Here is a 71,203-nt window from a genome sequence, read left to right on the forward strand (position 1 = left end):
CCGTACAATATCCTACAAAATGTTCTTTACAGACTGGACAACTGACAACTCGATAGCTGCCCGATATTAGCAAGCGTCACCAGCGCAAATGGACCTGAGGCTCCGCCAAAAGAACAGAGCCGATTAACTGAACTGTCGGAGGGAGCGAAGGAGGGTGTGGTCAACTCTCCATTTCCATTTTTCTTTCAGAGCAAAAGAATAAAACGACTGCGGTGAATGTAAATGAAACCATACCGGGGTATTTCTCTGTGCGGAGGTCGCAGAATGGCTGGAATTGCTCAGTGCTCCAGCTCAGGGGAGCGTCTGTCTCCGGGGGAGGGGAGGGTATCTGGGGGTTGGGGAGCGTCTGTCTCCGGGCGAGAGCGTCTCTCTCCGGGCGAGGGGGAGGAGCGTCTCTCTCCGGGCGAGGGGGAGGAGCGTCTCTCTCCGGGCGAGTGGGTGTGTCTTTTACCCATACAGTTGAAGTCGGAAGTTTACATACACTTAGGTTGGAGTCATTAAAACTTGTTTTTCAACCACTCCACAAATGTCTTGTTAACAACCTATAGTTTTGGCAAGTCAGTTAGGACATATACTTTGTGCATGACACAAGTAATTTTTCCAACAATTGTTTACAGACAGATTATTCCATTTATAATTCACTGTATCACAATACCAGTGGGTCAGAAGTTTACATACACTAAGTTGACTGTGCCTTTAAACAGCTTGGAAAATTCCAGAAAATGATGCCATGGCTTTAGAAGCTTCTGATAGGCTAATTGACATCATTTGAGTCAATTGGAGGTGTACCTGTGGATGTATTTCAAGGCCTACCTTCAAACTCAGTGCCTCTTTGCTTGACATCATGGGAAAATCAAAAGATATCAGCCAAGACCTCAGAAAAAAACTGTAGACCTCCACAAGTCTGGTTCATTCTTGGGAGCAATTTCCAAACGCCTGAAGGTACCACGTTCATCTGTATAAACAATAGTACGCAAGTATAAACACCACGGGACCACACAGCCGTCGTACCGCTCAGGAAGGATACGCGTTCTGTCTCCTAGAGATTAACGTACTTTGGTGCGAAAAGTGCAAATCAATCCCAGAACAACAGCAAAGGACCTTGTGAAGATTCTGGAGGAAACAGGTACAAAAGTATCTATATCCACAGTAAAACGAGTCCTATATTGACATAACCTGAAAGACCGCTCAGCAAGGAAGAAGCCACTGCTCCAAAACCTCCATAAAAAAGCCAGACTACGGTTTGCAACTACACATGGGGACAAAGATCGTACTTTTTGGAGAAATGTCCTCTGGTCTGATGAAACAAAAATAGAACTGTTTGACCATAATGACCATCGTTATGTTTGGAGGAAAAAGGGGGTTACTTGCAAGCCAAAGAACACCATCCCAAGCGTGACGCACAGGGGTGGCAGAATCATGCTGTGGGGGTGCTTTGCTGCAGGAGGGACTGGTGCACTTCACAAAATAGATGGCATCATGAGGAAGGAAAATTATGTGGATATATTGAAGCAACATCTCAAGACATCCATCAGGAAGTTAAAGCTTGGTCGCAAATGGGTCTTCTAAATGGACAATGACCCCAAGCATACTTCCAAAGTTGTGGCAAAATGGCTTAAGGACAACAAAGTCAAGGTATTGGAGTGGCCATCACAAAGCCCTGACCTCAATCCTATAGAAAATGTGTGCGCATAACTGAAAAGGCGTGTGCGAGCAAGGAGGCCTACAAACCTGACTCAGTTACACCAGCTCTGTTAGGAGGAATGGGCCAAAATTCACCCAACTTATTGTGGGACGCTTGTGGAAGGCTACCCGAAACGTTTGACCCAAGTTAAACAATTTAAAGGCAATGTTACCAAATACTAATTGAGTGTATGTAAACTTCTGACCCACCAGGAATGTGATGAAATAAATAAAAGCTGAAAGAAATCATTCTCTACAATTATTCTGACATTTCACATTCTTAAAATTTACATTTACATTTTAGTCATTTATCCAGAGCGACTTACAGTTAGTGAGTGCATACATTTTTCATACTGGCCCCCCCGTGGGAATCGAACCCACAACCCTGGCGTTGCAAGCGTCATGCTCTATCAACTGAGCTACAGGAGGCCTACAGGTGATCCTAACTGACCTAAGACATGGAATTTTTTACTAGGATTAAATGTCAGGAATTGTGAAAAACTGAGTTTAAATGTATTTGGCTAAGGTGTATGTAAACTTCCGACTTCAACTGTATGTACAGACTGGTTGTATGTACATATCTACCTCAATTATCTCGTACCCCTGCACGTCGCTCAATTATCTCGTACCCCTGCACGTCGACTGCGTACTCCCTGTATTTAGCCATGTTCTTTTTCACTGTGTATTTATTCCTCATGTCATTACTTCTATTGTTTATTAAAAAACGTATCTTTAACTCTGCATCGTTGGAAAAGGACTTGTAAATATGCATTTCACTGTCAGTCTACACCTGTTGTTTACGAAGCATGTGAAAAATAAAATTAGATTTGTGTGTCCATCTCAGGGTGTGTGTCTGACCAAGAGCGCGAGACAGGAGGCCTCGTACAAACAAGTGACTCATTACCTCATCCATGCATCTGTATGTGTGTGTGTGAGAGGTGCAGGGAGGGACAGAGAAAGAGATGGAGCCTGTACATTATCTCCTACATTACACTTAGTCTGCAAGGATATTGTGGGTAATGCTGGTGAGGGGAAACTAAATCATAGAACACGTTTATTAAATAAATAATGTAAAGATGATGAATAACTTTCACCAAACATGACATCATCGCTCCCTACAAACTGGCTAGTTTCCTTGGTCAAATCCCACTTCTGCCAAAATGTCCTGCACTTCTGACAACTCCTCTCAGCTGGAGCACAATGAGGAAATAAAATGACATTCCACCACTAAACTGGCTTTTCATTCCTAATCTTGTTAGCTAAGGTTGTTAGTTACAATACTTAAGATTTAAGAATAACAACAAACCCCAAAAAAATCTAAATGTTGGCGTCACTAGCCAGGTTTCCATCCAATTGGCGACAGATTTTCATGTGAATATTCTAAAATCTGCATAATGATAATATCTGCATTTTCCCACCAGTGGTCTTTCCAAACGGACATGTTGCGGATAAAAATCAGTGTGTGATGACAGCGCACACAAAATGGACTTTTTCGCTTAAGGTTTTCATGTACCTAATAAAAATCTAAAGTTAAATGCGTTTCCGTCGCATTTTCAACTCTAACCGATAGTTTTAGACAAAAACTGTTACGTTAAATAGAAAATGTGATTATTCTGATCTAGGCACGTGCACTCTAGCCAAGGCACGTGCACTCTAGCCAAGGCACGTGCACTCTAGCCAAGGCACGTGCACTCTAGCCAAGGCACGTGCACTCTAGCCAAGGCACGTGCACTCTAGCCAAGGCACGTGCACTCTAGCCAACAGCTCGCAGATTAAGTGCGGGTAGGCTAGTCTACATGAGATTATTATGGATGAGAAAGAATGAGAGCGAATATTTATATTTGTCTAATGGCAGTCAAGCATCTATCATCGTGTCACCAGAATAAGACACTCAATGTTTATTGGAGAGGAGCATCAAGCTCATCACCGTGCATTTTCACCACCCTGTGAAGTTCACCGTAACTTATTTCATCAGTAGCCTAATAAAACTGCATGGTTTCCCCAAGTTTACTTCGATATGATGGTTATTATATAAATATTTACGCATGAAGGCGTTTCCACCACATTTTTCTTGCATAATTCTACCAACACAAAAAGATCCCACCATGTCGAACGAACAGCATTTATAAAATTGTACCTTTTTCCATCACTGCGGTCGTGTTTGTCTTTCTCCTTTTTTAACCGTACAGTAGGACTTTACTTGCATAAGAAATGTGGATGGAAACATGGTTACTCGCACACAATCATGCCATTGGGTACAGTGAGGGAAAAAAGTATTTGATCCCCTGCTGATTTTGTACATTTGCCCACTGACAAAGAGATGATCAGTCTATAATTTTAATGGTAGGTTTATTTGAACAGTGAGAGACAGAATAACAAAAGAATCCAGAAAAACGCATGTCAAAAATGTTATAAATTGATTTGTATTTTAATGAGAGAAATAAGTATTTGAATGGAAGAAACACAAAATAATTGTCAATCTCCCTCTGCCTGGGGCTCCATACAAGATCTCACCTCGTGGAGTTGCAATGAACATGAGAACGGTGAGGAATCAGCCCAGAACTACACGGGAGGATCTTGTCAATGATCTCAAGGCAGCTGGGACCATAGTCACCAAGAAAACAATTGGTAACACACTACGCCTTGAAGGACTGAAATCCTGCAGCGCCCACAAAGTCCCCCTGCTCAAGAAAGCACCTATACAGGCCCGTCTGAAGTTTGCCAATGAACATCTGAATGATTCAGAGGAGAACTGGGTGAAAGTGTTGTGGTCAGATGAGACCAAAATTGAGCTCTTTGGCATCAACTCAACTCACTGTGTTTGGAGGAGGAGGAATGCTGCCTATGACCCCAAGAACGCCAGCCCCACCGTCAAACATGGAGGTGGAAACATTATGCTTTGGGGGTGTTTTTCTGCTAAGGGGACAGGACATCTTCACAGCATCAAAGGGACGATGGACGGGGCCATGTACCGTCAAATCTTGGGTGAGAACCTCCTTCCCACAGCCAGGGCATTGAAAATGGGTCATGGATGGGTATTCCAGCATGACAATGACCCAAAACACACGGCCAAGGCAACAAAGGAGTGGCTCAAGAAGAAGGACATTAAGGTCCTGGAGTGGCCTAGCCAGTCTCCAGACCTTAATCCCATAGAAAATCTGGAGGGAGCTGAAGGTTCGAGTTGCCAAACGTCAGCCTCGAAACCTTAATGACTTGGAGAAGATCTGCAAAGAGGAGTGGAACAAAATCCCTCCTGAGATGTGTGCAAAGCTGGTGGCCAACTACAAGAAACGTCTGACCTCTGTGATTGCCAACAAGGGTTTTGCCACCAAGTACTAAGTCATGTTTTGCAGAGGGGTCAAATACTTATTTCCCTCATTAAAATGCAAATCAATTTATAAAAAATTTTACATGCGTTTTTCTGGATTTTTTGTTGTTGTTCTCTCACTGTTCAAATAAACCTACCATTAAAATTAGACTGATCATGTCTTTGTCAGTGGGCAAACGTACAAAATCAGCAGGGAATGAAATACTTTTTTCTCTCACTGTACATTATTTTTCTAAATGCATAATGTTTTCCTCTACAATTACCCGATACATACTTACTTATGCCATCTAATCTCTGACTCACACCCATGTGAACCTCACGGAAAAAGGAAACATCAACTAGTACAGTGAACTGTGACGAGACTTTACCTGCAAGTCAGAGTCCACAAAAACACACACATAAATAACAATGAGGGGAAGACTTACGACAGCAATAACTTCTGTTGTACACGGCACCGGTAACTAAGTATCTCCTGTCCAATAGTCGACCCCTGACGCTCAGCCACACTCACAGTACAGCACTGAGCTGCTACAGCATTTAAAGCTTCAATGGAAATGTGTGCATGTGTGTCTGTGTACATTTTGGGAGTGCTAACTAATACATTCACAGGGTATTAAAGAGTAAAACATCCTGTGGTCAAGGGACCTTGAATAATCCCAGTCAATCTGCCTTTACTCTCCAACACAAACAGGGAAGGAAGCCCCAAAAGTGGCACTGTAAAATCATGAGCGTCTTCGTATTATAATTATTTTGACATAGAAATCTGTATGGGTTATACTGCATCGCAGTGCTAGCTGTGCCACTAGAGATCCTGGTTAGATTCCAGGCTCTGTCGCAGCCGGCTGCAACCGGGAGACCCATGGGGCGGCGCACAATTGGCCCAGCGCCGTCCAGGGTAGGGGAGGGTTTGGCTGGCAGGGATGTCCTTGTCCCATTGCGCACTAGCGACTCCTGTGGCGGGCCCGGGCGCAGTGCACGCGCCAGGTGTACGGTGTTTCCTCCAGCACATTGGTGCGGCTGGCTTCCGGTTTAAGCGGGCACTGTGTCAAGAAGCAGTGTGGATAGGTTGGGTTGTGTTTCGGAGGACGCATGACTCTCGACCTTCGCCTCTCCCGTGTCCGTACGGGAGTTGTAGCGATGGGACAAGACTGTAACTACCAATTGGATACCACGAAATGGGGGAGAAAAAGAGGGTAAAATACCCCCCCAAAAAATACATAAATAAAATAAATCTGTATGGGTTGGGTTACTAATAAGGTGTCATCAAATAAAATCACATTTTATTTGTCACATACTCGTTAGTATCGTAGCAAGGAAACAAAACAAAGCCGATTTAACTTCTTTAGGAAAACAGCCCTAATGTTGGAAACAAACATTATGTTGTCATCCAGATTCACATTTATTTTCCAAGCTCTAGCAACCAATATTTTACATACAGCAGGTTTTTAAAGGACCAAATAGTTTGGTCTGCTTAGTGTTTTCATTTTTTTGCCCTTGAAAAAGATAGTGCAAAAATGGTATCTTCACAGCCCTAATAAACAGCTTGTGTGGCAGCCAGGGACTTTAAATGGCTGCCTGATCTAAGAATGCAGACTAATGGCGTGTCTACCTGGGGCAGTGCTGGTAACTATACCCTGCTAACCCCTCCCACTCTATTACACCCCTAAATTCAAACCAAAATACCATCAACCCAACGGGAGGAAGTGGCACCCGTTATGAGCTATGCAAGGCAACAGACACCCTTGTCCTGTATACAGAAAGGGGAGGAATCATATGCAGCTCCGGGAAACAGCAACCTCTGTGTCTGAGTGTGTGTCTTGGTGTATGTATGTACTTTTTTTTTTCTGTGCGTCTCGATGATGTGTGTGTGTCTAAACTATTCTGACATCACTTCTTTTCATAGGTGATTTAATTAACAGCTGATTGAAAAAATGTATTTCTCAAACATTTCTGTGACCAAAAGCTGACTAACTTAAATACCAAATTGAGGAAAAAGAGAAAAGTAATTTTGTTAACAAAGAAATGTTTAAATTCCCTTGAAGCGAGTGTGAGTGAGAACACACAGAGGAACCAGGTGGCAGAGGTCCATCATCCTATTCCAAAACCCTCTTCAAACTGGTCAGGCACTCCTTCAGATTTCCAATGATCATCAAGGTCTGAGAGCAGTCATTTACAATGTCTATAGATACGACTCTGGTGTAGTGCAAAGAAGGGAAAATAACATTGGAATAAAATATTCAGCCAATTTAATTTTGCTCATCACCATGAAAAGGTACCCATTCCAATGTGAATCAAAGTGTGAGTGTCTCTCGCCTGAACATTACTTTATCCTACATATGAGATTAGTCATTTTAGAATAGGTAGAGTTAAGAATTAGCTAACTCTGAAATGTCATGTTGGATTTGATCACTGGGGCATTTCTAAACCCTTTGCTGAATTATGTTACATCATCACTCCAGTAAACATCTTGACTGACAGCTCGGCACCATGCTTCTAACAAACATTACACATCAAGCCGTGTTGTGTTTGGGAAGTGTGCCATCAACCCTGGCGAAGTACCTATAGAAATTCATAAAACTGCGTGTCAAGTTAAGAGGACCTGCTAACTAACGTTAATTAGTTTGCTATTCAAAGATGAGGGCGAATGTGCCTAGCCAGCTGGCTAGTTAAACAACGTTAGAGCCAAATAGACAACTGAGGTGACAATGAACAAGTGAATGCATGATTAAATGCCAGTTACCATATCTAACACTAGAAACATTTGTCTTCACCAAGTTACCTGTTCAAAACAACTTACCAGTTTGTCCTATAAACAGGTTAACCCCAACTAGCTAGCTACCCTTACTACCTAGCAACATTTCACTAGCTAGCTAACTTTAGCAGTTGATGGCGCCGCTGTATGTGCTGCCACTACGTTAGGCCTAAATCGAAGCCTCTGCCAAAATACTGCTCATAATATGACAAATTGCTGAATATGTTACTAGCTTACTCGCCACATGACTCTACAAACAATCCGCCAAAATACAAGACTTCTGGCTGATATTTTTGTTGATACAAGAAAGGAATGAGGGTTCATGATATCGTCGAAAGAGACGGGATTAGGCAACGTTAACTAACATGAATCTTGTCCAGTTTCGCTGGGTTAGCTTAGCTAGCATGAGTGGTTTACCTCAGATACCTCATCGTCGTCGCTGGCAGATCCAGGGCCGGAGGAAAGCACTGCGGCCGCAGCGAGTTTGAAATCAAGCCTGTCAGCTGCAGGCCCACCAGCCTCGCCAAACAAGCGGACTTTCTTTCCACCAACACCAATCCCTAAGCCCCCGAGTCCGGCTCCTGGTGTGGCTCCAACCCCCATTCCTACAGCAGAGGAGCGCGGAGTCACAGAGTCAATCTCGTCCTCGAAGCCGTCCGTCAGCATTGCCGTCCCGGCTACTGCATCCTGCATACTTTCCTTAGTATTTTGTAATCTAATAGACGCACTATTGTCTTAAACTTTCTTTGGGGTTGTTGGTATTTTAGTAATTATGTTTATACTTCAGAAAAATCCTTAAACTCTCCTGAAGCGAGAAGAGTGTATTTTTCCTCCAAGCCATTAACTTTCTAACAACCTATCGTACTTCGCTCTAGTTCTCTCTTAACCCGCCTCTATTCAGAATCCATGCATATTATTGGTCAGGAAAATACAATACCAACATATCGTTGGCTAGAATAGATGCTTGTCAGCGGAAAGCACGCGACGTCAAGGTAGGTTTACGAGAACGAATTGAAACGGAATATTTGGAAGATCATTGGACACTTGCACGTCTGTCACAAAAAGTGTCACCTCCGTGATCCGCCTATCCTTGCATTTAGTAATAATGAATTGCAGTGTTATCAAATTTAGAAATCCTTAATTGAAACAATAACAATACGACACCCGCCTCAGTTTAGGTACAAAGCTGAAGGATGGGCCTGGATAAATGTAACCACTTTCAAATTCATAGACAGAGGTATGGATGCAAGGACCAGCCATCCATGATATCAACATTATAGTTTATACCATGTTTTGAGGCTATAGTGTTTACGTTTACATTGTTTACAAACATTGGGTGTAAAACAAGGTTATATGTTGGGTTATGATGGTGTACGACAGTTGAACTAAGCTCATCGGGAATTTATCAATTATATGCTTCAAAAATCAATGGGCATATATCATTAATTTATAAGTCCAAACATGTATTTAGCAATTTAGGATTCGAGTTAGATCTTTGCCAATAGACTTTTCAGGGATACTTAGGCAATGCAACAGTAAGTGGCCACTATAGTCCCAGTTTCATGTCAGTCTGTCAATAAATGTACAAATGTCAACTACACATTTCAACTCAATCTCTCAGAGCCAAGCCACTTTTATTAGACCATAAAACCATTTCCAAACGCCATTGATGAGGTTGGCATATGGGACGCGGCTAAGGATGGTGGGGCAGGAAGATATCAAACGGGATTTCCCATATAAGCAATCTGCCCCGCCATTTTTGGACATACATTAATGATATACTCAATGATTATTGAAGAATATAACTTATAAATGCCTCGAGCTTAGTGTAGCTGTGGTACCCCATCAGAACCCACAATATAAGCTTGTTTTCCTCCAATGTTTGTAAACACTGCAAATGTAAACAAACACTGTACAGCCTCAAAACATGCTTAAAAATGGTACTATCTTGGATAGTCAGTCCATGCATCCATAGCACTGCCTATGAATTTGAGTGGTCACATTTGTGACAGAGGTGCGTGGAATCCACTGTTGTTTCAACCCCCGGATTGCCCCTTTAATGAATCCAATAGCAGCTGTAAGCAAACACCTCATCTGTGTCACAGGTATACATTATCATGTGTGCTGGATGGCCACTACTTATTGAATATCCTCAGTCACGCCACCTGGTCTAATGCTTTCCTCTAGCACAAACCCTTTTTCAATCATACCTGAGGCTGTGAGCATTTTATCATTAAACTTTTTTTTTTATAGGGCAATATGAATATAACATTCACAATGATGTTTGATAATTTATTTCAGGAACAAATATGTAACTGCCATCAAACAACAAATTGTAAGTGGTATATTTAAATCACAGCAACATTACTTACACAAAAAAGGTAACACAAAGTAAAACTCATGTATGGATCTAAACATTTTGAACGAAACGACAGCCACCTGCCACAGATGTACTGCACATCATGTGGCTCTGTAAGAAAGAGCAGTTTAATCTAAAATTGACACATGCATCACTTGTGAAGTGAAAGTTTAGTGATTCAAATCAGACTAAAAACAGGCATAGGAGGGGACCTTACACTTAATGAACAATGACATTCTGGTGGTGTTACCAAATCTTTCTGAAACAAAAATGCGGTCAGAGTAAGATCCTGCAGGAACTCCTGGTTCTGGTTTCCCAGGTACAGATCAAACCTAGTCCTGGACTAGCAAGCATTCTCTATTGAGAATCTCCATTGAAATACATTTTAGTCAAGGACTAGGCTTAATCTGTGTCCAGCAACAGATATAGATTATATATAGATATATATATAACATGTGTTAATGTAATCACAAAAATATAAATACATTTAAAAGTCTATAAACTGACTACATTAAAAACAAGCACACAGCACATTTTACACACCACATTAAAAATACATAGTTCAACCTAAATCTGGCAACCCTAAAATCATAATTTTCAAGTATACAAACTGTCATGAGCAGGTAAATGTATTTAAAAATCCCAATTAATCTCTGGTCTGAATGACAGACAGCTGGTGTAGTCGGTAAGGCAGGTGTCCAACCACCTAGTCCTACTGCTGTATGCAGGTTTTGTTTTACCTCAGCACTAACACACCTGTTCAACTTATCATCTTCAGTCTCCAGACCAGGGATGGGAAACTGGCGGCCCCCTATTATAGGCCCGTGGATAAAATGTTATTTTTTTAGGAACTCAGTCGGGGTCTCAACTTACTCTTGAGAGTTAGAATAGTAGCATACACAAGGTGCAATTTCAAAATGTGGTTGGTTTGCATCAGCAGTTTCTCCTCTTACTGTATGTCAGTAACTGACAGTCACTCAATGAGCCAATGTCATCTAACAGTTTTTAGATTGGTAAATTAGTCTACCAGCTATGTAATCTTGCAGTAATCATGGTCAAATTACCAACCGGAGGGCCCCAATTGATTTTGTAAGTCACTCAAACTCAGATGTCATTAAAACTGCCAACATTTCTCTCCACCCAATGGCAAAATGAGAATGGCATGAAATTAGTTAGAAAATAGCCAAATCTTATCTCTGCCAGTATTGTCTTAGGCATGGAGGACCAGAGACCTAGTGTATTCTTTGAGGAATGGAAGTTGATATAGGCTGTCAGGAATGGTGCAGTCTGTAGCATCGGTATCCTTTCCAGCTCACAGCGTGCTGAGGAATTCTCTGACCTGTGTGGAAACATGGATTTAAAAATAAATAAAAAAATGCACATGTAAGCCCTGAGAAATTCTGATTTGGGGTGAACTAAGCAATCTCTTGAAGATGCAAGCGCAAACCAACACTGACCTTGTCCAGCACAGCTTCTTGCTTGATTCGATCATTCTTGAAGTCATCATTAACATCCAGGACCAGGATGGGGATATCTTTCAGGTACTCAAAGTCTAGTCTAAAAGAAGCAGGAAACAATATTACACTGATAACATTCCCAAATTGCTAGTAATGCCAGCACCTTGACAAAGAAACCACTCATCTGTGCTGCCAAAATGGGACAGAAGTTGACATGATAGTCTAACACCAGCACAGACATCAACACAAGTTGCATATTGGTTAAAATACACTCAACAAAAACGCAACATGTAAAGTGTTGTTCCCATGTTTCATGAGCTGAAATAAAAGATCCCAGAAATGTTCCATATGCACAAAAAGCTTATTTCTCTCAAATTGTGCACAAATTAGTTTGCATTCCTGTTAGTGAGCATTTCTCATTTGCCAAGATAATCCATCCATCTGAAAGGTGTGGCATATCAACAAGCTGATTAAACAGCATGATCATTACACAAGTGCACATTGTGCTGGAGACAATAAAAGGCCACTCTAAAATGTGTAGTTTTGTCACACAACACAATGCCACAGATGTATCAAGTTGAGGGAGCGTGCAGTTGGCATGCTGACTACAGGAATGTCCACCAGAGCTGTTGCCAGATAATTGAATGTTCATTTCTCTACCATAAGCCGCCTCCAAAGTTGTTTTAGAGAATTTGGCAGTACATCCAACCAGCCTCACAACCGCAGACCACGTGTATGGCGTCATGTGGGCGAGCGGTTTGCTGATGTCAACGTTGTGAACTGAGTGCCCCATGGTGGTGGCAGGGTTATTCTATGGGCAGGCATAAGCTATGGACAACGAACACAATTGCATTTAATCAATGGCAGTTTGAATGCACAGAGATACCGTGACGAGATCCTGAGGCCCATTGTCGTGCCATTCATCCGCCACCATCACCTCACGTTTCAGCATGATAATGCACGGCCCCATGTCGCAAGGATCTGTACACAATTCCCGGAAGCTGAAAATGTCCCAGTTCTTCCATGGCTTTGCATACTCACCAGACATGTCACCCATTGAGCATGTTTGGGATGCTCTGGATCGACGTGTCCGTCAGCGTGTTCCAGTTCCCTCCAATATCTAGCAACTTCACACAGCCATTGAAGAGGAGTTGGACAACATTCCATAGGCCACAATCGACGGCCTGATCAACTCTATGCAAAGGAGATGTGTCTCGCTGCATGAAGCAAATGGTGGTCTCACCAGATACTGGCTGGTTTTCTGATCCACACCCCTACCTTTTTTTAAGGTATCGGTGACCAACAGATGCATATCTTTATTCCCAGTCATGTGAAATCCATACAGTGCATTCGAAAAGTATTCAGACCCTTTTTCCACATTTTGTTACGTTACAGCCTTATTCTAAAATGGATTAAATAAAATGTTTTGCCTCAATGTACACACAATACCCCATAATGACAAAGTGAAAACAGGTAAAAAAAATAATAGATTGATTACAAATAGAAAACAGAAATACCTTATTTACACAACTATTCAGACCCTTTGCTATGAGACTCGAAATTGAGCTCAGGTGCATCCTGTTTCCATTAATCATCCTTGAGATGGTTCTACAACTTGATTGGAGTCCACCTGTGGTAAATTCAATTTATTGGACGAGTTTTGGAAAAGGCACACACACCTGTCTATATAAAGGTCCCACAGTTGACAGTGCATGTCAGAGCAAAAAACAAGTCATGAGGTAGAAGGAATTGTCCGTAGAGCTCCAAGACAGGATTGTGTCGAAGCACAGATCTGGGGGAAAGGTACCAAAAAATGTCTGCAGCATTGAAGGTCCCCAAGAACACTGTGGCCGCCATCATTCTTAAATGGAAGAAATTTGGAACCACCAAGACTCTTCCTAGAGCTGGCCGCCTGACCAAACTGAACAATCGGGGGAGAAGGGCCTTGGTCAGGGAGGTGACCAACAACCTGATGTTCACTCTGATAGAGCTCTAGAGTTCCTTTGTGGAGATGGGAGAACCTTCCAGAAGGACAACCATCTCCACAGCACTCCACCATTCAGGCCTTTATGGTAGAGTGGCCAGACGGAAGCCACTCCTCAGTAAAAGGCACATGACAGCCCACTTGGAGTTTGCCAAAAGGCACCTTAAGGACTCTCAGACCATGAGAAACAAGATTCTCTGGTCTGATAAAACCAAGATTGAACTCTTTGGCCTGAATGCCAAGCGTCACGTCTGGAGGAAATCTGGCACCATCCCTACGGTGAAGCATGGTGGTGGCAACATCATGCTTTAGGGATGTTTTTCAGCGGCAGGGACTGGGAGACTAGTCAGGATCGAGGGAAAGATGAACGGAGCAAAGTACAGAGAGATCCTTGATGAAAACCTGCTCCCGAGCGCTCAGGACCTCAGACTGGGGCGAAGGTTCACCTTCCAACAGGACAATGACCCTAAGAACACAGCCGAGACAACACCGGAATGGCTTCGGGACAAGTCTCTGAATGTCCTCGAGTGGCCCAGCCAGAGCCCGGTCTTGAACCCGATCGAACATCTCTGGAGAGACCTGAAAATAGCTGTGCTGCGACGCTCCCCATCCGACCTTCCGAGAATGGGAGAAATACCCCAAATACAGGTGTGCCAAGCGTGTAGTGTCATACCCAAGAAGACTCGAGGCGTAATCGCTGCGAAAGGTGCATCAACAAAGTACTTAGTAAAGGGTCTGAATACTTATGTAAATGTGATTGTTTTTGTATACATTTGCACACAAAACATTTTTTACCTTTGCCATTATGGGGGTATTGTGTGTGTAGATTGAGGGGGGGAAAAAACAATTTAATCCATTTTAGAATAAGGCTGTAACGTAACAAAATGTGGAAAAAGTCAAGGGGTCTGAATACTTTCTGAATGCACTGTACGTGTAAATGGGTGAACACTTACTGAGTACTGCGGTGGTGCAGCCAGCACTCATGCTTGTAGTGCAGTTTCTCCAGATACTCGATTGGAATTCCTTGTTCTTCCTCCCGTCCCCGGAGGTGCAGCCTCTGCATACATCTCTGAAACAAAGACATGAAATGTTTGGGTCAGTTTCTGTACCAGGCCGAAATATATAAAACCATGTAAGCACTTCAGTATAATGTAAGACTGAAAATTAAATCCTCAAGGCTGAAAATTAAATCCTTAAGCACGTGGCTGTGTAAAAAAACAACAACAGAAAAGTCATCTGACAGCCAAACAGTTTGAAGTTCAAACACTTGTGACCTGAGGGTGTAATGGCTTTACTCACCTGTGGGTCAGCCCGAAGGTAGATCATGGCATCCAGCTCAATTTGAGACTCAAACTGAGAGAGCAGCCAACCGTGCCAGTCTTGGTAAATAGCCCATTCGGTCTCATTCAAGTCCCCAGACTCAAATAGGTTGGAGGCAAATACATACCTGGCAAAGAGTCACATAACAAGACAGACTCAGTGGAATAAGACAGACACTCGTGCCATTACCACAGGTTATCTCAGGTCGTTTTCTGATTTTCCAACTAACCAATCAACCACCAGACGGGTACACACCTGTCACTGTAAACAGAGCGCTCAAAGAACTGGACAGGTTTCTCTGCCTGTTGCAACTTTGCAGAAGGCGGCTGCAGCTGAGCACGCACACGACTCAGGCAGGCGTAACTCTGGAATGTGTAGGACCAGCGGCTAGGTTTGTCATACAGCATCTGCAGCAGGTTGCCTCCACTCTTCTGAGATGTGCTGAGCTCCTGGAAGAGGGATCACAGAATTGTCAAGCAGAGGACTAATTGTCCAACGTTGTGACTCACATGAACTTAAAAATGGGATATAACTTTACGTAACATTATGTATGGGACATAACATGTAGTTACCTCATACTCATTGTCAGTGTTTTGAACGTTGCACCACTTCCCAATGGGCTCCGGTATGACCTCCCATTCTTCTGAAGATTTTTCTAAAATGTGCACAAATGTTGACTTCCCTGCAGCTGCAACACACATAAACGCCTTTAAAGCAGTATCCCAATATAACATTACTAGGAAAACAAGACATAAGACAAGTTAGCTAGTTAACCATAATAATTCTCACTGCAGTTCTGCTAGCAAGAACTGCATTGAAGACATGCATAGCTAGCTCACGAGAACCCAAAGCCCATAAGGGCAGAAAGAATCTGATTGGTTTAGGGCAGAACAAATCCGATTGGTTTCTAAAAGGTCAATGGGCAGAGTTTAAGAGATACAAAACTTTTAAAAACAGGGCAGAGGTTTGAACTGAGAATCTTGTAAATAAAACATTGAGTTACAAGTTATTGCATTAAAGTACTCAGACAAATGTGACAATATCTCTGAACTAGCTGCCTAAACAGATAGCTACCTTTTACTAATGTTGAATCATAAAATAGAGATAGATAGCTAGGTCTCAAATATGCCAGTAAATGTTAGTTTGGGTGACGATAACCATAGGATATAATTTAGATAAGGGCAATTCTTTCATGGTGATGTATCCTAAATCAATTCTGTACGTAAATACGAGACATGCCATTTAGTATGATATGTTACGTTTCATATGGTATGTATTAATTTGTGGATGTCCATCACTGATTTCGTATGTTACGATTTTTCAAAACGTACAAAGTTACGAATTTGCTAACCATATGATATGTTACAAATTCTAGCTAGGTGGCTAGCTGGCTAACATTAGCTAGGCTAATGGTTAGGGTTAAGTTTAGGAGTTAGTTAAAAGGGTTAAAGTTAGGGTTAGCTAACATGCTAAGTGGTTGCAATGTAGCTAAAAAGTATTAAGTAGTTGAAAAGTTGCTAATTAGCTAAAATACTAAAGTTGTCCGTGATGAGATTCGAACTCCCTTTGGGTTGCTAAACGTTTGTGTTATACGCCCACCCATCTAGTGTGCTCTTCTGTGTACTGTACTGAACTATACTTCTTTACTGTACTGTCCAAACTTGTGAACCCAACTGTGGTTTGTGACTATGATTTTCCATTGTAGCCAATTCAATTGCAGAAATTCCACTACATCTTTTTTGGAAATTCCTTTACCGATTTGGTAATGGAATTTAAGAGTTTTAAATCACTCAAGAATTCATAATCAAAATTGATATCAGTAAAAACACTAACTAATTGATAGGTCTACTTGTTATTTCTGTGAACTTTCATTATCCTCCCTCCACATGAGGGAGACAAATTAGAAAATATCTAAGGTTTTTGGTAATGGAATTTCAAGGCACAAGGCAACGTTTCTTACAGGCAGAAACATTTCTTCATAACTAAATATGTGTTGATATTAGTTGGCAGGGGTCTTCACTTCAACATTGTGTTTTGATGTATTTCTAAAACCTTTTAAGACTTTTTCTGGTGGATATTTTCTAAGACCCCTTTTCCATCTGTTTGACCAGAAATGAAAGCCTTTGCCTAATCCAAATTTTTCAGGTGGAAATGTAATGCAATATATATATATATATCTCTTAATTTGTAAAATATATAGTATAGACTTAGCTCATAGGAGCAATTTGACATGCTCCTATGAACTTCACATGTTGTTGCTCATGGGTCCTTTTGCATGGAAATGACCATAAGTCCATGGTTGCCCCTAGGGCAGTACATACTTTTTTGTATTACCTTCAGTGCTTGAAGTCCGCCCTTAGGGCACCAAAATGATCTTAACCCAAATATAAATTTCTGCCCCAAGGGCAACATAAACAGTCTGTTCCAATGTTTTTGTTTATATTGCTCATTCAACTAAATGTTTTATAAAACAAATGTTATCTGACCTACTACTTTTACTCAAGTAGTATTTTACTGGGTGACTTTCACTTGAGTCATTTTCTATTAAGGTATCATTACTTTTACTCAAGTATGACAATTGGTTACTTTTTCCACCACTGCTTGTAACTCAGTTGTATTTACAAGATTCTCAGTTCAAACCTCTTTCAAAAGTTGTGCGAAAAAGCGGTGTAAACGTTATGCGCAAATATTGACATAACTATCATATGGAATTAAACTTGGGAGTCACGCGATGACCTGTGTGGTCCTCGGGAAATCATGCAGTTTATTAGGCTACAGATTAAATAAATTAACTTCACAGGGTGGTGAAAGTGCAAGGTAATGAATGAGCCTGATGCGCTTTTCCAATAAATATCGAGGGTCTTATTCTGGTGAAATAATCATCGATCCTTGGATGCCGTTTACCCGCAACCTATACCCGACCCGAACTGGACCTGCTGGCTAGAGCGCACATGCCAATACAAGAGTAGGTACACACTATATAACACAATATCTGTTGTAAGAAACCCATCAGTAGAGTTGAAAATGCGATGGAAAACCCATTTAGCATGTATTCTTTAGTCGGTACATGGACATTTTACTGCAAAACGTCTTTTTACAGCCTTTTGTGCGCAACGAGTCAATTTGATGGAAGCATCTCGTGGGAAATGCTCATATTGTTTTTATGCAGATTTGAGAATATTTGCATTAAAATCTGTCGATAATTGGATGGAAACCTAGCTAGTGTAGATATTTTTTGGCAGTCTATCAAATTAGCTAACTTGGCCATTACAACTAAGTTAACTTGGTAGCGAGGTAAAAAGTCATGTCGTGAAAGGGGGGAAAGTACAAATAAAAGTTAGCTAACTAGATAGTAAGCTAGTTAACGTTAAGTATTTAGGAGGAATGAAATGCAGGCAAAGATTGACCTAATGTATTGTTTTGGCGCCAATACCTCCGTTTACAATGAACAGAACATAATGTTATGTGCTGTCGATTCGGCGGGATTGGTTGAGTAAAATCAGACCACACATCTTGGAGGTTTAACATCCACATAGGTAGTTAACTAACTTATCTAATTTTAGAAATAGATCGATAGCTAGCTCTCAGATAAGTTAAAGTGTATAGATAGCTAGCTAAATTTGTAGCCAGCTGGCTGAGCAAACTCACCAATGTTTCCTTCAATGGATATCTTCTTAGTTCTTTTCTCAAAACTGTTGTCAAATCTGGGACTTGAACATATTCTCTTTGGAGGTGTTGCCATTATAAATAATGAGGTATTGGCTAAATTATTTAGCTAGTTATAAACTCAAAACCTAGATAGCCAAGTTACTGCAGAGAGCCCAAAAGAGACAGGAGCAGAATGGCGCGATAGTCAGATCAAATTTAACGCCAAGAGGATATACTACTTCCGGGGGTGGACCAAAGCTTCAATACTACATGACCCACAAGACACCGAACTACAAGTATTCTTCAAGCTCCATGTAGTACATTAACAGTCTTCTGGTGCATTAAAGCCGTGAATACTCAATACACTGAAAATCCTCAATGGAAATGCTCTCCATTGAGTCGTGGAGATATCTATTCAACCCCATGCTTCCCCATACTTGAAATAATCCCCAATTTGGTGGGTATATAGCTGTATTATAAAAGGCAAGTCTGATATTATAGTAGAAAGAATCAAGGACCATGACCTTTATGGCTCACCCTGTAACCTCAAGGTCGTGTTCAAACCTTGGTTGAGCTCCAACCCGGCTAGATGCGCAGGCATTGCATTGCATCAACCAATGGTTGTCTGCCACGTCATCGACTGTGCCGTCGGGCACACCAGAATGCTATAACATATGATGTGGTTAGCTGATATGTAAAATACTTATCCAAAGACGATTTTCTCTGTCACACACTCAGTCACAACGCACGTGCCTGGCTGCAAAAGTACATCGTGAGTGACGTCAGCAGCAGGCGCTCAGCTCGTGCACAGGCAGCAGCAGGCCAGCCAAGCAGCACAATAACCTGGAGAAAATGTATGCACTCACTAACTGTAAGTCACTCTGGATAAGAGCATCTGCTAAATGACTAAAATGGAAATGAAAATGAAATGGAGAGAGCTGGAGAGAGATGCCTAGCGCACACATCATTATTATGTTTCCGCTGCTAAAGCCACTTTCTACCACTCTAAATTTCAAGCCTCTGCCTCTAACCCTAGGAAGCTCTTTGCCACCTTCTCCTCCCTGCTGAATCCTCCTCCCTCTCTGTGGATGACTTCGTCAACCATTTTGAAAAGAAGGTTGACGACATCCGATCCTCATTTATTAAGTCAAATGACACCGCTGGTCCTGCTCACACTGCCCTACCCTATGCTTTGACTTCTTTCTCCCCTCTCTCTCCAGATGAAACTTGCGACTTGTGACGGCCGGCCGCCCAACAACCTGCCCGCTTGACCCTATCCCCTCCTCTCTTCTCCAGACCATTTCCAGATACCTTCTCCCTTACCTCACCTCGCTCATCAACTCATCCTTGACCGTTGGCCATGTCCCTTCCGTCTTCAAGAGAGCGAGAGTTGCACCCCTCCTCAAAAACCTACACTCAATCCCTCTGATGTCAACAACTACAGACCAGTATCCCTTCTTTCTTTTCTCTCCAAAACTCTTAAGCGTGCCGTCTCTAGCCAACTCTCCTGCTATCTCTCTCAGAATGACCTCCTTGATCCAAACCAGTCAGGTTTCAAGACTGGTCATTCAACTGAGACTGCTCTTCTCTGTGTCACGGAGGCTCTCCGCACCGCTAAAGCTAACTCTCTCTCCTCTGCTCTTATCCTTCTAGACCTATCTGCTGCCTTTGATACTGTGAACCATCAGATCCTCCTCTCCACCCTCTCCGAGTTGGGCATCTCCGGCGCTGCTCACTCTTGGATTGCGTCCCACCTGACAGGTCGTTCCTACCAGGTGGCGTGGCGAGAATCTGTCTCCGCACCACGTGCTCTCACCACTGGTGTCCCCCAGGGCTCAGTTCTAGGCCCTCTCCTATTCTCTCTATACACCAAGTCACTTGGCTCTGTCATATCCTCACATGGTCTCTCCTATCATTAATACGCAGACGACACACAATTAATTTTCTCCTTTCCCCCCTTCTGATAACCAGGTGGCGAATCGCATCTCTGCATGTCTGGCAGACATATCAGTGTGGATGTCGGATACCACCTCAAGCTGAACCTCGGCAAGACGGAGCTGCTCTTCCTCCTGGGGAAGGACTGCCCGCTCCATGATCTCGCCATCACGGTTGACAAATCCATTGTGTCCTCCTCCCAGAGTGCAAATAACCTTGACGTGACCCTGGACAACACCCTGTCGTTCTCCGCTAACATCAAAGCGGTGACCCGATCCTGCAGGTTCATGCTCTACAACATTCGCAGAGTACGACCCTACCTCACACAGAAAGCGGCACAGGTCCTAATCCAGGCACTTGTCATCTCCCGTCTGGATAACTGCAACTCGCTGTTGGCTGGGCTCCCTGCCTGTGCCATTAAATCCCTACAACTTATCCAGAACGCTGCAGCCCGTCTGGTGTTCAACCTTCCCAAGTTCTCTCATGTCACCCCGCTCCTCCGCACACTCCACTGACTATGAGGTGAGGCTCACATCTACTACAATACAATACTTTTTTTTGGGGGGGGTGGCGGGATGGTGAGACCATGGTGCTTTCCTACGGAGCTGTGTGTGGAACGGCACCTCCTTACCTTCAGGCTCTGATCAGACCCTACACCCAAACGAGGGCACTACGTTCATCCACCTCTGGCCTGCTAGCCCCCTTACCTCTACGGAAGCACAGTTCCCGCTCAGCCCAGTCAAAGCTATTCGCTGCTCTGGCACCCCAATGGTGGAACAAGCTCCCCCATGACGCCAGGACAGCGGAGTCACTGACCACCTTCCGGAGACACTTGAAACCCTACCTCTTTAAGGAATACCTGGAATAGTATAAAAGTAATCAATTTACCCCTCCCTCCCCCACACCCCCATTTTTAAAAAAAAGTGGTCGTCCCACTGGCTATCATAAATTGAATGCACCAATTTGTAAGTCGCTCTGGATAAGAGCATCTGCTAAATGATGTAAATGTAAATATTTGAGTTAAGTTGCTTGTTCAATCAATAACTGTAAGTCGCTCTGGATAAGAGCGAAAATGTAAATGTATACCTTGTCATTAGCGTGTACCTATAATTGTTGATCAGTTAGGTAGCATGTTAACTAACTACCAATACACTGTTTAAAACTATAATTGTTCAGAATGTGTAGGTTTACTAGTTAATAAGAAAATATATAAAAATGTAATTGTTCAATAATGTGTAATTGTTCAATAATTCACAAATTGTTGTGTTTAAAAATAAAAATATCTGATCATTTAAAATGTGTTGTTTATATTACTTTTACAAATACAAATGTGAAAATATGATAAAATGTGATAATAAACAAACAAATCTAAACTAACAACTAACAATTAAACAAATCATATTTGTTGCCGAGATGGCCAGTCAATTTGAGTAACGATATTGTGTATTCTACGTAATGACGCAGTTTTACGTCATCACGCAATAACATCACAACGTCGTTTAGCAACAAATCTACCTGCCTCTAGCAATTTACCCTGAAAATTAGATGGCAACACTGAATGCGACCACAATTTTCACAAAAGCAGCAGCAGGTATAGCCGAAACGTAACCTCTTATTAGATATTTTAATCAATATTAATGAAACGGGGCTAATCAGTGATGTAGTGGTAGAAAAATACGTGGGTAAACTGATCATCAGTCGTGGTGAAAAAAAGTACTGCTCCACATAAATGTAATGAATTTTTCAGCAAAGTTGGGTAAACTGTTGTGTAAAAACAAAAAGGTGGGTAAACTGTGTTTGCTTGCGTTTACCCTACACTATACCACTGAGTCTAATCCCTTTCCACATGCAATGCTGAAATGACTATCTGTTAAGCAGCATGTGTCCCATGTTGGAAGGTATATCCATAATCGGTAGACAGTTCTTATTAAATTGGCATCTCATACATCTCCGAGCAGGGCACAAGAAAGTATTAAAATCCAGTTTTTAGGTGCTACCCCTCTCCCCAAATCAAAAATGGATGCCAATGTTTTGTTCTCGCTTTGTGCCATGCTTAGCGCGCACACACGATTCCACTATTTCCTGTCTGTGGAATCCTTGCATGGACCCAACCATCTCTGAAAGGTCAGAAACTGTCAGCTGTGGTCAAATTCACATACCTTGGTAGCGGAATGTCTTGGGGTGTTCACATAGACAATTAAACAAACATCAGGATCGCCAAGGCTAGTGTAGCCTTTGGCCGTCTGTGAGATTCAGTGTGGGAAAGGACAGGCATCAAACTGGCAACAAAACTGAATGTTTACCAGGCAGTCATATTACCAACCCTTACTTATGGCTGCAAAACCTGTCTACCAGTCTACCAAACGCCATGCCAGGAAACTAAGCCACTTTCACCTGAATTGTTTGAGGAAGCTGCTGAGGATCAAGTGGCAGGACAGAATCCCAGACACTGAAGTCCTCAGCCTGCCGACACGATGAGCATTCTATTTTTTACTTAACACTTTTTTTCTTAACTGCATTGTTGGTTAAGGGCTTGTAAGTAAGCATTTCACTCATGTGGCAAATAAAATTTGATTTCCCACACTGCTTATGAAAGCACAGCTCAGATGGGCGGGCCATGTGACCAGGATGCCTGCTACCCATCTCCCTAAACAGATTTTCTTCGAAGAGTTAAAGAATGGGAAGAAAGCACAAAGTGGGTAGCATCTAAAAGCTGGATTTAATACTTTCTTGTGCACTTCTCAGTGATGTATGGGATGCCAATTAAATAAGAACTGTCTACCAATTATGTATGTACCTTCAGACGTGGGACACGTGCTGCTAAACTGTTAGTCATTTCACAGATTTATCTCACACAGGATTGCCTATGTGGAAAGCGATTAGACCTCGTCTCATTAGGCAAATTAGTTTTGAATTGCCCAGTGCCCATTGGTCCTAAAGTGACATTTCTACCCACCCACTGGGAGATGCAAAACAAACTCGCCCAATAATAAATGAAGTAATGAATAAGAAGTCTAAGTTTGGGCAACAGCAGTCCCCCTGTTCCCCACTGCCTATCAGTCGGACCATAGAAACGCAGCAAAAAGAGAAACGTCCCTTTTTCAGGACCCTGTCTTTCGAAGATAATTTGTAAAAATCCAAATAACATCACAGATCTTCATTGTAAAGGGTTTAAACACTGTTTCCCCATGCTTGTTCAATGAACCATAAACAATGAATGAACACGCACCTGTGGAACGGTTGTTAAGACACTAACAGCTTACAGACGGTAGGCAATTAAGGTCACAGATATGGAAACTTAGGACACTAAAGAGGCCTTTCTAGTGACTGAAAAACACCAAAAGAAAGATGCCCAGGGTCCCTGCTCATCTGCATGAACGTGCCTTAGGCATGCTGCAAGGAGGCATGAGGACTGCAGATGTGGCCAGGGCAATAAATTGCAATGTCCGTACTGTGAGATGCCTAAGACAGCGCTACAGGGAGACAGGACAGACAGCTGATCGTCCTCGCAGTGGCAGACCACGTGTAACAACACCTGCACAGGATCGGAACATCCGAACATCACACCTGCGGGACAGGTACAGGATGGCAACAACAACTGCCCGAGTTACACCAGGAATAGACAATCCCTCCATCAGTGCTCAGACTGTCTGCAGTAGGCTGAGAGAGGCTGGACTGAGGGCTTGTAGGCCTGTTGTAAGGCAGGTCCTCACCAGACATCACCGGCAACATGGTCTGGGGCGGTGTGTCACAGCATCATCGGGCTGAGCTTGTTGTCATTGCAGGCAATCTCAAGGCTGTGCGTTACAGGGAAGACATCCTCCTCCCTCATGTGGTACTCTTCCTGCAGGCTCATCCTGACCCTCCAGCATGACAATCACACCAACCATACTGCTCGTTCTGTGCATGATTTCTGCCACGTGTTCTGCCATGGCCAACGAAGAGCCCGGATCTCAATCCCATTGAGCACATCTGGGACCTGTTGGATCGGAGGGTGAGGGCTAGGGCCATTCCCCCCAGAAATGTCTGGGAACTTGCAGGTGCCTTGGTGGAAGAGTGAGGTAACATCTCACAGCAAGAACTGGCAAATCTGGTGCAGTCCATGAGGAGGAGATGCACTGCAGTACTTAATGCAGCTGGTGGCAACACCAGATACTGACTGTTACTTTTGAATTTGACCCCCTTTGTTCAGGGACACTTTATTCAATTTCTGTTAGTCACATGTCTGTGGACCTTGTTCAGTTTATGTCTCAGTTGTTGAATCTTCTTATGTTCATACAAATATTTACACAAAATAAACATAGTTGACAGTGAGAGGACTTTTTTGTTGTTGTTGCTGAGTTTATATATATATATACACTGAGTATACCAAACATTAGGAACACATTCCTAATATTGAGTGGATATTATATAAAGTGTATTTAACAAGTGACATCAATAAGGGATCATAGCTTTCACCTGGATTCACCTGGTCAGTCTAGGTCTTGGAATGACCATGTGTTCTTAATGTTTTGTATACTCTGTGTAAATTAATCAATTGTATTTTTGCATATTTAAACAAATTATGCAATCTTATGAAATAATTAGTCAAAGACCTAAACCCAAAGAAAACAACAGGCATCAGAGGCAAGCCCCCTGTAGCTCAGTTGGTAGAGCATGGCGCTTGCAACGCCAGGGTTGTGGGATCGTTTCCCACAGGGGGCCAGTATGAAAAAAGGTATGCACTCACTACCTGTAAGTCACTCTGGATAAGAGCGTCTGCTAAATGACAAAAAAAAAAAAAAGGAACAACTTTCTAGGGAAAGAAGAAACCTTCAGAGAAATCAGACATATTGGGGTCTTGTTATAGAGAAATCATTATATTTGTAGTTAATAGTAATGTTTTAAATATAAGACTGGTGTTACTATTTCATTGAATGAACAAAAACATTTAATGTTAATGTGTTGTCTGATTTCACAATCTGTTCATAACATTTTACATTTTAGTCATTTAGCAGACGCTCTTATCCAGAGCGACTTACAGTTAGTGAGTGCATACATTTATTTTATTTTCCTACTGGCCCCCCGTGGGAATTGAACCCACAACCCTGGCGTTGCAAACGCCATGCTCTACCAACTGAGCTACATCCCTGCCAGCCATTCCCTCCAATACCCTGGACGACGCTGGGCCAATTGTGCGCCGCCCCATGGGTCTCCCGGTCGCGGCCGGCTACGACAGAGCCTGGATCTCTAGTGGCAAAGCCAGCACTGCGATGCAGTGCCTTAGACCACTGCGCCACTCGGGAGGTAACCATGGTTATCAACTGTATAGCAGAAATGGAACGTAAATCATAGATAAATAGTTGTGGTAGCAGCTGCAGAGGAGTACTTGGGTGTACGAGATTTTACTGCAGAAGAGTTACAAGGTATGTTGAACGATAGTGTCCCGTCCTCCCAGGCTGCCGGCCTGTTGTAGGATCAGATAGGGCCAAGTAGTGGGATAGTGATGAGGTTTTAATAGGCTTTGGTTAGTTGGTTGGGCAATTTCTCTTTCCATTCCCCAGTCTTGTTTCCCCTTCCCTTTTGTGTCACATAGTGTAATGAATTCACACTCCAGAACAGTAGGCAAAAACACAGGGCTAGATAAATGTGGTCCTCTGTAGCTCAGCTGGTAGAGCACGGCGCTTATAACGCCAAGGTTAGTGGGTTTCTTTCCCCGGGACCACCCATACACACAAAAAAATTATGCACGCATGACTGTAAGTCGCTTTGGATAAAAGCGTCTGCTAAATGGCTTATTATTATTTTATAATATAAATATATTAATAGGGAGTCCTCACACTCCAGTACAGTAGGTGGCGGTGTATGCACCTTTCAGTTGGTTGCGATCCGCCAATACAAATGTAAAGAAGAAGAACTTCCCAATATTCGTTTTGTGGTTCCGGCGTTGTAGGAACACTAACCACGCCGAAAACCCGACTAGAAAAAACAAGGTATTTTCATTTTTGTGGTCGCATTCTATTAAAGCCGAAAGTTTAGATAACGCATGTGTAATAACTCAGGTTTGAAGTATAAGTATTTATACATGAGTTTTCTAATTGCAGACTGACCTCGATAAATGGATGGGTCGCTAGCCAAGCCATGGGAGTCTTGAGGCCTGCGACGTCTTTGTCTGATTGCCGATAGCATGCTTTGTGTAACTAGCTAACAAACATCCAACATTGTTGCTGGTTTTGTAAATTATCATTCAGGCATTTACTCGCTAACTAATAACAGATGTGCAATAGAATAATACGTCTAAATTCATAATCTAGCTAGCTAAGGTTACCTACTCATTCATTGAAATATTCGCGAGCCGCCTACATTACCTAGCAAGTTAACGTCAGCTAAATAAAACCTCACATTGGCTCTGTTTTTTAGGCCAGCCAGAGATTGGTATAAGGCCAGCCCATCCAAATAAAAAATTACTGTTTAGCTAGCAACTCAAATGGCCATGCCATTGATACAGGAGTTGAATAGAATAATAGACTGCTGTAAAATATTCTCTATTACGTGTTCGCCTATCTAGTAACGTTAGCTAGCTAGTGATTCCGAAATGAAATTGATTCAGAGTCTGCGTTTCCCGGGTTGCGATTTGAAGATGTGTAGAGTGGTGTGCTCTGGCTTTACCTCTCAAAATGGCTCCCGCCTGACCCGTTTGTTCTCCTTGGTAATCAGCTGTGGTTCAGCTAAGTCCCACACTCTTGCGAGATGGCCAATAATTTATATTTCGAGAACGCTAAACCATGATCCTTTTCAGTATGATACTTTTGGACGAACGGACTAAATTCACATAGAAATGTGTTGTAGATATGTAATTCTCATTGAAAACAAGCATAAGAAGCGATAGATGTGTTCTATTTGCGTTATTTCTATGCTTCCCAGTTAAGTTTCATTTTTTCATGTTTTATTTAAGGTTTTGCACACAAGCTGAAAATACAATATGTTTGGTTATGGAAAAGAGATTTCAACGCAGTTTACATGGCACAATGATTCTCTACACTATACTTCTTTGTTTTGTCAACATAAATTGAAATTAAGCTAAGTATTTTAGCAAGCAGGAAATGGCGGAGTGATTTCTGCATAGTGAATCTTTAAATGCTAGTTCCCCATCTAGATGCACTGGCTGTATAGCAGGGGTAGGCAACTAGATTCAGTTGTGGGCCATTTATGTCTGAGGGATGGTTGGGGGCCGAAACAACAACAACAACATAATAATAATAATAATATATTTGTACACTGCAAATTGGCCACAATTAAGCACACTTTTTTTTGTTGTTGTTAAAAATAACAATTTCACACCTTGATTACACTGCGCCACAATCACATATCACGTCTTTTTTTTTTTATTCGTGGGAATACTTGGGAACAGATTTTCTCCCCAAAATTTTTTGGCCTGAATTCATGGTTATATAGATATTTTTATACCAAAAACAAACAAAAACCCAAACACTGAGGGGCCCAAAAAATTTCCCTGGCTGGTTTTGGCCCGAGGGCTGCCTGTTGCTGACCCCTGATGTATAGGATCTTACTTTGACTGCCTCTCTCAAACCAGGGCTGACCGACCATAAACCAACCATGGCAGATGGAGAGGGATTTGTGGTGCGTATTCGTGGCCTTCCCTGGTCTTGCGCTGTTGACGAAGTGGCAAGATTTTTCTCTGGTAAGAAAACATGGATACTTATTTTGTTCTGCTAAATGATGTAAATGTAAATAAAAACAAGCCTCTAAGTATGTCTGAATTATTTTCAGGTGACTAAATTGGTGTAATTATATTCCAGATTGTAAAGTTGCAAACAACGGGACAAGCATCCATTTCACCTACACTCGTGAGGGTAGGCCAAGCGGCGAGGCCTTCGTAGAGCTGGAGTCGGAGGACGACCTGAAGATTGCCGTCAAGAAAGACAGAGAGACCCTGGGTCACCGATATGTGGAAGGTATTCATTAATTTGGTTTTGTCTCCCGGTTCCAATAGTGTCTTGATTTTTGATTATCTTCAAGGTGATTGTGACAACATGTTCTGATATGAGATTAGATGCTAAAGAATCCTCATGTTCTGTTTTCTGTCTCAGTCTTCAAATCGAACAACGTGGAGATGGACTGGGTCATGAAGCACACTGGTCCTAACAGCCCAGAGACTGAGGGGGACGGGCTTGTGCGGCTGCGTGGCCTTCCCTTCGGCTGTAGCAAGGAGGAGATTGTCCAGTTCTTCTTAGGTGTGTTTGGTGCCTTTTGTCCTCCAGTCCAATGAACTCTTAAGATAATCACCCTCAGTTGATATCAACATAGCTTTGAAAATACACTGCCTGTAGTTCAAGACTTGGCTGAAGGAAAATTCTAATGTTAATAGCCTCTTGGACATTGAATTGGGATCTGAACTCTGTTATTGGCTTCACAATGATAGTCCATCAGACCTGAGACTTGATTAGAGCCAAGATGGATACTTCTGTTTTGGATGAATCTTACATTCAGACCCCATAGTCATCCACTCAACATTAGCATCACTCTTATTAATTGGTACAAACAAGCACTAACTTAATTTCTCCCTACTATTCTATGGGTCCCTTTTATTTGGTTTATGTTCCCAGAATGAAGTACAAAAAAAACCAGACAGTAAGTAAATAATTGATCCAAATGCTGCCGCTCGTCTGGCACGCTGTTCATAAAGGCTATTCTTCTTTTCATAGGGTCCTCGTGTCTGATGTGTTTTTTTTTTTTTTTTTTCATTTTATTTTTGAAGAAAAAGAGCAACAACTCTGTGAATGGGCATGTGATTTATTTAATATGTCCCCCCGCTGGGGTTATCTGTCCTTGGGTTGAAGGGTTGGAAATCGTGCCAAATGGGATAACATTGCCGGTGGACTTCCAGGGGAGGAGTACGGGGGAGGCCTTCGTGCAGTTTGCTTCACAGGATATAGCTGAAAAGGCTCTAAAGAAACACAAGGACAGAATAGGGCACAGGTGGGGATGGTTGGTTGGTTGGCTGGTTACGCTGCTTTTCTTATGGTATTCACCTGTTGCCACAATTGTCTTCTGTGGTAATGACACATGCCAAGAACCTGCACATGCTACAAGGACATTCATACATGTATCCATTTCAGATCATCGCCCATAGCCTCTTCGAATTCAGAGATGCGCTTCGTATTTTTGGGCCAAAACATACTTTAGTGCTGAGTGATTGTCCTGGACTTGGTTTTGTGAGGAAGTTTTCGAATGACTTCTACTCAAAGGTGTCAGGAAACACCTTTTGTACTGTAGATGGAGAATTCAGAATATACATCACTGAACTGGGTCAGATACAAATAAAATGATTTTCATCTACGTCCCAATCCAATTAAGTTTGAATCGAATTTAAATGTGTTTTCTAAAAATGGCACCTTGACACCATGGTGTTTTTGCCCTAGATGGTACCAGTTTTCACTCTGCACTAATCCACAGGCCCTCATGGCACACAGATGTGACTGAGACCCAGTCTTCCTTGGGCCATGGATCCTGCAGTCAAAAGAAAAGCTTTGATATTCTGGGGTCAATAATGGCATAATGGTAACACTGACAGTGTAATTCTCTGGTTCTTTTGTTTATTTAAAGCATGAACAGGAAAACAGCTGTAGCATTCTAGTGGCTATTTGTCATTAACCCTAACAAGAGAAACCTCAATGTTCAGTCAGTGAAAGTCACAACTAGTTTGAGGCATTACTTCTCTTCTAGATATTATGATTGACATGCATGGACGTGAGTAACAGGACAAATGCTACAGTCCTATGTCCTTAGTGCTACCTGATTTTTTTTAATCTTTTGCTCAATAGTCGTTAAACCTTTTGAGACTGGTACCCTAGCCTAATGCTTGTCTGTGTGCCTGTAGGTATATTGAGATATTCAAGAGCAGCAATGCGGAGGTGCGGACGAACTACGAGCCCCCACGCAAAACCATGGGCGGCATGCAGAGACCAGGCCCCTACGACCGGCCTGGTGGTGGAGGCGGCCGTGGCTACAACGGCATGAGCCGAGGAGGCTCTTTCGACAGGATGCGCCGTGGGGGCTACAGCGGAGGTGAGGCTGGTGAGAAATCCAGTTCAGTTCTCCGTCCCTTCCGTCCTTTTCCCTACACATTTTTTTTTTTTTTTTTTTCTGGTTTCTGCTCTGTCTTTGGAAATTACAGGTGGATGGTGATGATGGGACACAGCAGCATGGGAAAACTGAACATGTTTTTGAACGTTAGAATGCATACTGGAGTTTGTATATTTCTAATGTATTCGTTCGTGGAACAAATCATAAGCTTTCTACCACTGTCGACTTTCCTAACAACTATAGGTTCAGATCGTTATAGCGATGGTGGTTCAAGTTTTCAGAGTACGACCGGACACTGCGTGCACATGAGGGGGCTTCCTTACCGGGCAACAGAGACTGACATCTACAGTGTGAGTACCAGAACTAGTTACATAGTATACACACTCAGCCATTGACGGTCACCTGATGGCAAGGTAAACGGTCACTGACTGGTCATGCTAATGGTTGCAATTTTTTCCCATGTAGTTTTTCTCGCCACTGAACCCAGTGCGTGTGCACATCGAGGTCGGGCCAGACGGGAGGGTGACTGGAGAGGCTGATGTGGAGTTTGCCACACATGAGGATGCTGTGGCAGCCATGTCGAAGGATAAAGCCAACATGCGTGAGTCTGCAGTAATTTAATATGTGCTGTGTGTGGGTGGTGATCACTGTTCCTGTCTGGATAGTTGCATCCTCAATCTTCTGTCTTTTTAATCCAATCAAGATGCTTGCCTTGTTTCACGCCGCCCTCTCTTCCTCAGAGCACCGTTATGTTGAGTTGTTCCTCAACTCCACGGCAGGGGGCAGCAATGGTGGCTATGGCGGACAGATGATGGGGGCAATGGGTGAGTTTATTCAGTCGGAAGGATGGGGAGTAGATGAAGGTATAAAAGTGTATTCTGGGCCAACAAGTGTAGTTCTGTGTGCAGAATCAGTTTGGCTTTAATTGGACATACACACCACATCCTCTGTAGCTCAGCTGGTAGAGCACGGCGCTTGTAACGCCAGGGTAGTGGGTTCGATCCCCGGGACCACCCATACACAAAAATTTATGCACGCATGACTGAAAGTCGCTTTGGATAAAAGCGTCTGCTAAATGGCTTATTATTATTATTATTATTGTTTGTAAGGTATTTTATTTGACAGAGTTCTATTTTCCACAGCCAACCAATCTTCCTATGGAGGCAGCCAGCAGATGAGCACTGGTTACACGGGGGGCTATAGCAACCAGTCCAGCATGGGGGGGTACAATGATTACAGTAAGTGTCAGCTCTCTGCTGCCTGTCACAGGAGGGTTGTTACTAACATTAAGCCCCATTACTTACCATATCAGATAAGAGAAATTGCTGCAGCTACATATATTTTACATCCTGGCCCTACATAGTTCACTATTTGCATCACTTACCAAAATATTACATGTGGTCATATATGCTTGGAAAGTGGAGATGCCATAGAACGTCAAAAAAGTAAACATTGCTGGAGACACATTGCCGTTTTGGAGAAGACATCGCATTTGCTAGCGAAGAGATTTGTTGTGGCAAATGAACTTGGGCTGGGAATTGCCAGGGACCTCACGATAAGATATACAGGTAAAAGTCAGTAAATTAGAATATTTTGAAAAACTTGATTTATTTCAGTAATTGCATTCAAAAGGTGTAACTTGTACATTATATTTATTCATTGCACACAGACTGATGCATTCAAATGTTTATTTCATTTAATTTTGATGATTTGAAGTGGCAACAAATGAAAATCCAAAATTCCGTGTGTCACAAAATTAGAATATTACTTAAGGCTAATACAAAAAAGGGATTTTTTAGAAATGTTGGCCAACTGAAAAGTATGAAAATGAAAAATATGAGCATGTACAATACTCAATACTTGGTTGGAGCTCCTTTTGCCTCAATTACTGCATTAATGCGGCGTGGCATGGAGTCGATGAGTTTCTGGCACTGCTCAGGTGTTATGAGAGCCCAGGTTGCTCTGATAGTGGCCTTCAACTCTTCTGCGTTGTTGGGTCTGGCATTCTGCATCTTCCTTTTCACAATACCCCACAGATTTTCTATGGGGCTAAGGTCAGGGGAGTTGGCTGGCCAATTTAGAACAGAAATACCATGGTCCGTAAACCAGGCACGGGTAGATTTTGCGCTGTGTGCAGGCGCCAAGTCCTGTTGGAACCTGAAATCTCCATCTCCATAGAGCAGGTCAGCAGCAGGAAGCATGAAGTGCTCTAAAACTTGCTGGTAGACGGCTGCGTTGACCCTTGATCTCAGGAAACAGAGTGGACCGACACCAGCAGATGACATGGCACCCCAAACCATCACTGATGGTGGAAACTTTACACTAGACTTCAGGCAACGTGGATCCTGTGCCTCTCCTGTCTTCCTCCAGACTCTGGGACCTCGATTTCCAAAGGAAATGCAAAATTTGCTTTCGTCAGAAAACATGACTTTAGACCACTCAGCAGCAGTCCAGCTCTTTTTTTCCTTAGCCCAGGTGAGACGCTTTTCGCGCTGTTTCTTGGTCAACAGTGGCTTGACACGAGGTATGCGGCAGTTGAAACCCATGTCTTTCAAGCGTCTCTTGGTGGTGGATCTTGAAGCCCTGACTCCAGCAGCTGTCCACTCCTTGTGAATCTCCCCCACATTTTTGAATGGGTTTTTTTTCACAATCTTGACTAGGGCGCGGTGATCCCTATCGCTTGTACACTTTTTCTGACCACAGTTTTTCCTTCCCTTTGCCTCTCTATTAATGTGTTTGGACACAGAGCTCTGAGAACAGCCAGCCTCTTCTGCAATAACCTTTTGTGTCTTTCCCTCCTTGTGCAATGTGTCGATGGTCGCCTTTTGGACAGCTGTCAAATCTGAAGTCTTCCCCATGTTTGTGTAGGCTTCAGAACTGGACTGAGAGACCATTTAAAGCCCTTTGCAGGTGTTTTGAGTTAATCAGCTGATTATTTTGTGGCACCAGGTGTCTTCAAAATGTAACCCTTACACAATATTCTAATTTTGTGACACACGGAATTTTGGATTTTCATTTGTTGCCACTTCAAATCATCAAAATTAAATGAAATAAACATTTGAATGCATCAGTCTGTGTGCAATGAATAAATATAATGTACAAGTTACACCTTTTGAATGCAATTACTGAAATAAATCAAGTTTTTCAAAATATTCTAATTTACTGACTTTTACCTGTATGCATTGCGAGTCTCATGATTCTATACGTATTGCGATTCGATACTGTGATTTTATTGCTCACCATACAGTGAGGGAAAAAAGTATTTGATCCCCTGCTGATTTTGTACGTTTGCCCACTGACAAAGAAATGATCAGTCTATAATTTTAATGGTAGGTTTATTTGAACAGTGAGAGACAGAATAACAACAAAAAAATCCAGAAAGACGCACGTCAAAAATGTTATAAATTGATTTGCATTTTAATGAGGGAAATAAGTATTTGACCCCCTCTCAATCAGAAAGATTTCTGGCTCCAAGGTTTCTTTTATACATGTAACAAGCTGAGATTAGGAGCACACTCTTAAAGGGAGTGCTCCTAATCTCAGCTTGTTACCTGTATAAAAGACACCTGTCCACAGAAGCAATCAATCAATCAGATACCAAACTCTCCACCATGGCCAAGACCAAAGACCTCTCCAAGGATGTCAGGGACAAGATTGTAGACCTACACAAGGCTGGAATGGGCTACAAGACCATCACCAAGCAGCTTGGTGAGAAGGTGACAACAGTTGGTGCGATTATTTGCAAATGGAAGAAACACAAAATAACTGTCAATCTCCCTCGGCCTGGGGCTCCATGCAAGATCTCACCTCGTGGAGTTGCAATGATCATGAGAACGGTGAGGAATCAGCCCAGAACTACCCGGGAGGATCTTGTCAATGATCTCAAGGCAGCTGGGACCATAATCACCAAGAAAACAATTGGTAACACACTACGCCGTGAAGGACTGAAATCCTGCAGCGCCCGCAAGGTCCCCCTGCTCAAGAAAGCACATATACAGGGCCATCTGAAGTTTGCCAATGAACATCTGAATGATTCAGAGGAGAACTGGGTGAAAGTGTTGTGGTCAGATGAGACCAAAATCGAGCTCTATGGCATCAACTCAACTTCGCCGTGTTTGGAGGAGGAGGAATGCTGCCTACGACCCCAAGAACACCATCCCGACCGTCAAACATGGAGGTGGAAACATTATGCTTTGGGGGTGTTTTTCTGTTAAGGGGACAGGACAACTTCACCGCATCAAAGGGACGATGGACGGGGCCATGTACAGTCAAATCTTGGGTGAGAACCTCCTTCCCTCAGCCAGGGCATTGAAAATGGGTCGTGGATGGGTATTCCAGCATGACAATGACCCAAAACACACGGCCAAGGCAACAAAGGAGTGGCTCAAGAAGAAGCACATTAAGGTCCTGGAGTGGCATAGCCAGTCTCCAGACCTTAATCCCATAGAAAATCTGTGGAGGGAGCTGAAGGTTCGAGTTGCCAAACGTCAGCCTCGAAACCTTAATGACTTGGAGAAGATCTACAAAGAGGAGTGGAACAAAATCCCTCCTGAGATGTATGCAAACCTGGTGGCCAACTACAAGAAACGTCTGACCTCTGTGATTGCCAACAAGGGTTTTGCCACCAAGTACGAAGTCATGTTTTGCAGAGGGGTCAAATACTTATTTCCCTCATTAAAATGCAAATCAATTTCTAACATTTTTGACATGCGTTTTTCTGGATTTTTTTGTTGTTATTCTGTCTCTCACTGTTCAAATAAACCTACCACTAAAATTATAGACTGATCATGTCTTTGTCAGTGGGCAAACGTACAAAATCAGCGGGGGATCAAATACTTTTTTCCCTCACTGTATGTCTGTTGCAGAGGGATGAGAAAGCCATGAGAACGAGTTTTGATCAGTCATGGAAATAAAAGTGCTGAAAACAAATTGGCTCCCTGTGTAAAAAGATTGAGAACAAGCTATGAAGGAACAATAATGGTGTTTTGGTGCAGGTACAGCCAACTAGCGCTAAAATATTGCGATATTGTCAATACAGTATATCGTAAAGTATCACTATATAACTCGATTTCTTTCACCCCAATCCCTCAAATTAACGGTACATAACTGAATTGTTTGCCCCACATTTAGCTAAAATGATTAGCTAGCCAGCTAAAATGTTTTATTTAGTTAGCAGTCGCATCTACAATAGTTTACTGTCAATAACATGTCTCCAAAAATGACGTGGTGTCTCCAATTTTGTTGACATTTTACAATTGTGATGCCCATCCATGAGTATCCACTTTCTTTGCATATATATTTTTTGTATTGGAGAAGGTAAGTCTGCGTCGGTAATAATGTTGGTATTTCTTTTTCCTGTTAGGTAATCAGAGCGGGATGAGCAGCAGTTACTATGGCAGCAGCCGTGGCTCCGTGGGCATGAATGGCAGCATGGGAGCAGGATGGGGCATGTAGGGGTTCCGGGGGGTGGTGTGGAAAACTAGCTTCTTCGCTGTTGGCAAAATTATGTTATGTTTGTTTGTTCGAGAGGGTTACAGATTCTGTACATACTGGAGTGGTTCAACTCTATTGTATGAAAGATGAGGGGAGGACAAGTTTTTACCACAGCCTTTCTTAACCTTAACTTAACTCACTGAAGTCAGTATGTTTGTTTTGTTTTTTTGTATTGTGAATCCGAGACAGCACAGGGTGATGGATTTCGGTTCCACCCTAGTTATACCTGTAGTTCAAGCCTGAATGACTGGATTCTGTTTGAAGCAACGTGTGCTTTTGTAAATATGGTAATCATGATTGCTCCTCCGAGACAAACATTTTCAGCTCCTTTTTCATAGTTTCTATAAACTTGCGTTGAGCCTGAGGGATTTTTATAATGTTAAAGAGCATGTTGAAATAGCCTCTTGTTAAATAAACAGGATATTCTTTTTGGTTGACTCTCAAACTGCTAAATGTTTTAAACCTTGTAATAGTCGTCTCATCTCTTCTCACTGTCTTGGTTTTGATTCTGTTATTGGGCATCGTTAATAAACTTGTTAACATATTTTCTCTTCTCATTCCTTTTAAAGCAATATATTTTGGGGCAATCACCACGGGCTTGTTTCCCAGACACCTAAATGCTATTCCTGGAATAAATAGAGTGCTCATTGGCGTTCTACTGTTAGTTACTACTACCCCATTCTAACACTGGGTGGCGCTGTTGACCTATTTTGCTCATAGTCGTGCTTTGTAATGCATGCTAGGGGCCCATTGAACCAGAATCTGGGCGATTCTCCTTTAATCCTTTAAAAGAATACTCCATATTCAACGACTCCTTTGTTAACCCAGATTCTGGTTTAGGGGCCTAAGTATCCTGAGCACACGTTCAAGAGTTTAGGAATACCATTCAGTAGTGAAAGGTGCATGCCATATTGTTATTTCTGTATTTCACAGTAAGATGTGATAATGTATTGACCTGTCAGCAGCTCCTGCTCGGACCATTGCAAAATACCTCTACTATTCTCCGTACGCTTCTCGTAATAGCCCACCTACCCTAGGCCTTCAGAAAGCGCACCAGTATTTTTTTTTTTTGGGGGGGGGGGATGGATCAGCTTAATATTGCAGATGGATTGTATCTTCTATCAATGTAATTGTCTGCATCACTTCCAATCCCCCATGTTTTTTTATTTTTTAAAATATATATATACTCCCCTTTATTACTTTTCAACCCCACCATCCTTTCCCTACTTGGAGTAAATTAGTGAACAACAATGCCCAGGCCTCTACTTCCAGCCTATACTTACTATCTACACCTTATGGACAGAGTTAATTTTACTTTTTATTTTATTTTTTATTGCTCCTGAACTTCTTCTACTCTCAACCTCTCCGATCATTTTCATGATGTCCATCCGGTTTGCTTCTATATGCCATATATTTCTAACTGTGCTCTTTCCCAAAAGCTCCCAACATACAACCTATATACTTATTATGGACACAGTATGCTTACACTATTAGCTATCTTTGTTGTTATTTGTTATTAGTCCCATCCTTCAACTCCATTCAATACCTCCCATCTATCTCTTAACACCATCCATACAGTATAGGATTTCTATTTGCCATATATATTTCAACCGTACTGTGATGTTTTACAAAAGTTCTGAACCTTTCTATTCTCATTGCTTCTACAGATTCTGAATTAAAAATAAACATTTTTGCTAAAAGTATTATTATATTATTGATTGATTGACTATGACTTTTCAGATCACCCAGTAATGCTATCTGCAAGGTTAGTTCCAGGTAAATATTGCAATCCTTTAGCCATTCCTGGACCTGTGTCCAAAAACAAGCTACCAATGGACAGAACCAAAACAAATGATCTAATGATTCTGTCTCTTCACAGCAAAATCTGCAGAGCTGGGAAGATTGTATCCCCCATATAAATAACATTCTATTGGTAGCAAGAATTTTATATAATAATTTAAATTGAAAGATTCTAAGTTTTGAATCCGGTGTCGTTTTGCGTGTCAGTTCATAAACACTATGCCATTAGTTCCAATATCGTCTCTGTACCTGTCCGTATGCGCGCGTAGGCTAAATACCGTCCATTATATTTAACATATATTTGATCAACTTCCATCCTCGGACAAATCAAAGATTTTTGTTATAAAATGATTGGCCCATAATACAGAATTATAGTGATCGCTTGAGATGTGTAAATTGAAAGTCTAAAAAAGTGAACCTTTTGACGCACGTGCATGATTATTAGGTCTATGCTAAAGGCTTCCTTTATTATAGGATAGGCAGGATAACGTAGTGCATATAACCTGCCATCGCTGGCTTTCTGCTGGACTGATCATCACAGTGGAGGTTACGGACTGTCAGAAATAATGACATTAGGATGTCCGCTCATTGAATACTAGGAATAGGTCTCTGGTATCTGCCATGAAATTCACACTACAGCATAGGCTCAGCCTCCTTTATTGAAAGGTGTGGCCATGAATCATTGGGAGGCGACATACATAATTGCTCCAGTAGGAAAATGAACAGTTCTTTTCCAACAGCCCGCGCCAAGCAGTAGACTGTGATACAGAGGTCACTTGCTGAGAAGCAGCGACACCTTTAGCTTACTGGACGTATACACGTTTAACTGGGCATAGATCGTACCGTGGAATTTAGATCAAAAGGATCACGCCTCATTCTGAGTTTATTTTCAGTAGCTCCAAAAAATGAATATTGTATACCTCAGATCTGCGCTTTTTCTCGCTTATGGATCCGGTGAGTGAGTCGGGACCAATGACTGGTCGGGACTTAAAACCAAACCGTGACAATGTTGCAGCGATCTGTTTATCTTGGGGTTATATTATATAGGCTAGCCCAGCCGTTCGAAAAATGTATAGAATAATCATATATTATGTAGGAATATATAATAGTAGGCTTACTAGGCTATATATGACATTTCTTAACATAGGTTTTAACATGTATAGCCTAATATGTCAAACTATTTAATGTGTCAATGAACTGGAGTCGGGGCATGTTTCCTCTCTGTTCTCTCTCTCTTGTCACTCGGGAGGCATTAACCTACTTTGTGTGTCTGCATTCAATCTCATGCTTTAATAGTATTCTAATAAAAGTTACCCATGTGTGTGTCTCCAGTGTGTTTCAGGCTATCAAGTGGTGCCTCTGCCATTACCATTGACCAGCACGAAGATAACTCTCCTGCCCAATTAGCTGTGGTCAGTCTCCTCCACAATGATCTGAAAACAAGAGACAACCAGCTAGAATATGACAAGGAGGAGGAGTACTATTATGAACATGGTGAAGAGGACTATCTGTCTGGGGATTACGAAATGGAATTTCCAAAAGGTACAGCAGTTTACCACAGTTTATTTCTATTTATTCATCAGATTCACGTTTTGCATAAGGAACCTATTTACAATGTATAGGGATCTTATCGCTCCGAATCCCAATTATTTGTTGTTAATAAATATATTGCACGTTATTTGACGTTCCCGTCTTCCTCTCATCTCCAGTGGCATTTTCCACCAAGCCGAAAGATCTGCCCATGTCTCCCTACACAGACAGGAGAAGGGCGAGCAAGAGAAACGGCAAGGGTAAGAAGAGGAACCCCTGTCTGAGGAAATATAAAGACTACTGCATTCATGGGGTCTGCCAATACCTGAGAGAGCTACGAGAGCCATCCTGCATGTGAGCCCCATCCCCTCATTCAGCGCCATATCTGTATTTTGTTAGAGACACTTATCATCTGTGATTGTGTCTCCAAACTCAAGTCACTGTTTACTGTATTTCTTTTTTAGATGTCTGCCGGGATACTCTGGTGAGCGGTGTCACCTTTTCAGCCTGCCGGTGACAAAGGAAGCAGGAGGCTACAACAGGACAATAGCGCTGGCTGTGGTAGCAGTGGTTGTGTCCTTTCTGTGTCTGACAGTCATCGCCATTTTAATGGCCATCAGGTCAGTGTGCCTCAGAACTTGTTTCTTGTCTTTTAAAAAGTTTGAGATGTTTCAGGATCACCAACTCGCCCCTGTCCTGTCCACCAATATTATTAACATACTGTTTTCCTCCATTGTCATATTAGGTGTCATAAGCAAGGTCAATACAACCTTGACAATGAGAAGGTCAAGCTTGAGGCGGTCGCACATCCCTGATAATCTAGTGACAGAGTGAGTGTCTTTCTATTACACAACGATTCATGGCCTCATACAGTTTTTTTTTGTCTGAGGCATTGTCATAAAGTTATGTGAATAGGTGGTTGCTTATTGTTTCTCCATGTGCTCTATTTCCGCTAGGAGGATGACAATTCTACCTCAGTTCATTTGAAGGTAAAGTTCATCCCCAAGAGGAACCTGTGGTGACGCAGGGGGGAGATGTATTATGTCTACCTCGTAGGACACCTGCATGGTCTGACAGACCTCCTGAATGAAAGTTTGGATGGCAAACCATGATTATATGCGTGGGCCGTTTCCCAATTGGAACAGAAATCTCCATGAACTAAATTGGGGCAAACGAACTTGACTGAAGTCATTTTACATGACACAGAGGAATTAAAGCTGACCGAGGAGAGAATTTAGGGAATTTAGATTGTTGTCAGTTGGTGTCACTCCTACGTGATGCTCGTCCCTCAAGCTATCTGACATACAGTATCACAATAGGGAAATGATTGTGCCCTCTCAGCTGTGTGAAGCTTTCCTCCTCCATCTGAAATTACATTATTTGTAGAAAAGTGTGCCTAATCTCCATGTGGTTTTTGTATGTGGTTTTTTACCAGCATTTTCATTGTAGTATGGTGTATTGTATCAGTCCTTTAAATAATTTATTTATTGAGTACTTAAGAGGTATTTATTCAGATTTATACTTGCTTTTTTTATGTTCAGAGTGCACTGTCAGTTTGTTTGTATGCTTCTGTATTCTGTCATATTTATGTTAATATGTATTTATAGCGTAGAAACAACATGCTGCTCAAGTTTTAATATAATATTTTTGGTTATACCAAAATAATAAACCTCAGAAGAAAACAGAATTGCAGAAGAAATGCTGAAGGTGAAAGAGCATTCATTATGTACTTGTTTCTATTTCACGGACAGAGTGAGGTTTGAACAATCAATAATGCCAGAAATAAAACATTTTGTCAAAAATGTGAGGAATAAGGACAGAGTTTGATGTAAACTGCAATTCGATGAAACATCAACTTGAGAAATGTTTTCAGAACGAAAAGGGCAAAAATAAACACAGCTTTTCACAGTCAAATTCCATGTAGTTCTCATTTTTGTAGTTTCTGGTTTTATTTTCTTTACTGATTAAGTTATATGTGTTTGCAAAATACTGTTTTACCTACACCCTTTCTGTTCCAATCATGTTTGCCAGTCACTGTAGATATTCTGGGAACATCATGTGCTATGATAATAGGGAGTTTATGTGGTTTGACCACCGGCGCCATTTTAGTTGGTCAGGAAACCCCCTAGGAAGCACTTCCTGCAGCTGCAGTGGTAAAACTAATCTCTTGATTTAGATATGTTATCACAAATCAGGCTTGGTAGACAGATTCTACAGTGACCATCTGTAGTTGAAATACTACAGGTATAGGGAATAGCTGACTGCTAAACAAAGTGAAAGACGTCAGTGGAATGACCAGCTTCCCTATTTTTTCACCAGGACATATCCATGAATGCAATAATAATAATTTGGCTGGGCGCTTATATTTGTCCTATTTCACACATGTACAAGTGTGTATTTATACGCATGTGTGAATTGGAAATATAATATTTTACATATCACAACTCTCCCTGAGACACCCTCAGAGACTGGGGTCACAGCACAGGCGGACTTACCATTAAGCAGAAGAGGCAATTGCCTCAGGCCTCACATCATCAAGGGGCCTCATGAGCTGGGCATTAAAATTAAAATACATTTGAAAACATTCTTCGCTTGAGGCCCCCGTCATGTTCCGTTGAAGGCATAATAAGTAAATAATTAGAAAATCCCCATTAAAATATGTCTGTTTAAGCTAGAGGTAGAGTATCTGCCTTGTGCAGTGGAAGGTGTCCGAGCTACAGCGGTGTTTGTCAGACCATGAGACATCCCGAAAATCAGTCTTCTCACAAAAACATCTGTAGCGTCCGAACGGTATCACACTAATATGACACCTCTATGGAAAGATGACTCTCACAAACACGATGGCGTTCTCAGTTTTGCTCTACGAACCCTACAAGTTTCACAATCAATCAAAGTGTCACATGCTTCATAAACAACGTGTGGACTAACAATTAAATGCTTTTTTTTTTCTTTTTTTTTCCTGGGGGTAGATCAGCTTAATATTGCAGATAGATTGTAACTTCTATCAATGTAATTGTCTGCATCACTTCCAATCCCCCATGTTTTTTATATATATACTCCCCTTTATTACTTTTCAACCCCGCCATCCTTTCCCTACTTGGGGTAAATTAGTGAACAACAATGCCCAGGCCTCTACTTCCAGCCTATACTTACTATCTACACCTTATGGACACAGTCAATTTTACAATAATTCTATTTTATTTGTTTTTGCTCCTGAACTTATTCTACTCTCAACCTCTCCGATCATTTTCATGATGTCCATCCGGTTTGCTTCTATATGCCATATCTTTCTAACTGTGCTCTTTCCCAAAAGCTCCCAACATACAACCTATATACTTATTATGGACACAGTGTGCTTACATTATTAGTTATCTTGTTATTATTTGTTGTTATTTGTTATTAGTCCCATCCTTCAACTCCATTCAATACCTTCCATCTATCTCTTATCACCATCCATACAGTATAGGATTTCTATTTGCCATATATATTTCAACCGTACTGTGATGTTTTACAAAAGTTCTGAACCTTTCTATTCTCATTGCTTCTACAGATTCTGATTTTTTTGTTTTTTGTTTTGCTAAAAGTATTATTATATCATTGATCGATTGACTATGACTTTTCAGATCACCCAGTAGTGCTATCTGCAAGGTTAGCTCCAGGTAAATATTGCAATCCTTTAGCCATTCCTGGACCTGTGTCCAAAAACAAGCTACAAATGGACAGAACCAAAACAAATGATCTAATGATTCTGTCTCTTCACAGCAAAATCTGCAGAGCTGGGAAGATTGTGTCCCCAATATAAATAACATTCTATTGGTAGCAAGAATTTTATATAATAATTTAAATTGAAAGATTCTAAGTTTTGAATCCGGTGTCATTTTGCGTGTCAGTTCATAAACACTATGCCATGGGTTCGGTACGTCAAAAATCTCTTCCCAACTATTTTGCAATCTATATGGGACGGCTGTCAATCCTTTGGTCCTTAAGTGAAACTGATATACTTTTTTTATTTATCACAGTTTTCCTTAACCAATTATGTTCTTTAATGCAAGGCCGACAGACAAGTTCCTTACTTTCTCCCCCTTCCACTTTCCTCTTCCACTTTTGCGGTAAGGCTGCAATTATTTGGTTGTAATTTTGGGTAGAGCAGACATTTCCATATGTTTTTGTTAGCTGCATGTGCGACAACTCCACCAGTCCTACCGATGATATAATTTACGAAGATTATACCTTTTTTAAACATTCTGTCAATATTTGTTGCATTATTTGTTCTGTCGTTTCTTGAGGATTAAATTGAAATTGCAACCAACTTTCTATGGCTTGTTTTAGAAATAGTGATATTTGGGAGATGATTTCCTTTTCAAATAACTGAAAATGAGTTGTTGTAATCTGAATAAAGGGAAAAAGGCCATTCTTGAACATTGGGTGAGACAATCTTACTAATTTGCTTGAGAACCAGTTCGGATTTAAGTATAACTTTTGTATGACTGAAGCTTTTAGTGATAGGTCTAATGCTTTAATATTCAATAATTTCTGTCCTCCGAATTCATATTCATTATATAAATAGGCCCTTTTAATTTTGTCTGGCTTGCCGTTCCAAATAAAATTGAATATTTTTTTCTAATATAATTTAGAAAACTGTTCGCTAGGCGTAGGCAAGACCATAAGCAAATAGGTAAACTGGGATAATACTAAAGAGTTAATCAGGGTGATTTTTCCACAAATTGACAGGTATTTACCTTTCCATGGTAGTAAGATCTTATCTATTTTTGCTAACTTTCTATTTATTGAAGTGAGATCATTTATTTCCTTTGGGATATGTATTCCGAGTATATCCACATCACCATCAGACCATTTTATTGGTAAACTACATGGTAATGTAAAAATTGTATTTTTTAGTGATCCAATACATAATATAGTACATTTGTCATAATTTGGTTGTAATCCAGAGAGGTTAGAAAATGTATCTAGATCCTCTATGAGGCTGTGGAGGGATTCTAGTTGTGGATTTAAAAGAAAACATGAATCATCAGCGTACAATGACACCTTTGTTTTTAAGCCCTGGATTTCTAATCCTCTGATATTATTATTGGATCTGATTTTAATAGCTAACATCTCGATGGCCACAATAAATAGATATGCCGATAGTGGACAACCTTGTTTCACTCCTCTTGACAGTTTAAAACTTTCTGAGAAATAGCCATTATTTACTATTTTACACCTAGGGTTACTATACATGATTTTGACCCATTTTATAAGAGATTCTCCAAACAGTGAAATGCTTACTTGTGGGCTCTTCCCAACAATGCAGAGAGATAGAAAATAGAGAAATAATAGAAAAGTAAAACACATAATAATAAAAGTAATAATAGACACACAATGATTAACAATAACTTGGCTATATGCACGGGGTACCAGTACCGAGTCGATGTGCAGGGGTGTCACGAGAGTCATCTGAAGGTAACCCGGTACTGGGCTGAAAAATGAATGGAAGTGAATCTGGCATTTCCACGTTAAAGGTATATGGGTAATTCCACTGTAAAAACATTTCTGAGCTTTCTTATATCACTCAGATATAGGACAGACACTTCAAAACAACTTCATTTTGATTACATTTTGGACAGTTTTTCCATGTATGAATCTATTATTAAATGCGTTTCTATGGGCTAATAGCAGTAAGGCCAAATTCAATGTTTCATCAAATAATCAAATCATGATTTCATATTCATTTTTTGCGGGGGATACCTACAGGGGTCCTGCAATTCAAAATCAAATAGCTAAATTATCCTTGGTATGACCATCTTAAAACAATTCCATATGTTATCTCAGTAGAAACCCGGCCCTTAGACTCTAAGGGGATACAATATGCATTTATTTAGTAAAAAGACAGGTGCTGGTGATAAAACTGCCATTGTCGTCGAGGCAGCAAACATGTATATGTATCCCATGTATCTGAAATATTATGGCATTATGTCATACTCTTTTTGGCCAGACAGCATCAGATGCATGGGCTACATATAGTAAGACTCAGCCACTTGCGGATTGAAGGAAAGTTGGCGGGTGCACAGTGCACTGTTCGGACGCTGGAATTATTTTGGATGAATGTGCGAAGGTAAGCTACTTTTTGAAGTGCGTTGTTTGACAATCAGATCAAAACATCATGACTGGTCTCTGCCGGGGGCCTCCAAATCACTACATTACATTTACATTTTAGTCATTTAGCAGACGCTCTTATCCAGAGCGACTTACAGTTAGTGAATACATATTTTTTTATACTGGCCCCCCGTGGGAATTGAACCCACAACCCTGGCGTTGCAAACGCCATGCTCCATCAACTGAGCTACATCCCTGCCGGCCATTCCCTCCCCTACCCTGGACGACGCTGGGCCAATTGTGCGCCGCCCATGAGTCTCCCGGTCGCGGCCGGCTGCGACAGAGCCTGGAATCGAACCAGGATCTCTAGTGGCACAGTTAGCACTGCGATGCAGTGCCTTAGACCACTGCGCCACTCGGGAGTACTACGTCCGCCACTGGGTCAAGGTCTGCCATTATCAACAGCCCCCCTGGTGCAATTAGGATTAAGTGCCTTGCTCTAGTAGGGCACATCGACAGATTAGCACCCTTTTGGTTACCTTGATGTCTAGACCTTTATGGCAGTGGTGGTAGTCCACATAGTCATTGATTCCAGCCCAGGGCTACGCTTTAACCGCTAGGCTACCTGCCGGCTATGGCCTCTGTCATTATGCATTCATATAGGCTACAGGCCTTGGTGGAAGAGCAAGCCCTGGGCTGGAATCAATGACTGTGGACTACCACCACTGCCATAAAGGGCTGGACATCAAGGCAGGGATCATCAACTAGATCAAGCCACGAGTTGATTTTTTCTTGAGCGGACGGTCAGAGGGTCAGAACGTAGTTAAAAATAATTTGTAGTCTGCAAATTAACCGCAAGAAGCCCAAACAAATATCATATTTGAGTAAAACATAATAATTTCAAACCTTGCTTACGTTTGTATAAGATCACGTGTCTCTCTATTACGAGTGGGAACACTTGGGAACAGATTTACAAAATTAAAATCCCTTGAAGCTGATTTCCTGGTGTTTTTACAGACTTTTATGTCCAATTAATTTCTTTGCTCAGAAAACTTGTGGGCGGGGCCAATAAAACCGGGATGCCAGTTGGGGAACCCTGCCATATAGGCTACTCTCACATACAGAGAAAGTGTATTTTGATGCTGACAAAATATGACAGCCATAATCATTAAAGCAAATGTTTTTATGGTCCTTTTGTAAAAGTGAGTCTGGGCAGTGGGCAGCTGTGGCTGTACAAGGCAGAAAGGGTAGGCTACGTTTAGGAGCGTGGTTTGTTGTGACGTTCTCCCTGTGTTCAACATGACGGTAGAGGTGAAGAAGGTAAAACATGAAACCCTCTTTTCATTGTTTCTATTGAATACAATGGTCTAATAATTTGAGTGTACCGGGGACATGATTCAACATGTATAAGCGTTAGTTACAACAAAGGTGATTGAGTCATGCATGGCATAAAGACTCATGCACTGTTAGCTAGCTAGCTAAGCTCGTGGCAGTTAGGTTAACTAGCTACAGACAGTGTACGCTTTTTTTTATTTTTACAGTGTACTACAGTGTAACTTTTAACAATTCTACCCCTGGTTAGATAGTTACATGAAAATGAGATTTGACACAATTATTCATACCTTATATTTTCATAAACCAATGTTAGACATACCTAGTCAAACAAAACTAGCTAGCCAAGCTAGCTGCAGCAGAGCAGAGCGGGATCATCAATAATTTTGACCAGACCTAGGTTCACTATTTACTTTAGCCGTGTTAAACTTGAGCTTGCCTGTTGTAATAGAAAAGTCCCAAAAGTGTAGACCCCACCCACCTCAAATAGGCCTACTGTAGTATGTGAACTCAGATCTGATTTTGACATAATGCTGTCTTATTTGTTCTTGTAGGTCTTTGCAGAGCTGCAATTGAAAGTGTTTATTTTCAATTTACAATCTGTATAAACAATGAGAATAGAAAGGTTCAGAACTTTTGTAAAACATCACAGTACAGTTGAAAAATATATATGTATGAAAGATGAGGGGAGGACAAGTTTTTACCACAGCCTTTCTTAACCTTAACTTAACTCACTGAAGTCAGTATGTTTATGTTTTTTTTTTTTTTTTTGTGAATCCGAGACAGCACAGGGTGATGGATTTCGGTTCCACCCTAGTTATACCTGTAGTTCAAGCCTGAATGACTGGATTCTGTTTGAAGCAATGTGTGCTTTTGTAAATATGGTAATCATGATTGCTCCTCCGAGACAAACATTTTCAGCTCCTTTTTCATAGTTTCTATAAACTTGCGTTGAGCCTGAGGGATTTTTATAATGTTAAAGAGCATGTTGAAATAGCCTCTTGTTAAATAAACAGGATATTATTTTTGGTTGACTCTCAAACTGCTAAATGTTTTAAACCTTGTAATAGTCGTCTCATCCCCTCTCACTGTCTTGGTTTTGATTCTGTTATTGGGCATCGTTAATAAACTTGTTAACATATTTTCTCTTCTCATTCCTTTTAAAGCAATATATTTTGGGGCAATCACCACGGGCTTGTTTCCCAGACACCTAAATGCTATTCCTGGAATAAATAGAATGCTCATTGGCGTTCAACTGTTAGTTACTACTACCCCATTCTAACACTGGGTGGCGCTGTTGACTTATTTTGCTCATAGTCGTGCTTTGTAATGCATGCTAGGGGCCCATTGAACCAGAATCTGGGCGATTCTCCTTTAATCCTTTAAAAGAATACTCCATATTCAACGACTCCTTTGTTAACCCAGATTCTGGTTTAGGGGCCTAAGTATCCTGAGCACACGTTCAAGAGTTTAGGAATACCATTCAGTAGTGAAAGGTGCACGCCATATTGTTATTTCTGTATTTCACAGTAAGATGTGATAATGTATTGACCTGTCAGCAGCTCCTGCTCGGAGCATTGCAAAATACCTCTACTATTCGCCGTACGCTTCTGGTAATAGCCCACCTACCCTAGGCCTTCAGAAAGCGCACCAGTATTTTTTTTTTTGGGGGGGGGGGGGGGGGGGGGGGGGGGGGGGGATGGATCAGCTTAATATTGCAGATAGATTGTATCTTCTATCAATGTAATTGTCTGCATCACTTCCAATCCCCCATGTTTTTTAATTTTTTTTATATATATATACTCCCCTTTATTACTTTTCAACCCCACCATCCTTTCCCTACTTGGAGTAAATTAGTGAACAACAATGCCCAGGCCTCTACTTCCGGTCTATACTTACTATCTACACCTTATGGACAGAGTTAATTTTACAATAATTCTATTATATATATTTTTATTTATTTTATTTTTTATTGCTCCTGAACTACTTATACTCTCAACCTCTCCGATCATTTTCATGATGTCCATCTGGTTTGCTTCTATATGCCATATCTTTCTAACTGTGCTCTTTCCCAAAAGCTCCCAACATACAACCTATATACTTATTATGGACACAGTATGCTTACATTATTAGCTATCTTTGTTATTATTTGTTGTTATTTGTTATTAGTCCCATCCTTCAACTCTATTCAATACCTCCCATCTATCTCTTAACACCATCCATATAGGATTTCTATTTGCCATATATATTTCAATCGTACTGTGATGTTTTACAAAAGTTCTGAACCTTTCTATTCTCATTGCTTCTACAGATTGTGAATTAAAAATAAACATTTTTGCTAAAAGTATTATTATATTATTGATTGATTGACTATGACTTTTCAGATCACCCAGTAATGCTATCTGCAAGGTTAGTTCCAGGTAAATATTGCAATCCTTTAGCCATTCCTGGACCTGTGTCCAAAAACAAGCTACAAATGGACAGAACCAAAACAAATGATCTAATGATTCTGTCTCTTCACAGCAAAATCTGCAGAGCTGGGAAGATTGTATCCCCCATATAAATAACATTCTATTGGTAGCAAGAATTTTATATAATAATTTAAATTGAAAGATTCTAATTTTTGAATCCGGGGTCGTTTTGCGTGTCAGTTCATAAACACTATGCCATTAGTTCCAATATCGTCTCTGTACCTGTCCGTATGCGCGCGTAGGCTAAATACCGTCCATTATATTTAACATATATTTGATCAACTTCCATCCTCGGACAAATCAAAGATTTTTGTTATAAAATGATTGGCCCATAATACAGAATTATAGTGATCGCTTGAGATGTGTAAATTGAAAGTCTAAAAAAGTGAACCTTTTGACGCACGTGCATGATTATTAGGTCTATGCTAAAGGCTTCCTTTATTATAGGATAGGCAGGATAACGTAGTGCATATAACCTGCCATCGCTGGCTTTCTGCTGGACTGATCATCACAGTGGAGGTTACGGACTGTCAGAAATAATGACATTAGGATGTCCGCTCATTGAATACTAGGAATAGGTCTCTGGTATCTGCCATGAAATTCACACTACAGCATAGGCTCAGCCTCCTTTATTGAAAGGTGTGGCCATGAATCATTGGGAGGCGACATACATAATTGCTCCAGTAGGAAAATGAACAGTTCTTTTCCAACAGCCCGCGCCAAGCAGTAGACTGTGATACAGAGGTCACTTGCTGAGAAGCAGCGACACCTTTAGCTTACTGGACGTATACACGTTTAACTGGGCATAGATCGTACCGTGGAATTTAGATCAAAAGGATCACGCCTCATTCTGAGTTTATTTTCAGTAGCTCCAAAAAATGAATATTGTATACCTCAGATCTGCGCTTTTTCTCGCTTATGGATCCGGTGAGTGAGTCGGGACCAATGACTGGTCGGGACTTAAAACCAAACCGTGACAATGTTGCAGCGATCTGTTTATCTTGGGGTTATATTATATAGGCTAGCCCAGCCGTTCGAAAAATGTATAGAATAATCATATATTATGTAGGAATATATAATAGTAGGCTTACTAGGCTATATATGACATTTCTTAACATAGGTTTTAACATGTATAGCCTAATATGTCAAACTATTTAATGTGTCAATGAACTGGAGTCGGGGCATGTTTCCTCTCTGTTCTCTCTCTCTTGTCACTCGGGAGGCATTAACCTACTTTGTGTGTCTGCATTCAATCTCATGCTTTAATAGTATTCTAATAAAAGTTACCCATGTGTGTGTCTCCAGTGTGTTTCAGGCTATCAAGTGGTGCCTCTGCCATTACCATTGACCAGCACGAAGATAACTCTCCTGCCCAATTAGCTGTGGTCAGTCTCCTCCACAATGATCTGAAAACAAGAGACAACCAGCTAGAATATGACAAGGAGGAGGAGTACTATTATGAACATGGTGAAGAGGACTATCTGTCTGGGGATTACGAAATGGAATTTCCAAAAGGTACAGCAGTTTACCACAGTTTATTTCTATTTATTCATCAGATTCACGTTTTGCATAAGGAACCTATTTACAATGTATAGGGATCTTATCGCTCCGAATCCCAATTATTTGTTGTTAATAAATATATTGCACGTTATTTGACGTTCCCGTCTTCCTCTCATCTCCAGTGGCATTTTCCACCAAGCCGAAAGATCTGCCCATGTCTCCCTACACAGACAGGAGAAGGGCGAGCAAGAGAAACGGCAAGGGTAAGAAGAGGAACCCCTGTCTGAGGAAATATAAAGACTACTGCATTCATGGGGTCTGCCAATACCTGAGAGAGCTACGAGAGCCATCCTGCATGTGAGCCCCATCCCCTCATTCAGCGCCATATCTGTATTTTGTTAGAGACACTTATCATCTGTGATTGTGTCTCCAAACTCAAGTCACTGTTTACTGTATTTCTTTTTTAGATGTCTGCCGGGATACTCTGGTGAGCGGTGTCACCTTTTCAGCCTGCCGGTGACAAAGGAAGCAGGAGGCTACAACAGGACAATAGCGCTGGCTGTGGTAGCAGTGGTTGTGTCCTTTCTGTGTCTGACAGTCATCGCCATTTTAATGGCCATCAGGTCAGTGTGCCTCAGAACTTGTTTCTTGTCTTTTAAAAAGTTTGAGATGTTTCAGGATCACCAACTCGCCCCTGTCCTGTCCACCAATATTATTAACATACTGTTTTCCTCCATTGTCATATTAGGTGTCATAAGCAAGGTCAATACAACCTTGACAATGAGAAGGTCAAGCTTGAGGCGGTCGCACATCCCTGATAATTTAGTGACAGAGTGAGTGTCTTTCTATTACACAACGATTCATGGCCTCATACAGTTTTTTTTTATCTGAGGCATTGTCATAAAGTTATGTGAATAGGTGGTTGCTTATTGTTTCTCCATGTGCTCTATTTCCGCTAGGAGGATGACAATTCTACCTCAGTTCATTTGAAGGTAAAGTTCATCCCCAAGAGGAACCTGTGGTGACGCAGGGGGGAGATGTATTATGTCTACCTCGTAGGACACCTGCATGGTCTGACAGACCTCCTGAATGAAAGTTTTGGATGGCAAACCATGATTATATGCGTGGGCCATTTCCCAATTGGAACAGAAATCTCCATGAACTAAATTGGGGCAAACGAACTTGACTGAAGTCATTTTACATGACACAGAGGAATTAAAGCTGACCGAGGAGAGAATTTAGGGAATTTAGATTGTTGTCAGTTGGTGTCACTCCTACGTGACGCTCGTCCCTCAAGCTATCTGACATACAGTATCACAATAGGGAAATGATTGTGCCCTCTCAGCTGTGTGAAGCTTTCCTCCTCCATCTGAAATTACATTATTTGTAGAAAAGGGTGCCTAATCTCCATGTGGTTTTTGTATGTGGTTTTTTACCAGCATTTTCATTGTAGTATGGTGTATTGTATCAGTCCTTTAAATAATTTATTTATTGAGTACTTAAGAGGTATTTATTCAGATTTATACTTGCTTTTTTTATGTTCAGAGTGCACTGTCAGTTTGTTTGTATGCTTCTGTATTCTGTCATATTTATGTTAATATGTATTTATAGCGTAGAAACAACATGCTGCTCAAGTTTTAATATAATATTTTTGGTTATACCAAAATAATAAACCTCAGAAGAAAACAGAATTGCAGAAGAAATGCTGAAGGTGAAAGAACATTCATTATGTACTTGCTTCTATTTCACGGACAGAGTGAGGTTTGAACAATCAATAATGCCAGAAATAAAACATTTTGTCAAAAATGTGAGGAATAAGGACAGAGTTTGATGTAAACTGCAATTCGATGAAACATCAACTTGAGAAATGTTTTCAGAACGAAAAGGGCAAAAATAAACACAGCTTTTCACAGTCAAATTCCATGTAGTTCTCATTTTTGTAGTTTCTGGTTTTATTTTCTTTACTGATTAAGTTATATGTGTTTGCAAAATACTGTTTTACCTACACCCTTTCTGTTCCAATCATGTTTGCCAGTCACTGTAGATATTCTGGGAACATCATGTGCTATGATAATAGGGAGTTTATGTGGTTTGACCACCGGCGCCATTTTAGTTGGTCAGGAAACCCCCTAGGAAGCACTTCCTGCAGCTGCAGTGGTAAAACTAATCTCTTGATTTAGATATGTTATCACAAATCAGGCTTGGTAGACAGATTCTACAGTGACCATCTGTAGTTGAAATACTACAGGTGTAGGGAATAGCTGACTGCTAAACAAAGTGAAAGACGTCAGTGGAATGACCAGCTTCCCTATTTTTTCACCAGGACATATCCATGAATGCAATAATAATAATTTGGCTGGGCGCTTATATTTGTCCTATTTCACACATGTACAAGTATGGATTTATACGCATGTGTGAATTGGAAATATTATCTTTTACATATCACAACTCTCCCTGAGACACCCTCAGAGACTGGGGTCACAGCACAGGCGGACTTACCATTAAGCAGAAGAGGCAATTGCCTCAGGCCTCACATCATCAAGGGGCCTCATGAGCTGGGCATTAAAATTAAAATACATTTGAAAACATTCTTCGCTTGAGGCCCCCCTCATGTTCCGTTGAAGGCATAATAAGTAAATAATTAGAAAATCCCCATTAAAATATGTCTGTTTAAGCTAGAGATAGATTTCCTGCCTTGTGCAGTGGAAGGTGTCCGAGCTACAGCGGTGTTTGTCAGACCATGAGACATCCCGAAAATCAGTCTTCTCACGAAAACATCTGTAGCGTCCGAACGGTATCACACTAATATGACCCCTCTATGGAAAGATGACTCTCACAAACACGATGGCGTTCTCAGTTTTGCTCTACGAACCCTACAAGTTTCACAATCAATCAAAGTGTCACATGCTTCATAAACAACGTGTGGACTAACAATTAAATGCTTTTTTTTTTCTTTTTCTTTTCCTGGGGGTAGATCAGCTTAATATTGCAGATAGATTGTAACTTCTATCAATGTAATTGTCTGCATCACTTCCAATCCCCCATGTTTTTTATATATATACTCCCCTTTATTACTTTTCAACCCCGCCATCCTTTCCCTACTTGGGGTAAATTAGTGAACAAAAATGCCCAGGCCTCTACTTCCAGCCTATACTTACTATCTACACCTTATGGACACAGTCAATTTTACAATAATTCTATTTTATTTGTTTTTGCTCCTGAACTTCTTCTACTCTCAACCTCTCCGATCATTTTCATGATGTCCATCCGGTTTGCTTCTATATGCCATATCTTTCTAACTGTGCTCTTTCCCAAAAGCTCCCAACATACAACCTATATACTTATTATGGACACAGTGTGCTTACATTATTAGTTATCTTGTTATTATTTGTTGTTATTTGTTATTAGTCCCATCCTTCAACTCCATTCAATACCTTCCATCTATCTCTTAACACCATCCATACAGTATAGGATTTCTATTTGCCATATATATTTCGACCGTACTGTGATGTTTTACAAAAGTTCTGAACCTTTCTATTCTCATTGCTTCTACAGATTCTGAATTAAAAATTTTTTTTTTGCTAAAAGTATTATTATATCATTGATCGATTGACTATGACTTTTCAGATCACCCAGTAATGCTATCTGCAAGGTTAGCTCCAGGTAAATATTGCAATCCTTTAGCCATTCCTGGACCTGTGTCCAAAAACAAGCTACAAATGGACAGAACCAAAACAAATGATCTAATGATTCTGTCTCTTCACAGCAAAATCTGCAGAGCTGGGAAGATTGTATCCCCCATATAAATAACATTCTATTGGTAGCAAGAATTCTATATAATAATTTAAATTGAAAGATTCTAAGTTTTGAATCCGGTGTCGTTTTGCGTGTCAGTTCATAAACACTATGCCATGGGTTCGGTACGTCAAAAATCTCTTCCCAACTATTTTGCAATCTATATGGGACGGCTGTCAATCCTTTGGTCCTTAAGTGAAACTGATATACTTTTTTTATTTATCACAGTTTTCCTTAACCAATTATGTTCTTTAATGCAAGGCCGACAGACAAGTTCCTTACTTTCTCCCCCTTCCACTTTCCTCTTCCACTTTTGCGGTAAGGCTGCAATTTTTTGGTTGTAATTTTGGGTAGAGCAGACATTTCCATATGTTTTTGTTAGCTGCATGTGCGACAACTCCACCAGTCCTACCGATGATATAATTTACGAAGATTATACCTTTTTTAAACATTCTGTCAATATTTGTTGCATTATTTGTTCTGTCGTTTCTTGAGGATTAAATTGAAATTGCAACCAACTTTCTATGGCTTGTTTTAGAAATAGTGATATTTGGGAGATGATTTCCTTTTCAAATAACTGAAAATGAGTTGTTGTAATCTGAATAAAGGGAAAAAGGCCATTCTTGAACATTGGGTGAGACAATCTTACTAATTTGCTTGAGAACCAGTTCGGATTTAAGTATAACTTTTGTATGACTGAAGCTTTTAGTGATAGGTCTAATGCTTTAATATTTAATAATTTCTGTCCTCCGAATTCATATTCATTATATAAATAGGCCCTTTTAATTTTGTCTGGCTTGCCGTTCCAAATAAAATTGAATATTTTTTTCTAATATAATTTAGAAAACTGTTCGCTAGGCGTAGGCAAGACCATAAGCAAATAGGTAAACTGGGATAATACTAAAGAGTTTAATCAGGGTGATTTTTCCACAAATTGACAGGTATTTACCTTTCCATGGTAGTAAGATCTTATCTATTTTTGCTAACTTTCTATTTATTGAAGTGAGATCATTTATTTCCTTTGGGATATGTATTCCGAGTATATCCACATCACCATCAGACCATTTTATTGGTAAACTACATGGTAATGTAAAAATTGTATTTTTTAGTGATCCAATACATAATATAGTACATTTGTCATAATTTGGTTGTAATCCAGAGAGGTTAGAAAATGTATCTAGATCCTCTATGAGGCTGTGGAGGGATTCTAGTTGTGGATTTAAAAGAAAACATGAATCATCAGCGTACAATGACACCTTTGTTTTTAAGCCCTGGATTTCTAATCCTCTGATATTATTATTGGATCTGATTTTAATAGCTAACATCTCGATGGCCACAATAAATAGATATGCCGATAGTGGACAACCTTGTTTCACTCCTCTTGACAGTTTAAAACTTTCTGAGAAATAGCCATTATTTACTATTTTACACCTGGGTTACTATACATGATTTTGACCCATTTTATAAGAGATTATCCAAACAGTGAAATGCTTACTTGCGGGCTCTTCCCAACAATGCAGAGAGATAGAAAATAGAGAAATAATAGAAAAGTAAAACACATAATAATAAAAGTAATAATAGACACACAATGATTAACAATAACTTGGCTATATGCACGGGGTACCAGTACCGAGTCGATGTGCAGGGGTGTCACGAGAGTCATCTGAAGGTAACCCGGTACTGGGCTGAAAAATGAATGGAAGTGAATCTGGCATTTCCACGTTAAAGGTATATGGGTAATTCCACTGTAAAAACATTTCTGAGCTTTCTTATATCACTCAGATATAGGACAGACACTTCAAAACAACTTCATTTTGATTACATTTTGGACAGTTTTTCCATGTATGAATCTATTATTAAATGCGTTTCTATGGGCTAATAGCAGTAAGGCCAAATTCAATGTTTCATCAAATAATCAAATCATGATTTCATATTCATTTTTTGGGGGGGATACCTACAGGGGTCCTACAATTCAAAATCAAATAGCTAAATTATCCTTGGTATGACCATCTTAAAACAATTCCATATGACCATCTTAAAACAATTCCATATGTTATCTTAGTAGAAACCCAGGCCTTAGACTCTAGGGGGATACAATATGCATTTATTTAGTAAAAAGACAGGTGCTGCTGATAATACTGCCATTGTCGTCGAGGCAGCGAACATGTATATGTATCCCATGTATCTGAAATATTATGGCATTATGTCATACTCTTTTTGGCCAGACAGCATCAGATGCATGGGCTACATATAGTAAGACTCAGCCACTTGCGGATTGAAGGAAAGTTGGCGGGTGCACAGTGCACTGTTCGGACGCTGGAATTATTTTGGATGAATGTGCGAAGGTAAGCTACTTTTTGAAGTGCGTTGTTTGACAATCAGATGAAGACATCATGACTGGTTGTGTTCATGACTGGTCTCTGCCGGGGGCCTCCAAATCACTACGTCCGCCACTGGGTCAAGGTCTGCCATTATCAACAGGCCCCCCTGGTGCAATTAGGATTAAGTGCCTTGCTCTAGTAGGGCACATCGACAGATTAGCACCCTTTTGGTTACCTTGATGTCTAGACCTTTATGGCAGTGGTGGTAGTCCACATAGTCATTGATTCCAGCCCAGGGCTAGGCTTTAACCGCTAGGCTACCGGCCGGCTATGGCCTCTGTCATTATGCATTCATATAGGCTACAGGCCTTGGTGGAAGAGCAAGCCCTGGGCTGGAATCAATGACTGTGGACTACCACCACTGCCATAAAGGGCTGGACATCAAGGCAGGGATCATCAACTAGATCAAGCCACGAGTTGATTTTTTCTTGAGCGGACGGTCAGAGGGTCAGAACGTAGTTAAAAAATAATTTGTAGTCTGCAAATTAACCGCAAGAAGCCCAAACAAATATCACATTTGAGTAAAACATAATAATTTCAAACCTTGCTTACGTTTGTATACGATCACGTGTCTCTCTATTACGCGTGGGAACACTTGGGAACAGATTTACAAAATTAAAATCCCTTGAAGCTGATTTCCTGGTGTTTTTACAGACTTTTATGTCCAATTAATTTCTTTGCTCAGAAAACTTGTGGGCGGGGAAAATAAAACCGGGATGCCAGTTGGGGAACCCTGCCATATAGGCTACTCTCACATACAGAGAAAGTGTATTTTGATGCTGACAAAATATGACAGCCATAATCATTAAAGCAAATGTTTTTATGGTCCTTTTGTAAAAGTGAGTCTGGGCAGTGGGCATCTGTGGCTGTACAAGGCAGAAAGGGTAGGCTACGTTTAGGAGCGTGGTTTGTTGTGACGTTCTCCCTGTGTTCAACATGGCGGTAGAGGTGAAGAAGGTAAAACATGAAACCCTCTTTTCATTGTTTCTATTGAATACAATGGTCTAATAATTTGAGTGTACCGGGGACATGATTCAACATCTGGGTTGCCGAAAAATATATGTATAAGCGCTAGTTACAACAAAGGTGATTGAGTCATGCATGGCATAAAGACTCATGCACTGTTAGCTAGCTAGCTAAGCTCGTGGCAGTTAGGTTAACTAGCTACAGACAGTGTACGCTTTTATTATTATTATTTTTTTTTACAGTGTACTACAGTGTAACTTTTAACAATTCTACCCCTGGTTAGATAGTTACATGAAAATGAGATTTGACACAATTATTCATACCTTATATTTTCATAAACCAATGTTAGACATACCTAGTCAAACAAAACTAGCTAGCCAAGCTAGCTGCAGCAGAGCAGAGCGGGATCATCAATAATTTTGACCAGACCTAGGTTCACTATTTACTTTAGCCGTGTTAAACTTGAGCTTGCCTGTTGTAATAGAAAAGTCCCAAAAGTGTAGACCCCACCCACCTCAAATAGGCCTACTGTAGTATGTGAACTCAGATCTGATTTTGACATAATGCTGTCTTATTTGTTCTTGTAGGTCTTTGCAGAGCTGCAATTGAAAGTGTTTATTTTCAATTTACAATCTGTATAAACAATGAGAATAGAAAGGTTCAGAACTTTTGTAAAACATCACAGTACAGTTGAAAAATATATGGCAAAAATAAATCCAATATGGATGGTGTTAAGAGATAGATGGAATGAAGTTGAAGGATGGGACTAATAACAACTAACAACAACTAATAACAACAAGATAACTAATAATGTAAAGCATACTGTGTCCATAATAAGTATATAGGTTATAGGTTGAGAGCTTTTGTGAAAGAGCACATTTAGAAAGATATGGCATATAGAAGCCAACCGGATGGACATCATGAAAATGACTGTATTTTGAATGTGACTTGTTGTGAAGGGCTTCTCCCATCACACCCTGACTTCATGCTTCTCCTCTCCTCTCCTCTCCTCTCCTCTCCTCTCCTCTCCTCTCCTCTCCTCTCCTCTCCTCTCCTCTCCTCTCCTCTCCTCTCCTCTCCCCTCCTCTCCTGAACGGAGCAAAGTACAGAGAAATCCTTGATGAAAACCTGCTCCAGAGCACTCAGGACCTTAGACTGGGGTGAAGGTTCACCTTCCAACAGGACAACGACCCTAAGCACACAGCCAAGAATGCAGGAGTGCAGGAGTATTATTATTATTATAAGTCTCTGAATGTCCTTGAGTGGCCCAGCCAGAGCCCGGACTTGAACCCGATCAAACATCTCTGGAGAGCTGTGCAGCGACGCTCCAATCCAACCTGACAGAGCTTGAGAGGATCTGCAGAGAAGAATGGGAGAAACTCTCCAAATACAGGTGTGCCAAGCTTGTAGCATCATACCCAAGAAGACTCGAGGCTGTAATCGCTGCCAAAGTACTGAGTAAAGGATCTGAATACTTCTGTAAATGTGATATTTCGGTTTTTGCTTTGTCATTATGGGGTATTGTATAAGGCTGTAACGTAACAAAATGTGTAAAAAGTCAAGGGGTCTGAATACTTCCCGAATGCATTGTACACACTGCCAACGTACACAACAAATACATTCTCATTGGTGAGTACAGAAACATCAGGTTCCTCTTATGATCACTTTATGGCTTGGTCAATATGGAAACACGGCTTGTAGGCTTGATCTATACACCGGTACATCTAATCTTCTTCATTTCCTGTGAGAAGTACAGAGTTACCTAACATAGCACACAAACAATGTTTGAGATCAACACACTGCGTGTGATGTGTCCAAACAGATGTTACATGTATCTTCTAACCACTAAAATCGTAACTTTATCTTAGCACGGATGTCTTTATCTCATTACTGAAACCAAATAAAGAGCCATCCTCTTTTCCATGTGCAAACAAAGGGGTGATTAGAGGGAGAAGCATGTTTTAGCCAGGTGACAGAGATACACATATAGTGAAACATTGTTAGTTCCCATCAGCTTAATGCGGCAATCAGCAGTTGAAACAATATCAAAGCGCTACCCTGTTTTGGTAAAACACTTGAGTGATGGAGATGGATGCAAGGACTGACCATCCATAATATTACAATTATAGTTTTTAGATCAGTGTTGGGCTCAATTAAATTTAAAATTCACTCAATTGAGGAAATTAATTGAAATGCAACTCATGAATTGAGTTTTCTATTTCAATTCATGAATTTCAAATCACTTTCTGAATTGACCCAAACCCTACTGTAGATGTTGTAAGCCACTGCACTGTGAATATTGACTTTATGCCAAGCCCTAATCCCAGTTCTTGCATACTTTCCATTTTTCCTGAGTGACACAGACTCTCTTAAAAAAAAATCAGAAATGGATGTTTGTTTTCTCTCTGTAGTCTCAAATAGCCTGTAGCATTACTTTGTCATTTATGCTATTCCTTTTTAAGACCAGTCTAACTCAAATGAATGATGGCTCAAGGGCATTTTTATATCGTCTGGAATGTAACGGATATCTGTGAAAAAACAGACATCCCATGTTGGCCACATGCAAATGGTGCAAATAATCTCTCGCACAAACTTGGAAAATATACAAATGTGCTGTTGCTAAGAAGTCTGTGGCTGTGTGAATGGCCTTGTGTCTATTTAAAGCAACTTGACCGTGACACTGGGTTATCAGGCCATGAAGGAAGTGACTGAGAAAACCCCCTCTCTATCGCAGAATGCATGGAATTCTCTCCCCCATGTGTGTAGATATGGATAGTCTCTGTAGCATCCTTTAAGTGGAACTCCAAGAGCTCTTCCTTACTCATGTTCCAGCAGACACAAATAGCTTTTACTAGGAATTAGGATGGGGTTTCACTCCCATTTCTCTATTTCTGAAGTACATACTAATGCACTCATTATTAAACTCAACATGCAACAATTTTTACTGAGTTACAGTTCATATAAGGAAATAAGTCAATTGAAATAAATTCATTTGTCACGGGTTACAAAGCCAGAACCCAGAAGCAGACCAGGACAAGGTGAGTTGAAACGAAGGTGGGTATTTATTGAACAGATTCAAAAGCGATGCTGAATAATCCAGGGAACAGAGCGGGCGGCGGAGATGAGTTGGTGGGGGTTCAGTGGCAGGTCCAATAATGGCTCGGCAGCCGCCGACCACCAGGCAGGGGTTGGGTGAAGGTTCCGGGTGAGTGACTGCAGATAGAACAAAACGGAGGTAAGTACACAGCAAGCCAACAAGGTGCAAAACAACAAAACTAACGCTAGAAGCTCCAAGGCTGATACACTGACAAACATACTGTTCATGGCTAACGATCCGGCAGGGAATGGATGTCAGGTCAGAGCCTAAAAAGGGTGATGATCAGGACCAGATCGCTGATGGGATGCAGGTGCGGTTAATCAGGAGAGCTCCCGCCTAGCAACGTCGCCCGGCAACCAGGCAGGGAGCGTTCCAGAACCCTCGGGAAACTGGAGATCCCGAGCAGAAAAATGACAACACAGGCAGGAACCGACTCAGGATGCAGGGTTCATGACAGTACCCCCCCTCCGACGAACGCCACCGGGCGGACTACCCGGAGCGCCAGGATGGAGGCGGTAGAAGTCACGAAGGAGGTCAGCATCAAGGATCTGTCGCCGAGGAATCCAACTCCTCTCTTCAGGACCATACCCCTCCCAGTCCACGAGATACTGGAAACCCCGGCCCCGCCGTCTGGAATCCATAATGCGTCGCACCGTGTAGGCAGGACCACCTCCGATCATCCGAGGGGGAGGAGGAGGAGGCGGAGGGGGCAACAGAGGACTGAGGAGAACAGGCTTGAGGCAGGAGACATGAAAGGTGGGATGGACTCTGAGCGTTCTCGGTAACTTGAGTCGAACTGCAACAGGATTGATCACCTTCTCCACCACAAACGGACCAATGAACTTCGGTGACAGCTTCCTAGACTCAGTCCGTAGAGGAAGATCCCATGTGGCCAACCAGACCCTATCTCCGATGGTATAGGTGGGAGCGGGAATCCGGCGACGATTCGCCTGGAGCTGATACCGGTCAGAAACTCTAAGGAGGGCCTTTCTGGCCCGATGCCAGGTCCGGTGGCAACGACGAATGTGGGCCTGAACAGAGGGCACTGAGAGATCCTTCTCCTGAGAAGGAAACAAGGGAGGTTGGTAGCCATACAGGCACTGGAAGGGAGACATCCCAGTGGCAGATGTAGGGAGAGTATTGTGGGCATACTCAACCCAAGGCAACTGAGAGACCCAGGAGGTGGGGTTGGAGGAGACAAGGCAGCGTAGCGTGGATTCCATCTTCTGGTTGGCTCTCTCCGCCTGACCATTAGATTGGGGGTGAAAACCAGATGTGAGACTGACTGTAGCTCCAATGGCCAAACAGAAGGACTTCCAGACAGCAGAGGTAAACTGAGGACCACGGTCGGAAACGATGTCACTGGGCAACCCGTGGACCCTGAAAACCTCCCTAACCAGGATCTCGGACGTCTCAGAGGCAGAGGGAAGCTTGGAAATGGGCACAAAGTGGGCGAACTTGCTGAATCTGTCCACGATAGTCAGAACGACCGTGTTCCCCTCAGAAGAGGGCAACCCAGTGACAAAGTCCAGGGCCAGATGCGACCATGGTCGCCGGGGAATAGGGAGGGGGTGAAGTAGTCCAGAGCTGGGCCGATTGGCACTCTTATTCTGCGCACACACTGGACAGGCAGCAACAAACCTCCGAGTATCCTCTCCCATGGCAGGCCACCAAAATCGTCTGCGAAGAAACGCCATCGTCCGAGCCACGCCAGGGTGACAAGCCATCTTGCTGGCGTGGGACCATTGGAGGACAGCAGAACGAACCGACTCAGGCACAAACAACCGACCGGGTGGACCGTTACCGGGACCGGGCTGCGTCCGAAGGGCCGCCATAACCTCCTCCTCAATCTTCCACATAACTGCTCCCACGACACAGTTCCGGGGAAGAATCGTCTCGGTCTTGGCCCCACTCTCCTCCGTCTTGGAGAACATCCGTGACAAGGCGTCCGCCTTGCCGTTCTTAGATCCAGGTCGGAACGTCAGGGAAAAATTAAAGCGTCCGAAAAACAAAGCCCACCTGGCCTGACGGGAGTTGAGACGTCTAGCCGATTGCACGTAAGCAAGATTCTTGTGGTCAGTCCAGACAATAAACGGTTGCTCCGCCCCCTCCAACCAGTGGCGCCACTCCTCCAAGGCAAGCTTCACCGCGAGAAGCTCCCGGTTACCCACATCGTAGTTCCTCTCCGCAGACGAAAGACGACGAGAGTAGTAGGCGCAGGGATGGAGTTTACCGTCAGTGGAGCATCGCTGGGACAGGATGGCGCCAACCCCCACATCAGACGCATCCACTTCAACGACGAACTGACGGGCCGTGTCAGGTTGAGAGAGAATCGGTGCGTTGGTGAATCGCCTCTTCAAATCCAGGAACGCTCGATCCGCCTCCGGATTCCAATTGAAGGTCCTGGTACTGGAAGTCAGGGCAGTTAACGGAGCGGCCACACGGCTGTAATCCCGGATGAATCTGCGGTAGAAATTCGCAAACCCCAGAAACCTCTGGAGCTGCAATCTCGTACCGGGCTGGGCCCATTCCAGAACCGCCCTAACCTTCTCCTGGTCCATCCTAATCTCTCCCCTGGAGATGATGTACCCGAGGAAGGATGTAGTGTGGGCGTGAAATTCGCACTTCTCGGCCTTCACGAACAGGCGATTCTCCAACAATCGCTGCAGAACCTGCCTGACATGCTGGACGTGGTTGGAAGGTTCCTTCGAGAAGATCAGAATGTCATCCAGGTAAACAAACACAAAGAGACCGATCATATCTCTCAGGACGTCATTCACCATACTCTGGAATACAGCTGGAGCATTGGTCAGTCCAAACGGCATCACCTGATACTCGAAGTGACCCATCGGTGTATTGAAACCCGTCAACCACTCGTCCCCCTCTCTGATCCGGACCAGGTGATACGCATTGCGTAGGTCTAGCTTGGTGAACACAGTAGCACCCTGTAAGGAGTCGAAGGCAGAGCTCATCAAGGGCAGGGGATACTTGTTCTTGACCGTGATATCATTCAACCCCCGATAATCAATACACGGTCGAAGAGAGCCATCCTTCTTACCCACAAAGAAAAATCCTGCCCCCAGGGGTGATGACGAGGGACGAATGAGGCCAGCAGCTAGGGACTCCTTGATGTAGGTCTCCAAAGCCTCACGTTCAGGTCGGGAGATACTGTATAACCGTCCCTTGGGATAGACAGCTCCAGGGAACAGGTTGATGGCACAATCATATGGTCGGTGGGGAGGGAGTGACAGAGCCCTCTGCTTACTGAACACTTCCCCCAAATCGTGATATGTCTCGCGAACCAGGGACAAATCTGGGGGTTTAGCCTCAATCACCTGACTGGGAACCGAATGGGAACAGGCAGTCTTGAGACAGTTAGCATGACAATCAAGGCTCCAACTAGTTACCTTGCCCGTCACCCAATCGAACGTGGGATTGTGTTCCTTCAGCCAGGGGTATCCAAGGACCAGAGGAACATGGGAAGAAGGCAGAATGAAGAATGAGATCACCTCAGAATGATTCCCTGACAACAGCATCTTAACCGGTTCAGTCCTCATCGTGATACGTGCCAGACTACTGCCGTTCAGAGTGGTAGCTTCAATGGCTTCCGGTAAGTGCTCCTTGGAAAGCCCCAGCTGTTCCACCACTTCGGCATCAATAAAGCTTCCATCGGCACCTGAATCGACAAAAGCGTTAATCGCTAAGCTCTGATTCCTGTTCATGAGGGTAGCCGGGAAACGGGGTCTGACAGAGGTATTGAGAGGTTGAAACTGGCTCGCTAAAAGTCCTCCCAACTTTTGCGAGCCGAGCAGTTTGACGACCGCCGGGAACAAGTGGAGATGTAATGTCCCGAACTACCACAGTAGAGGCAGCAGTTGGTCTTACGTCTATGTTGGCGCTCCTCCTTGGTTAACCCGTGCCGCCCCACTTGCATGGGTTCAGAATCGGGAGGCAGGACCTCTCCACTAATCCTGTGTGGTGGACAATGATCGACGTATTCTGGTCCACCCCCCGACCCGACTGGGAACTGAGAAGCTGATCGATTGGACGGGCCCCATTGCTTCTCCCTCCTTCGCTCTCGAACTCGGTTATCCACCCGAATAGACAAGGCTACCAAGCTGTCCAGGTCACTAGGCTCCGGATAGGAGATCAACTCATCCTTGAGCTGCTCCGACAGGCCCTGGTAAAAGGCCGCTTGCAGAGACTCCTCATTCCACCCACTCTCCACAGCCAACGTCCTGAGCTCGATCACGAAGTCGGCAACGCTGCGAGTTCCTTGGCGAAGCGAAAACAGGCGCCTAGCTGCGTCTATACCTCGGACGGAATGGTCGAATAGCTTCCTCATCTCGGCCGTGAACCCCTGGTATGAAGCCATGCAGGTGTCCTGTCGTTCCCAAACGGCTGAAGCCCACTCCAGCGCTCGACCACGCAGCAACTCAATAACAAAGGCTATCCTAGCCTTGTCTGTGGCATAAGAGTAGGGCTGTAGATCGAACACTAATCCACACTGCATAAGGAAAGAACGGCATCTTCCCAGCTCCCCCTCATATTTATCCGGCGTCGGAACCTTGGGCTCACGGAAGGACACAGCTCCAGAAGCGGCAGGCGAGATGGGTGAAACCGGTAGTGGATTCTCCACCGGAAAACTGCGCTGGGCCTGGATCTCCGTCAGACTGGTAGAAAGGTTCCGAACTGACAACGCTATCTCCTGTAGTGCCGTGCTATGATGTCCCAACATCTTCTCCTGATGGGTAATGGCATGGCGAACAGAGTCCAGGTCCGCTGGGTTCATTACTGGCCGGATCGTTCTGTCACGGGTTACAAAGCCAGAACCCAGAAGCAGACCAGGACAAGGTGAGTTGAAACGAAGGTGGGTATTTATTGAACAGATTCAAAAGCGATGCTGAATAATCCAGGGAACAGAGCGGGCGGCGGAGATGAGTTGGTGGGGGTTCAGTGGCAGGTCCAATAATGGCTCGGCAGCCGCCGACCACCAGGCAGGGGTTGGGTGAAGGTTCCGGGTGAGTGACTGCAGATAGAACAAAACGGAGGTAAGTACACAGCAAGCCAACAAGGTGCAAAACAACAAAACTAACGCTAGAAGCTCCAAGGCTGATACACTGACAAACATACTGTTCATGGCTAACGATCCGGCAGGGAATGGATGTCAGGTCAGAGCCTAAAAAGGGTGATGATCAGGACCAGGTGTGCAGATCGCTGATGGGATGCAGGTGCGGTTAATCAGGAGAGCTCCCGCCTAGCAACGTCGCCCGGCAACCAGGCAGGGAGCGTTCCAGAACCCTCGGGAAACTGGAGATCCCGAGCAGAAAAATGACAACACAGGCAGGAACCGACTCAGGATGCAGGGTTCATGACATCATTAGGCCCTAATCTCTTTCACATGATTGGGCAGGGGTGCGGCCATGGGTGGGCCTTGGAGGGAATAAGCCCACCCACTTGGCAGCCAGGCCCACCCACTGGGGAGCCAGGCCCAGCCAATCAGAATAATATTTTCCCCCCATAAAAGGGCTTTATTATGGACAGACATACTCCTCAGCATTTTTGTTCAGTGTAGAAATGTAATTACTAATGCAACAAACATGGAATGTATTACTCCAACAACAACTAGTGTCAAAGATGTGACTGAACCACTGGTTTGAGATGGAGCTACGATGTCAGTATGACTGTTCCACCCTGACCTGTCAAGAACGTGGACTGTGGGGACAAAGCTCCCATACACCTCCACCCTGTACCATAGGAAATATTGGTCACAAAGAATGGCGTCAGCTGGCATTTCTGAACAAATGCTTCTCACTGTACCACTCCTTTGTTTGCTATCAACCAGAACAGCAGTTCCTAGTTTCCCTGGAAAGGAGGATTTAATTGGGTTCAGTGGGATTCCACTTTGTTATATTAATCAGCAGCTGTTTCTGGGGCCTCATTTATAAACATACATTTTAAAGTAAATATCAGTCTGCGCCATTTTGGAACAGACTGCACACGCATAAATTTTTTTGAGATTTGTCAACTTGGCGCATGCCATACATAGGCATGTTTCCCGTAAAAAATCGGACCTGTCGTAAAACTGTGCGCATGCGAACCAGCGTTATAACTCCGCCTGAATATCGCCCATCGTTCACCTTTTATGGTGACAATAACGCCCTTATTTGCTCTATACTTTGGAAGTATTGGAATTAGGCCAAGACAATAGGCCAGGGTTCCCCAACTGGCGGCCCGTGGTGTTATTTCCCCCCCCCACACAAGTTTTATGAGCAACATTTATTTTTTCATTTTTAGACATAAAAGACTGTAAAAACAACAGGAAATTCGCTCCAATTCATTTAATTTTGGAACAAACAGTTGCAAATTGTTGTGGACCTGTAAATAGATCGTTTCAATTGTACTGTATGTTATGAACCGCGCTCCCTTTCAGATGCATAGAGCAAAAACTTGAAATGATAATAGCCTGTCTAATAGGGCCAATTAACTGAGAGATGTGCATGGTTATTGTGTGGCTCCATCGGGAATATGAACTTATCATGGCCAGAAAAGGTGAGGAATTTATTCTGCAATGGTTATGATATATGTATTATTTATTATGTTTGTAAATGTTCTACCGTTAAACTACGCTTCGGATCGTGTAGAGCAAAATACTTGAAATAGCTTATCTATTTACTACTGTGACATGTGTCCAATGAACTGAGAGATGGGCAGAATGGTAGGTAGCCTATACTAACTAGTTGTAGGCCTATAGGCTATTTCGTGACACGAGTAGCCTATCAAATCATCACAGTCAGAAAAGGTGAGGAATGTTGTCACGTTTCCTCCCGTTGCGCCCCTCCGACGCTCTGATTCGACGGTCTACTGAGCCACCGGTCTGAGCGCACCACCTCGGCAACACTGGAATGGAAACCCAACGCACCCTAATCACCTCCAGCGCACCTGCATCTCATCTCATCACCACCCCTACTTAGCCCTGGACTGTTCTGTAATATGTTGTGTGTGTGTGATTGTTTTTGCTTCGTGTCATGTACTCTCTCTTTGTTAATTATCTTTGTCATTGTTTGAGTAAACCTTGACCTTGTTAATTCCTGCATCTGCCTCTTCGTATCCTCAGTACTCGTCACAAATGTATTCTACAATGGTCATGAAATGAAATAAATAATGGGAAATAAATTCCAATTTTTTTTTACAACGCAAAGATAAAAGAAATAGATTTTCACTCTTCTCACTAACAGCAAATGATTGCATCTTGTTATTATATTTAGCTACCAATTGTTTTGTCATGAATAAGAGTCATCATATGAACCCCACTTGCTACTACTAGGCTAATTTTGCCTTCTTGCAACGCAATACTTCAACCACTAGAAACTGTGCGTACACATGGTCTAAAGTTTGCGGGAGGATAAGCACATTCTCAAGTCAAGTTCAGTTTTTATAAATTCCAACTTTTGCGTGAGAACTGGCGGCCACATGTTTTGTGGGAAATTCTGTGCACATGCAAGGTTTATAAATGAGGCCCCATGTCTAAAAGCAAGACTAGTTTCCTGAAACATTTTTTTTTCTTCACAATCAGAGAAGGGATGTTGTGACAGGTGTGTGCTCCTACGAGGGACCTACTAGCTGCTGTGGGTGAGTGCTATGCAAACAAGGGGAAGTGTAACTGCTCGAAACAATTGAGCCTGTTTCACTCCACACAGACCTCCTGTGCCTCAGGAAAGGAGCAGGATTATACAGAGACCTGTCTGGATATAAAAACATCTAATGCTCTGATTATAACTGTGGTTTTGGGGTCATTTGTGTGTTGATGTCACTGCTCCTTAATGCCGGTGGTGTGACTCTCCCACAGACAGGATATGATGCACAGACAGTTACCCAACTCTCATCTCTGTTTCAGGAGGCTCTTTTCATCTAGTTGTTGGGTGGGATAGCGCATAAAAGAGCAGTGTACTCATTTTCCTGCAGATCACAACTTTTACAATATGTTGAAAGTGAAAAGAGTCAGCTAATCCCAGAGTCAGCACTAGACACAGGCTCAGACAGATAATCCCAGAGTCAGCACTAGACACAGGCTTGGACAGATAATCCCAGAGTCAGCACTAGACACAGGCTTGGACAGATAATCCCAGAGTCAGCACTAGACACAGGCTTGGACAGATAATCCCAGAGTCAGCACTAGACACATGCTTGGACAGATAATCCCAGAGTCAGCACTAGACACAGGCTTGGACAGATAATCCCAGAGTCAGCACTAGACACAGACTTGGACAGATAATCCCAGAGTCAGCACTAGACACAGGTTTGGACAGATAATCCCAGAGTCAGCACTAGACACAGGCTTGGACAGATAATCCCAGAGTCAGCACTAGACACAGGTTTGGACAGATAATCCCAGAGTCAGCACTAGACACAGGTTTGGACAGATAATCCCAGAGTCAGCACTAGACACAGGCTTGGACAGATAATCCCAGAGTCAGCACTAGACACAGGTTTGGACAGATAATCCCAGAGTCAGCACTAGACACAGGTTTGGACAGATAATCCCAGAGTCAGCACTAGACACAGGCTCAGACAGATAATCCCAGAGTCAGCACTAGACACAGGCTTGGACAGATAATCCCAGTGTCAGCACTAGACACAGGCTTTGACAGATAATCCCAGATATGCAAACAAGTCACTGGGAGTGTATAGCACTATCGTATTTTAGGCCTGTTGTTTACAGAATGACTTTACTTTTGAATTATTGTCACTAACCACTGTTTACACAGACCCTTATTTCTGAATTCTTGTGTCACTTATCACTTCTGCAGTAAAATAGATGGTAGTGACTAACGCCCATACTTAACCTGGCCATTTACAGGTTCCCTTGAACTCCAGGGTACGGTATGCCTGTGCAGTAGTGGGGTTGTAGAGTTTATTAGTACTAATGGAGATATTTATCTTTGAGACCAGATGAGTGAGACCGAAACTCATGGTTGTGTTGCGGGTTGGGAGAGGCTCGTTGTTGACTGTGTGTATGGTTGCTGGCCAGTCCCTGGGTCCTGGGTTCTGTCTGGGCCTAACGGTGGCCTTGTCCAGTGGTGGGGTGTAATCCCAGACAAGCCCATGACATCACCCTGGTAAACAGTATGTCTTGTGGCTCTGGAGCGCTGCTCAGGGTTTCCCTCTGACTGGACGGGGATCGAGCCATAGGTCAGGTCATAGACTCACTCACTAGCCCCACCCCCCCCCACCCAGACAGTTCCTGTTGGCTCTAGCCTATGCTGTATCCCATGGTTACTGTGGCTACAACAACAAATTGCTCGGTTGTCAGATGAAAGACTGCAAATAGCAGACCACATTTACAGGTCGTGTTTGACTTTTACTCTTCTTCATTCTACATAAGTGGTGGGTTGGTTACCAGAAACAAGGCTGCCCCCTTCCTGTAAAGGCTAACTGCTTCCCACTGCCAGTGAATGAAACCCAACTCAGACCCTGAGTCACATTACTCTTTGGGATGTCATATTTTGTTTTCACGCCTGCGTACAGAGAGACCACATAGCTGGGATTGACACCAGTGGTACCACACACACTGTATTTAGATCCAGCCTGGAGTTAACTTTTCTCCATGCATGACCTCATCTCTCCGGTGGCCCTTGAATGCTCGGGAGGGGTTCCACTGGTAATTTATGAGGTGACATGATGTCACCAGAATCCCAATTGGCCTCCTCCCTCTCGTGATAGCCATTCATGAGTGATGCCTGCAGTAATAACAATGACATTAGGTATGGGGTCTTCAATGAGCCACTGTTATTGGCCACTGTACAGACTGTCATTGTGCTTTATCTGTGGTGTGCGGTGGGGGCAGATGACATGTCTTTTAAACACCCGTCAGCGCCCTCTGGTCCTTTTCAACAGGTTGTTGTTTACTACGTCGACAGGGGTTGATGGGGTGCTATATATTATGAATACCCCTGGGGGTTGGGAGGGTGGGGAGATGTTGGTGGATTGGTTTCATGGCATGGGTGTCACTCTGAAATAAATATCTCTACAAGGAACCGTGATTACCTCTCCTCTGACATCAGGACAAATTGAGCTCTGTTATCTCATGCTGTTCAAAGGACCAATGTGTGTTGGTTGCTGCGCTAGCTGTCCATATGAAATGTTGCTGACTCAACTTCACGAGGTACATCACATCCAGTTGAGTGGAGACT

At 42.3% G+C, this 71,203-nt stretch overlaps 5 protein-coding genes across 11 annotated transcripts in view; 3 read left to right on the forward strand and 2 right to left on the reverse strand.

Annotated features, from left to right (window-relative positions):
* The window catches only part of LOC311142810 (ankyrin repeat and KH domain-containing protein 1-like), a 38,935-nt gene extending 30,398 nt beyond the window's left edge, over positions 1-8,537 (reverse strand). For both annotated transcript variants that reach the window (XM_084178499.1, XM_084178498.1), the window contains exon 1: positions 8,181-8,537. In XM_084178499.1, coding sequence (XP_084034625.1) covers positions 8,181-8,456 — 276 coding nt within the window. In that variant the 5' untranslated portion in view covers positions 8,457-8,537. The remainder of the gene's footprint in view (positions 1-8,180) is intronic.
* Positions 8,538-10,084: 1,547 nt separating this feature from the next.
* Positions 10,085-18,688, reverse strand: LOC311142436 (deoxycytidine kinase 2). Its single transcript, XM_084178082.1, has 7 exons — positions 18,532-18,688; positions 15,456-15,571; positions 15,139-15,332; positions 14,863-15,010; positions 14,517-14,632; positions 11,580-11,679; positions 10,085-11,461 (listed from the first exon to the last, which is right to left on the reverse strand). Exons 1-7 carry the CDS (start codon positions 18,623-18,625, stop codon positions 11,435-11,437), a joined length of 795 nt encoding a protein of 264 aa, XP_084034208.1. The 5' UTR covers positions 18,626-18,688; the 3' UTR covers positions 10,085-11,434.
* Positions 18,689-26,372: 7,684 nt separating this feature from the next.
* LOC311142434 (heterogeneous nuclear ribonucleoprotein H2-like) lies at positions 26,373-36,591 on the forward strand. Of its 4 annotated transcripts, none has more exons than XM_084178080.1 (11): positions 26,373-26,438; positions 28,040-28,147; positions 28,266-28,421; positions 28,557-28,700; positions 29,307-29,445; positions 30,347-30,543; positions 30,796-30,902; positions 31,018-31,153; positions 31,293-31,376; positions 31,695-31,794; positions 35,915-36,591. In XM_084178080.1, the coding sequence occupies exons 2-11, from the start codon at positions 28,063-28,065 to the stop codon at positions 35,916-35,918; spliced, it is 1,152 nt and encodes a 383-aa protein (XP_084034206.1). In that variant the 5' UTR covers positions 26,373-26,438; positions 28,040-28,062; the 3' UTR covers positions 35,919-36,591. The 4 variants fall into 4 exon arrangements, with proteins under 4 accessions (XP_084034206.1, XP_084034204.1, XP_084034207.1 ...); XM_084178078.1 differs by having other exon boundaries at positions 31,695-31,790; XM_084178081.1 differs by having other exon boundaries at positions 30,347-30,534.
* Positions 36,592-38,586: 1,995 nt separating this feature from the next.
* LOC311142653 (proheparin-binding EGF-like growth factor) lies at positions 38,587-41,286 on the forward strand. Of its 2 annotated transcripts, none has more exons than XM_084178306.1 (6): positions 38,587-38,799; positions 39,178-39,387; positions 39,555-39,729; positions 39,840-39,995; positions 40,121-40,205; positions 40,332-41,286. In XM_084178306.1, exons 1-5 carry the CDS (start codon positions 38,751-38,753, stop codon positions 40,188-40,190), a joined length of 660 nt encoding a protein of 219 aa, XP_084034432.1. In that variant the 5' UTR covers positions 38,587-38,750; the 3' UTR covers positions 40,191-40,205; positions 40,332-41,286. The 2 variants fall into 2 exon arrangements, with proteins under 2 accessions (XP_084034432.1, XP_084034433.1); XM_084178307.1 differs by having other exon boundaries at positions 38,606-38,799; positions 39,603-39,729.
* Positions 41,287-49,968: 8,682 nt separating this feature from the next.
* Positions 49,969-52,686, forward strand: LOC311142247 (proheparin-binding EGF-like growth factor). Of its 2 annotated transcripts, none has more exons than XM_084177862.1 (6): positions 49,969-50,198; positions 50,577-50,786; positions 50,954-51,128; positions 51,239-51,394; positions 51,520-51,604; positions 51,731-52,686. In XM_084177862.1, exons 1-5 carry the CDS (start codon positions 50,150-50,152, stop codon positions 51,587-51,589), a joined length of 660 nt encoding a protein of 219 aa, XP_084033988.1. In that variant the 5' UTR covers positions 49,969-50,149; the 3' UTR covers positions 51,590-51,604; positions 51,731-52,686. The 2 variants fall into 2 exon arrangements, with proteins under 2 accessions (XP_084033988.1, XP_084033989.1); XM_084177863.1 differs by having other exon boundaries at positions 49,997-50,198; positions 51,002-51,128.
* Positions 52,687-71,203: the final 18,517 nt, after the last annotated feature.

Source organism: Coregonus lavaretus (assembly GCF_964263955.1).
Source record: "Coregonus lavaretus genome assembly, chromosome: 15".
In the NCBI taxonomy this organism is placed as follows: domain Eukaryota; kingdom Metazoa; phylum Chordata; class Actinopteri; order Salmoniformes; family Salmonidae; genus Coregonus; species Coregonus lavaretus.

Excerpts from the sequence above, each read along its gene's own strand:
- LOC311142653 (XM_084178306.1), top strand. The coding sequence starts at position 38,751 with ATGAATATTGTATACCTCAGATCTGCGCTTTTTCTCGCTTATGGATCC. Across the intron at positions 39,730-39,839 it reads CTACGAGAGCCATCCTGCAT|ATGTCTGCCGGGATACTCTG; the intron begins GTGAGCCCCATC and ends TTTCTTTTTTAG. Across the intron at positions 39,996-40,120 it reads GCCATTTTAATGGCCATCAG|GTGTCATAAGCAAGGTCAAT; the intron begins GTCAGTGTGCCT and ends TTGTCATATTAG.
- LOC311142247 (XM_084177862.1), top strand. The coding sequence starts at position 50,150 with ATGAATATTGTATACCTCAGATCTGCGCTTTTTCTCGCTTATGGATCC. Across the intron at positions 50,787-50,953 it reads CGAAATGGAATTTCCAAAAG|TGGCATTTTCCACCAAGCCG; the intron begins GTACAGCAGTTT and ends TCTCATCTCCAG. Across the intron at positions 51,129-51,238 it reads CTACGAGAGCCATCCTGCAT|ATGTCTGCCGGGATACTCTG; the intron begins GTGAGCCCCATC and ends TTTCTTTTTTAG.
- LOC311142436 (XM_084178082.1), bottom strand. The coding sequence starts at position 18,625 with ATGGCAACACCTCCAAAGAGAATATGTTCAAGTCCCAGATTTGACAAC. Across the intron at positions 15,011-15,138 it reads CGCTCTGTTTACAGTGACAG|GTATGTATTTGCCTCCAACC; the intron begins GTGTGTACCCGT and ends ACTCTTTGCCAG. Across the intron at positions 11,462-11,579 it reads AAGAAGCTGTGCTGGACAAG|GTCAGAGAATTCCTCAGCAC; the intron begins GTCAGTGTTGGT and ends GTTTCCACACAG.
- LOC311142434 (XM_084178078.1), top strand. The coding sequence starts at position 28,063 with ATGGCAGATGGAGAGGGATTTGTGGTGCGTATTCGTGGCCTTCCCTGG. Across the intron at positions 30,544-30,795 it reads CTACAGCGGAGGTGAGGCTG|GTTCAGATCGTTATAGCGAT; the intron begins GTGAGAAATCCA and ends TAACAACTATAG. Across the intron at positions 31,154-31,292 it reads GAAGGATAAAGCCAACATGC|AGCACCGTTATGTTGAGTTG; the intron begins GTGAGTCTGCAG and ends TCTCTTCCTCAG.